The sequence below is a fragment of the Schistocerca serialis genome, chromosome 2 (genome assembly GCF_023864345.2).
Source record: "Schistocerca serialis cubense isolate TAMUIC-IGC-003099 chromosome 2, iqSchSeri2.2, whole genome shotgun sequence".
Classification (NCBI taxonomy): domain Eukaryota; kingdom Metazoa; phylum Arthropoda; class Insecta; order Orthoptera; family Acrididae; genus Schistocerca; species Schistocerca serialis.
Window position 1 is genome coordinate 737,100,048 of NC_064639.1, and position 72,089 is coordinate 737,172,136.

Sequence of the window (72,089 nt, forward strand, 5' to 3'; positions counted from 1 at the left end):
TGATCGTATAGACATCAACAACGCTCGTAATTAAGGAAACGCTGGTGCTATCCTCAACGTGTGTTACTAGAGTTCATAGTGGGCGACCGCGTACGGTAGCCGACGATACTCACGGGAAACGAGACGATGTACTGATCAGAGAAGGTCGTCGGATAACACAGACGCGGCTCTCACGTAAGCATGGCGTATCACGACGGCGTGCACAGGCTGTCACTGCAGAACTGAGGTGCAGAAAACTGTGTTCACAGTGGGTGCATCGAGTGCTCAACCCTGACGTGATACAGGAGACACTGGACATCTGTCAACAATGTCTTTTGCGTTTTGAGCTTGAGTGTGATGGGTTCCTTAACATTGTGACCGGTGATGAAAGCTTATTTCACAGTTTGACACCGAAAAGAAGAGAGCTTCAGTAGGGAACCGCCAGAAAGGATCACCATTGCCAGAAAAGTTCATGATCGTTTCATTAGTAGGCAAAGTCATTCTCATACTCTTCTGGGGTGTTCAAAGTGTGGTGCATTTGGGATCCATCACAAACTCTGTAAGGTACTGAGAGACCCTCAGAAAACTGGCAGCACGAATTCGATGAATTCGTCCACATATGCAGCACCATTCCGTTCAGAATGACAATGGAAGACCATACACAAGCTTTGCGATATCTGCAACAATCCGACGTCTTGGGTTCTCTGTCACCGATCATCCTCCGTACAGTCCCGACTTGGCCCCATCCAACTTTCATTGGTTTCTAACATTTAAACAACACTTTAGGAGACTTCATTGCGATAGTGATGAAGTGGTGCAAGCAGAGGTGAGGTTTCAGCTCCTTCAACAAATTCATTCTATACTGACAGTATCAATAAACTTGTCTGTCGCTCGGAGAAATGTGTTCGTCGCCATGGTGACTATATTCATAAATACGTAGACATAAAGAATAAAGAGATAAAATGTTAATAAAGTTTCTTTTATTTAAATAGGTTTAAGAGTTGTCTCAAGAAAATTAGGACGCATTATTTTTCCGTACACCCTTGTATCAGTTTTGCCTGTTTGGTGTACATATGTATACAACAAGCGTGATAGATCGAGCTTTGAGTGCGATCTGTTGGTCTCTGTTGCTAAATAGTGAACACTGAAAGTATGATGAGTCTCACGAATCTAATTTCTTGTACGCTTGTAGATTAATTATATAAACTGATGAGCCTGCGTCAGTTTGAAATTTTAAAGGATTTTGTTAACTCTTAGTGTTACAGATAAGGCCATCTTACTCACTAAAAACAAAATTGCATTCACATTACAATTTTCTCGGTGGAAGCTGGTGCACGTTGGTCGCTAACAAGACTTTAATTTTATTATTAATCAATTTTGTACGTATGAGTGTTTCATTCCGTTGCCCGATATGCTTGTTGCTGAAAACTTCTGCTTAGTACCTTATCTTCTACGGTAATGGCGATGCACATTTCGAAAGAAGCCACTTTCTCGCTTGCGGTCAATTCCACAGGATGTTCAAAATTTTACTATCACGGTAGTGAACGTGTTTACGGAATGTTGATTCTGTCGTGGTGTTTGAAATACATGTGACTTCCTAGAAGGGCCGCGCTGCTCGCTTGGCTGTATCGGTTGCTGGTGCATCGGAAGCACATCTCTATCAGCCGATATTTCTACATGTTGATAAACCTATATTAATAACAGACAGTCTTGCAAATACAGATTAGTAACGCTAAGTAAGTCTTTCTTAAATTTACTATCTGGCGAATGCCTGATCGGCATATCTCGAATTAGAGCCTCTGCACAAGGCTTTTTATACCTGTCATTTTCGCACTGAAATTTAAACTCTCTAGTAGAACCCATTATTGTGATCTTCACTCTTTATATACTCTCGATTCGGCTTCCTAAAACATTGAAAAATTTATTACTGGGTGCAGCAGCATCCACTTCAGGCTCAAAGTGTGATTCTAATGTATACTTACTACCACAATAGGACAGGGTCACTAGATCAGTTTCCAGACGTAACTTTTGCATTAACTTAAACAAATCTGATCCTGTACTGGAAATAAGGAAAGCTTCGCGCTCAGCATCACCTGGTAGACGATGTGAGACGAAATGTTATTCCACTATGTAATTGGGCCAGACTTCTAATTTCGGTCGAACGCTGGAAAAAATGGTGGCGACATCTTAAATTATCGTCGGCCACGTTCCTTGTCTGCTTCAGGGTTGGCCAGGCGCACTAGCAGTATCTCATGTGTACTTGACAGCTGCTGCAGCAACAGCATCATCGACTGTACGCTATCTGATTGAACAATACCGTTGGGCTACGTCTGAAAAATTCAACTCTCAATAGTATATAAAACTCTTCGTAATCTATCGGAATCGAAACGGGGTTAGCAACAAAAAATCAGTTTATAGTCATCAATTAGAGCTAAGGAACGTACATATGTTGCCACAAAGATAGTTCAATAAGCACCCCCCCCCCCCCCCCAATCCTTGATAAATAGTGATTATTTGAATGGCGTTAATTCCTAGTTTTACCTCTTCACCAAAGAATGGACATTGTTCCTAGTTTTTCAACATCACCAAAATGAATGTTTTATGCACTTAAGCCTTGGCGGGACTGGGGCCAGTAGTATCTCTGACATGAGTACGATCGATTTCCTAGTGCAGAGGTTTGTCTTTGGGCTTGGGCCGGCTCGGGATATAAGGGTACGCCGACAGCGAGTAGGAGGGAGGGCACAGCGCTTTGAGAACGTTACACCGCGGTGCGCGAGTCAGCGATTGGCTGGCGGACAGAGGCGAAGACGGCGTGCCTGAGACCGGGCGGCGGTTGTCACGCGGTTGTACTAGAGGGGGAGGGAGTTGGCCGGCGACCTCGTGAGCTGTGGATGTGCCCGCTCCCTTGGAGGGATACGCTTTTACGGACTTGCGAAGCGCTGGTTTGACATCTTCGCAAAATCGCTCCAGCACCAAGACACCAAGTTAAGTACGCTATTTACTAAGAGCGCTTAGTTAACTGTCATTGTCATCGCTCTTGGTGCAGTAAGACTTCACAAGACGTGTGAAGTTATGTTTGATTTCATTTGAAGCATCTAACTAAGCGTATGCTCTACTTCCGCATTTGCAGACGTGTGTCCTTAACTTCTAGTCAGTGTCGGTTCTCATGAGCCAGTTCTTTTCCCATTCTTAGCGTTTGTCTATCAAGTACTGTTTCACTTGAAGGACTTGCGAGTGAAGTTAGTTGTTGTTTAGTCTTGATTTTATAGAGTTAATTTACTGGTCTATCTTTGACGTTAAAGTTAAGAAAAGTTTCTTGCCTGCTGTTGTCGAGCGTGGTCTGTGTTTCAGTGAGCTGAGGCAGCGGCAACAGAAGCGCAGAGCTTCGCTTTAGATTGCAAGTTCGGCTTACGGGCGGTGGACTTCGCCTGAGCTCGTGTGTTCCTCTTCGGTAGCGTTTGCTTGGCTCACATTTTGGTGGCCTACTCGGTGTGGGGTTGCAAACGGAGCCACATCTTGGTTCGAAGTTAAGTATTGCTTCCTTCATCCGGTTCCACCGTTCGTGATTAAACTACGGCCTTAAAAGCTTGGGCCTTGCGTCGGTTGGTACAAATTTTCTGTTGTGTCTTAACTAGAGTTGCTTTGCTAAAGTTATGGTGATATTTTGCCTGAGTGGCGGTTCTTAATGTTTGGCTAATGATTTATTAACTTATGACTTCATGAAATGAAAATTTAGTAAATATTTTGCCTGAGTCGCGATTCTCAATGTTTGCCTAGTGATTTATTAAATTGCTTATGATTTTAGCAATGTAAGTCTCTTAAATAATCTTGCCCGAGTGGCACCTGTCATATTTTATGTGATTGTTTTGGGTAGATAATAAACCCATTGAAAATGAAATGTTCACTTTATTGAGTCCGCCCTTCCACCACCTTTAGAATTAAAGGTTAAGCAAACAGATGTACCAGCACTAAAGAAAGTCTAGGGAGCAACATCCAAGGAAATAGGAAACATACCTCCTGGAAGAGAATATTCGTTGCTGTACGAGATAGATGTCTCGTACGCTTGGAACGCATGTGATCAAAGAGCATAATAAGTGAAACAATTAATATGGGCAACACAAGATGAAGCATGTAAGAAAAATTCATAAAAATAACATACATACAAAACCCAACATTGAAAGCTGATAGGTTCCTTACACTTGAGTTCAACTTCCTTTCTCTAACTAAACTAACACATTAAAGTTAACTATCTAATCAACAGTTTTCTCTTTGGGATGATGAATATGGCCGTCACTAAGGTTGAAATTTTAACATTTAAACTTGGTTCCAGAATGAGATTTTCAGTCTGCAGCGGAGTGTGCGCTGATATGAAACTTCCTGGCAGATTAAAACTGTGTGCCCGCGAAAGGCAAAGGTCCCGAGTTCGAGTCTCGGTCCGGCACACAGTTTTAATCTGCCAGGAAGTTTCATATCAGCGCACACTCCGCTGCAGAGTGAAAATCTCATTCTGGAAATATCCTCCAGGCTGTGGCTAAGCCATGTCTCCGCAATATCCTTTCTTTCAGGAGTGCTAGTTCTGCAAGGTTCTCAGGAGGGCTTTTGGAAAGTTTGGAAGGTAGGAGACGAAGTACTGGCAGAAGTAAAGCTGTGATGACGGGGCGTGAGTCGTGCTTGGGTAGCTCAGTTGGTAGAGCACTTGCCCGCGAAAGGCAAAGGTCCCGAGTTAGAGTCTTGGTCCGGCACACAGTTTTAATCTGCCAGGAAGTTTCATTTAAACTTGGTAATTGAAAAATGTATGCCAAAGCACCTCACTAGCAATGTAAAAAGAAGTACTTTTAAATTTTGGTTAAAATGTCGCCCTGTACTCTGATCTAGAGTAGCCTTAGCCACCCTACTCCCGAACATGGAAATTAACAATGTAAATTACTTTTGATGTGCATTATCGCAACTAATCTAAATAAAATCAATCTGCAGATGGAATTAAATACATAGAATGCACTCACTGGCTCGTGCTCTGCTAGTAAAACAACCACTGGTAGCCAAAGACTACGTATGATTAATGTGTTCAGGCATCCAAAGAAGTTCGTACTGTCCAAAATTCAAAACAATCAGCCTTTTCTCAAGAACTATACATAGCTTTCAAGTTCCGTCTTTGATCTGAATGTTGCTAGACACTCTACGTTTCACTGTGCGATAATCACTCGTAAGTAGATGCTTGCTATCACGGAACTGTATACTGGGATTGTACCACGGACGAACTGATGAACTGCAACTCACTGCGCTACTGTGGAACTGCTGGAGGTGACCGAATGTGGTCACGTGTCTCTGTTTATCCGCGATTGGCGCGCCCCCACTGGGGTTTTCACTGTACCAATACCCATTCAGAAATAAGTCCAAAATGTAGGAGGTTTTGCCTTATTTCACATAAAAAGTGAGGTAGTAACGTAAATTGCTATTCCACACATTGAATTTAATAACAGATACTTTTGAGTACTTTACTTAATCATCTTACTTCAACGTGTGTCATGCTGTCTTTGTTATGATGATAATGCCACATGAAAGTCATATTTTTCAGTTATTTTTAGTTGCTTCTTGTTGTAAAAAATACGTTTCGGCATTAGTGTCGACACGAAAGTTAGATTTTCTCTACGCTATCTGACAGTTTTCTCCAGTCTAAATTTAAGTTCATATCTTAATGAGGTTTTGAATGCTAGTGATCGCAGTACTTGATGCTGTGCTGAAGAACTGAATTACGTCAAAGGGTATAAAAAGACTAATAACGCAAGGAGAAAGCATTCTACAGCAACTTTTTCTGGTATGCCGTCGGTAAACACTGATAACCCGACACACAGGTGTGTTGTCTCTCAAACCACGGTGGAAGCCCAATGGGCGCTCACTCTCTAGCGCTCGCCAGCCGTGTGCTACGCTTGTTACTGTAGGCAGGAGGCCAGTATTACCTTACTTATCGGGACCACAGCCGAAAACCGCTTTTTACTGGTTTTGCTTCTCTCTCTCTGTCTCTCTCTGTCTCTCTCTCTCTCTTCTCCTTCCTTTGAGCAGCCATCCCACCCATCTTTGTGTTCCCGTGTCTTCCCACCACACCCTACATCCATGTTTATATGTACATCCACACCCCTATAATGTATAAAGTGCACATAGATAGTTATTTTATTTTACATGTTCTTGGTATTCCTTCCATTGCATTTACCCATGGAGCTGGGAAAATTATATCTTTTCTCCTTTTTGTATCTTCGACAGCCAAATGCAGAACACTGAATTATAGTCATGCGTTGATCCCGATAACGTTCCTTGGACGTTTCTATGCAAGGTTTTAGGAGAAAGATATTTCTTAATGCTTGACAGATGATATTTTTCAGAATTTCTCTTACTCTATGCCTAGTGGTAAACAAAACTGTAATATTTACGGCCCAGTTAGGCAACATTGTTACATTCGCCGTAGCGATAGTATTTACTCTGCATCGGTCAAAAGAGTTATCACTCAGTTTTCACTGCAAATTTAGAAATAGTGAAATGCAGGCGACCGATATAACAGAGACCGGCAAAGTGTGCTGTCTTCCGTAGAATTTAGTTCTCAGCCTAATGTCCTTGCTGAGAGGGAAGGACAGAAGGACTCAGAATTGAGAATATTCGTCAGAGGATTTATAGTTACATTCGCCTGGTAACTAAAGGAAGCCTCCCAAAAAATGTTCGGTGCAACTAGAGGATTGGAACTATTTTTAATATATTTACGAGACAATAGTGTCTATTCCGGTATCTGTGTGCGACAATAGAGAACAACGGTCCTGGCAGTAGTTAAATAGATGTATGGTACAATGTTAACTGTTTTATTGGGTCTCTCTGCAGGTAACTTAAACGTATCTGTAAAAAGAGTGTGAAAGTAACTGCCACTCAGTGGTAAATCTATAACATTACGTGTTACTTTATAATAGTGTGTATATCGAATAATTGTGCTGTGAATGTACTTAATAGATGGAAAACAAAAGAACGTAAAAAAGGCAATACAGGTTGCACTTATCGCGTCGACCATACATTGCCGGATCAAAAGTATCCGGACCCCCCCCCCCCCCTATGCAATACGGAATTGACCAATAGATGCCAGGGGAGGCGGAATCTGCAGCATAAAATGAAGCAGGGAATATAGCTTTGTCAGTGGAGAAACAACAGCAGAAAAGTGGGTCGGTCAGGAGCGCTCAGTGACTTCGAACGTGGATGTCACCCGAGTAACAGGTCCATCGTGGAAATTTCAGTTCTTCTACAGCTGTGAAGGTTCGCTGTTGGTGATGTAATTGTCAAGTGGAAATACGAAGGATCAGCCACAAGTAAACCAAAACTAGGCAGACCTTATGCACTGACGTACACGGACAGTCGCGCATTTTGAGGCTATTTCTCCAAAATCGCGTAAAATCAACGGAAGGAATCGCTCGTGAGTTTCAAACTGCTACCATTAGTCCAGCTAGCAGAATTACTTGGTGTAGGGAGTTAATAATTAGGGCTTACAAATGTGAGCACCTCCTCATAAGCACCGTATTTCTGTGGTAACTGTTAAGCGACACTTGAGGTTGTATTAATACCGACGCCACACGACAATGGATGACTTAAAACCAGCGATTTGCAGTGATATAAAACTGTACCCCAAGGAAATAAAATAGAAGGGTTTTGCTTTGGCGTATGCCTGGGAAACACCTACCATCCTAAGCACTATCAACAGTGAGGTGCAGAGGAGGTAATCGTGCTGTGTCAAGCACGAATTTTTTTTGTTTTCTGTGGCCTTCACTTATTGAATCAGCATATGTTTCGTACCCAAGGAAGTGTGAAAAATGCCTGTAAATGTTTCCTTATATGTATGTCGTACTAGTGGTTGCCATAAATTGGAGATGCTGTACATCAGTTTTGGAGCTTTGCCGCGGTGCGCGACGACCTGGCACCGTGCAGTTCAGATGAGTTACGGCCTACCGTCGGAGCTGGCTACTGAGAATGCACCCGACGGCTTTCATCAATCATATTTAAACTGTTCAAAGGAATAGTGATGTTATACATTTGCGTGAATCAATGGTTACAATCAGTTTTTAACGTTGTACAGATAGGTAGTATCGTTTCTGCTGAGCTGTTATTCGGTTCGGGTATTGAAGAGAGATAGTCTTGCTTGAGATCATTGTCGTGAGAAAGCTATCGGGTTTGACAAGTCACGCAATAGGAAGAAACTACCGGCGATAGCATCACACTTCCTCCTAAAATAATTTCGGATTAATACATTTCTATTTTCGTAGTTAACAGAGTAACAATTCAGCTAAACATTCCCATGGTAAAGGCAGATCTTCTGGTAGCGAGTTAATGATTAATTGCCCTGAGCATAATTATTATTGTTGTGATAGTAGAAGTAGGCTGTTCAGGTTTTTATGTTGGTAACGCCATGTAGCGCTCTATATGAAAATCACTGACTGTGCTGTGTGAAGGCTGTGGTTGGTTTGCATTGTTGGAATAATATTCGCCATTGTAGTGTTGGGCAGTTGGCTGTTAACAGCGCGTAGCGTTGCGCAGTTGGAGGTGTGCCGCCAGCAGTGGTGGATGTGGGGAGAGAAATGGCGGAGTTTTGAGAACGGATGATCTGGACGTGTGTCCATCAGAGACAGTAAATTTGTAAGACTGGATGTCATGAACTGCTATATATATTATGACTTTTGAATACTATTAAGGTAAATACATTGTTCTCTATCAAAATCTTTCATTTGCTAACTATGCCTATCAGTAGTTAGTGCCTTCAGCAGTTTGAATCGTTTATTTAGCTGGCAGTAGTGGCACTCGCTGCATTGCAGTAGTTCGAGTAACGAAGATTTTTGTGGGGTAAGTGGTTTATGAAAGGTATAGGTTAATGTTAGTCAGGGCCATTCTTTTGTAGGGATTATTGAAAGTCAGATTGCGTTCTAAAAATATTGTGTGTCAGTTTAGTGTTGATCAGAATAGGTAAAGAGCGAAATGTCTGAGTACATTCAGTTCTGTTCAGCTGTTTGAAAATCAAATAACGTAAGAGGTTCATCAGCACAGTAATTCATTAAGTTTTCTGAGGACACGTTTCATATGTCGACCCTTAGCCGAGGATACCTCACTGGAATTTTCTGATTTTTTCTTGTAGTTTGTGTAATTAGTGTAGCTATTTTTTATTGCTAGCGCATAATTATAGAGAGAATTTCCTTCGTAGTTGTAGTTTTTCATTGTTGTACAGTAAAACAGTTGTGGCATGCATGTAGATTTGCACCAAGTATTTCGCAGCTGCGCTTGCAATTAACCAGATATTATTTTCAGTGCTATGTTAATGTGTTTTCTTATTTTGCTCTTCAAATTGTGCTTTTCTGTGTTATCGTGTGAAATATTGTGACAATAATGGCTTGTGAAAAACGTAACACTAGGCTCGAAAGTAAACTGAGAAATAATAGTGACGACGAGCGTAGCTTATCAGCACCACTGTGTAATGAATTAACAGACATTCAAAGTGGTAATTTGGTAATTGTGCATAGGAAAATGGAGCGGGCGGCAAATAATGGCGTAGACAGTGAAACAATTAGTGAACAGGAAAGCATTATGGATCGATCGGTCGGCAACAGCTCACCTCAGGAATCCGAAATAACAGGACACAATCTCGCAAATACTGTAGATTCAGGTTTTGGGTCCTCACCATTTTCTCAAATAAGTCAAGACACATTTTCTGCTTGTCAAAATGTGAATGTTGCTGGTGCAAATTCACTGACGAAAAGCACTGAGGAACATGTTTCAGACACCAGTGCATTGTTATTACAATTAATACAACAAATGGAACAAAAGCTTTAAACGTTAGACACGATGGAACAAAATCAGAGACAAACGCAGCAAAAGCTTCAAAAGTTAGATACAATGGAACAAAATCTGTGAAAGTTAGACACAATGGAATAAAATCTTCAAAAGTTAGACACTATGGAATAAGATCTTCAAAAGTTAGACACCACGCTTGAACAAACACGTGAAGATTTAACTACTAAGTTACATAACATCGAATCTAAATGTCAGAAAGTCTGTAATGACGTAAACACACAAATTTGTGAGCATTATCAACAGAGTTTTTCGCGGCATGAAAGAGCATTACAGAATCAGGAAGCAACCATAAAAGAACTGCAAACTATTGTTCATGAAAATCACGAGACCTTGCGGTCTAAAATTGACTCAGTTGCATCTACCGATTCGGTTACGCTACTTGCAAAAACTCAGGAAAACTTAAAGGACACAGTAGATACTCTGAAAATTGGTTCAGAAAGACACATGCAGGTAATTAGATCATTATCAGAGATAGTAGTCGAACTTTCAGATCGGCTAAATAATTTATCTACGAAGGTAGATGATAATCTGAATGACACAATACCGGTAGTCTTTAATGATACGGAAGTGTACGAGCAAATTAGGAAATTCAAACAAAATCAGAATCAAATTAATACACAACACCAAAGAGAAATCCGGGAAGTACAAGATCAGATGACACAGGTAATGCAAGAATTACATATTTCAGAGCACACTCGCTCTCCAATACGGGAAGAGGGACATAGAAATACGGAACAGCCTCAAAATAATAACACAGGGCACTTCGGAAATTATGAAAGAAATTGGCAAGGTACACCGAATTTTGAGATGGAACCGCCGAAACGACGTAACAATAGCCGACATGCGACTCGCCGACATGATAGTTTTGACTATAAGCTGTTTATTACTACAAGAAAATACAAAACATTTAAGAATTCCGGCAACGAGATTCATCCACAAGCATGGCTTCATCAATTCTCTCATTGTTTTCCTCCCAACTGGTCATTAGAGCACAGATTAGAATTTATGTGTGGCTATTTAGAGAATGAACCAGCTGTAAGAATGCGATCGGTCATTCACGATTGTCACAGTGAAGGAGAATTTTATCATGCCTTCCTCTCAGCATATTGCTCTCAAGCTACACAAGACCGAGTAAAACGTAGCATCATAATGATGAAACATTTCGAACAATCTGAATTTTCCAGTCTTACAAATTTACTGTCTCTGATGGACACACGTCCAGATAATCCGCTCTCAAAACTCCGCCATTTCTCTCCCCACATCCACCACTGCTGACGGCACACCTCCAACTGCGCAACGCTACGCGCTGTTAACAGCCAACTGCCCAACACTACAATGGCGAATATTTCTCCAACAATGCAAACCAACCACAGCCTTCACACAGCACAGTCAGTGATTTTCATATAGAGCGCTACATGGCGTTACCAACATAAAAACCTAAACACCCTACTTACAATAGTATTTTTTTGGAGCTTTAAGGAGCAAGTGTTAACAACTGAGATTTTCTCTTGCTGATTTGTGACAGCTGACTGATAGTCGTATTTTTCCGGGAATGTTACTGTGGTTCTTGTAGCATACTCTAATATAATTGATTTGTGGCTAGTTTGTGGTTGTGTATAGGCGGAATTTTGGCCTTGCGCATAGTAATACCTCAGATTCACTGTATTTAAGGTGACAGACCCTAACATTGGAGTGCAGAATCTTATCTTGTACTTACAGTATAAATTCGCCCGTGAATTTGTGAAGATCTGCCCTCAAATAGTTGAAGAGAGGCCACTCCTTTCAAGAAACCATTATTGAAAGCATTTGTACAGCAAACCATTACTTCTGATTTAGTAGTGTCGAGCGACGTTTTCAGCTAGGCTCTCATAGTGAGTCGCATGTCGATAATACCTCATGAGAGTTTAACTTTGTTTAAATTGTTTAACTGGGACCTACATGGTCCAAAGTGGTGGTGGAAGATAGGTGTTTGTTTGTCATTTTTTTATGATTACTCTCCGCTAGTGGCGACTGAGAGATTTTGTTGGCACTCGTACTCTTGAGACGTATTGGTTGTAATTGATATTAATGTTAAAAGATAAAGCTTCGTTACTTAAAGGAATATCTGCCTCCTGAATTATAATTACTTCTATCATCCCTAGAGATCAACAAAAAATAAGAATTTAAAAGGTTATTTAAAGGAAGACCAAGATCCTTAATATACTCTAGATCGTCAATATATACAATTCACTTTGTAACAGTTATAACCTCAGCCGAGTACATCCTTGATTACATATTGAAAATTTCTTGAAAATCAGGGATGGATTCGGATAAGGTTATAAATGTTACAAAGTTAATGGCATTTTAAAAAAGAGAATATAAGAAGCAAAAAGAAATCAGATTTTTTTCATAGACGAAACATTCGGGTAAAAAAGGAAGAGAGATGGCACTAAGGACTTCTGTTCTTTTGTACTTTGATTTGAAGCCAGAGTATGCGAGGTCTGCCGCCATCTTAAATAGCCCAAAATATTTGTAGACTACTGCTTACGATCGCTTCTTGTTCATTATTTCTCTCGTGTGTACGCAACAACTGTTTTAAAAACTAAAAATTACAGTGCTTATACGAAGAACATAGTATTAAAAAGGCTATTTCGGCCGTATTTTGTTCGTTAATGCGTATTTGCTCTATTAATACGACACTTTTGGCTATGTTCTTTGTTGGTACAATTCGAATAACAAAGAAGAGAAGGAAGTGATGTGAAAAGCTTGCTTTAGTAATCCATTTAATTCTACTTTTAATGAGCATGTATCGAGAGCAAATGTAGCTGGAACTCCGAAACCCATGCTTTTCGCTTGCTGGTATTGCTTCTTCTTCGTTACATCTTTAGGTTTCATCTCGTATGAATATCATTTTTCATGTTCACGTTTGCAAATAACTTAGTGTCTTCTCTGCTAGCACATAAACGTGGGAACTGAGGAAAGAAGAATGTCAACAAAGTAAAAGAACATTGAAATGTCAAAGAAACAGTACTGGATATAGGTATACCTCTGTGAGGAAAAGTCACAGTCTGTTTTATTAGATTGTCAATGCAATAGTTGTACTGTAGTTTACACATCGTATACCTCTGAAATCCTGCCTATGATGCGTCATTCCGTGTGTGCCCAATAATAGCATTTTACAGGGTTAAAAAAGCCGTATTTGTAAGCATGTTCCAGCATTTTGCGATACTCTAAATGTGATTAAGGGTATGGTTTCCAAATCTTAGATTCCGTAATAAGGATATTTTTCTTTAACATGCATATACCGGTAAGTCATTTTTAGAAATGAAAGCCTAACCACGGTAACATACAGGCCTGCCTTTCCAACAGCAACCTATTTTCTTATTTTCCCGGAATATTTCTCGTCAATAACTCTGTCAGTTTTTCATGAATACCCAAACATATCACAAGTGGAATGTACGTCTAGTTTGATCATCCGATTTATTTTAAATTTGAGATTTATTTTGAGATTTTCTAATTGTATAAGATTATACCTTGCTTTATGATGTACCAGCAGTTACTTAGTTTCACGTTCCATATATAATTTGCACTATAAATCGTAATTATGTGGAAGAGTCATTTTGTACAAGGTGAACATTAATAAGACCGACAAACTGCAGGGACGGATTCCTGAGTGGAAACGGAGGAATAAAAGGCCCTATGAACATGTGTCCGGAAACGGACGGCGTGCGTGCAACGACAACAAATCGTCCCGAAGCACTGTACAGAATTGCATCGCATCCACGTCACAACAAATGTTCTAAGTGGCCTCTTTGGTATGCAATGCACACGTTCAGACGACGCATCATAGGTGGACGCACTCTTTCCCACTTTCCGGCCTCTCCGAATAGCGTCACAGGCGTCGTGAACACGCTGTTGAAGGGTCTGCACATAAGGAACTGGTTCAGCATACTCAGCACTTACCAGAGGCTCTCCAGAGGTAAAAATCCAGGGGTCTCAAGTCTGGTGATCTAGCAGGCCATGCTACAGGGCATCGGCGTCCTATCTAAGTTCCGGGAAAGATGTTGCTGAGGTGTTGGCGAACTGTAATGCGAAAGTGGGGTAGTGCTCCGTCATGCAGAAACCACATAACCTGTCGTATTGCCAAAGGCAAATTATCAAGCAGCCGAGGTAGAGTATTAATCAAGAAGTCCGGTTAAAATCCTTTGTCGAAGCGTTGCCGAATAATAATCGGTCCAAGAACGTGGTCGCCAAGAATCCTTGCGCACACATTAATGCTGAACCGATCCTAAAGAGACGCCTCAAGTATTCCCCGGGGCGTGTCTGTAGCGCACAGATGACAATTTCTTAGATTGATGATGTCAGATCTGGTAAAGGTTGGTTCGTCGGTGAAGAGGACTGATGACAGAAATCCCAGAATTGAAATGGTCTGTTGCAAAAACCATCGACAAAATACTTGCCGTAGAGGGAAATCTATTGCAGATAATCCTTGCACTTGTTGCAGGTGATATTGATGGTAACGGTTGTCACGCAGGGTACACATAATCGTACTTTGGCTTACGCCATGTTAGCGGACCACTTGCCAGGGTTGGCCTCAATATCCTGTAGAGTGCGGTCCTCCAATTCTGGTGAACGCATAATCTACCGCCTCCCTGCACGTTCGTCTGTCTGAAAGGACCTGTGACTATACAAACGCCCACATAGGTCTTGAAATTTTGTAGAATGTGTTTGATGTCTGTGAGGGTAATTGTTTTGGCATAGCAGTGATGCCTCTCGACCGTTTCCATTTCCTTGGCCGTAGACAATCTTCATCTCGGCGTGTTCCCGACATGAATACGGGACCATTCTGCTGATTTCAGTAGTATGCATCGATCTCATTACCTGCAAACCAAAGTAACACACTGCACGTTATCAGAGGAAGTTTCACTCGTCTGCGTCATCTACCTTGGCAAATATGCATTTCCAAACACTTATTCATAGGACCTTTTTCCTCCATTTCCAGTCAGAAATCGGCCCCTGCAGTTTATCATTTTTATTAATGTTCGCTCTGTATTTACATCAATTGCCTCAATTGTCTTTCTTTTTCTCAAATATACCGCCATTCTGATCATTTATTAGATTTATAGTTAAAGAGAGAGGGATGTTAGTAATTCCTTCCCACCACCATTTACACATTAAAATAATAGATGTTCTTCAGCCTAATAGGAGGATTTGTCAAGGAAAAACGTTTTCAGTTTAGTTTCAAATTTTGCTTTGTTGTCTGTCAGGTATTTTATACTACTGGGTAAGTGATCAGAGCTTTTGGTTGCAACATTGTGAATCTCTGTGCTACAGGCAACATTAATGTTCGTACTGAATGTCCCTTTTTTCTTCTGGTATTGCAAATTATGTACGACATTGTTCCTGCTAAAGTGCAACGGATTATTTACAACAAACTTCATGAAGGAATAACTATACTCTGAAAAGAACAGATTGAAATCACGCTCCTAGCAGCATACAGCAATATCGAAAAATATTCACATACGCTTTCGTCCGAAGTCTCCTTCACTCACACACACACACACACACACACACACACACACACACACACCACATACATTCGTACAGTCATACGCACCAAACTCACACACACATGACCGCTGTCTCTGGCTGTTATAGCTAGAATCTTTCTTAAAGAGAGAGGAAATGTGAACAATTAATAAATCTGCGGGAGGAATTTAGGGTACGAGCTCCGACCCAGCAATCAGCGCGGTCACGTAGTGAAGTGTTCTGTGGAGACGAGACCGGTGATATAGTGTGGCTTGGATGTCGGAGCGTTTGCTATTGGGAAAGCCATGAAAGACACAGGACTGAATAAAAGTAAACAGCGCAACCGTAATTCATGTATACCAAAGAACACTTTGTTTGATTGATTGCGCTTATGAAAGAAACTTTTCCTTTTAGCTTCAAATTACAATTGGTTCGCTTAGTACACCCGTAAACGACACAAGCTGCCATTTTTGATGAGACATTTTCGTCTTCACATAATCAAAGCTGAAGATGCGATTTGTGATACGACCACATGTCTAATTTTTGATTGACGGAAATATTATTGATAAGCGTTTACATAACTAGTTTTCGCTACTGATACTGATTTAATGCCACTCCAAAAGAGCAGGAAACCTCCACCTTGCTGCACTCGCCGGGCAGTGTCGCTAAGGCGTTCAGCATGACCACGTTGCTTCCAGACACGTCTCCGATGATTCTGTGGTTGAAGGTATATGCTACACTAATCGGTGAAGAGAACGTGATGCAAATCCTGAGCGCTCCATTCAGCATGTTGTTGGGCCCATCTGACTGCGCTGCATTGTGTCATGGACCTCGCCATGGACGTCGGGAGAGGAGTTGCGCATCATGCAGCCTAGTGCGCACAGTTTCAGTCGTAACACGAGGTCCTGTGGCTGCACGAAAAGCATTATTGAAGATGGTGGCGTTGCTGCCAGGGTTCCTCCGAGCCATAATCCGTAGTTAGCGCTCATGCACTACAGTAGTAGCCCTTGGTGGGGGGGGGGGGGGGGGCTGAGCGAGGCATGTCATCGAGAGTTCCTGTCTCTCTCTATCTCCTCCATGTCCGAACAACGTCGCTTTGGTTCACCCCGAAACGCCTGAACACTTCCCTTGTTGTGAGCGCTTCCTGGCACAAAGTAACAATGCGGACGCGATCGAACCGTGGTACTGACAGTCTAGGCATTGTTGAACTTCCGACAACACAAGCTATGTACCTCGTTCCTGGTGGAATGATTGGAACTGATGGGCTGTCGGACCCCCTCCATCTAATAGGAGCTGTTTACGTATTTTCGCGGGTGTAGTGACATCTCTGAACAGTCAAAGGGGAGTGTGTCTGTGATACAATATCCACAGTCAACGTCTATCTTCAGGAGTTCTGGGAACTGGGGTGATGCGATACTTTTATTTATTTATTTATTTTTTTTTTTTTTTTTTTTTTTTTTTGATGTGTGTGTATTCAAAGGGTTCATTATCAGTTAAGGGCCAAGCAAACACAGACGTGTTGGAACAATAATTTCTCGTACGAACACTAATGAATTTGTACTGGAAAACGTAGATTCAAGTTCGGTAGCAACAGGGATCATTTCACTACAAGGTAACGCAAACAGACACTTGAAGTGTCGACCCGGTAGTAACATACACGCTATTCGTTGCCGTTCCTCCGGTGGTGTAGCACACGGTGCTACGATACGGGTACGTCGTCTTGTCGCGCTTAAGAGAACGCTAAGGACGGCAGGATATGATCACATTTTACAGCACTGCTTACTGCGTACAGTTGAGGAACTGTTCGAAAATTACGGTTAACTCTATCAGCTTGATAGTGTACTGTGTACTAAAGTAACGTCTTTGGGGTAATGACTTGTGGACAGTAACATTCATGAAATGGACTGGCGTGTCCAGAGTTCGGACTTGAACCCAAGAGAATATCTTTGGGGTAAGTAAGAACGTCAGATTCTCTCCACACCCCAGCGTCCAACATCACTATGTTCTCTGGTTTAGGCCCTTAAGGAATAATAGGCTGCCATTCCTCCAAAAATATTCCTGCACCTCGTGAAAGTGTCCCTAACAGAATACAAGCTCTCATAGAGGTGAAGGACTGATAGAAATCATATTCATTCTCTAATAGGCATCTTGATATGTTTGAGCAGATAGAGCCGGAAAGTACTTTTACATATGAGCTCAGGTACTAAAGCCGAGAACACACGCTTCCTTTCTTAATTTTCCATCATGCAACAAAAGTAATTTTTTCGACTAAATTCAGCTATAAATGTTCAGTCAGAAAAATGGAATTCACGCTAATTTCTTTTTCAATTGAAGAAGCTGATACACTTTCGTAGCGGTAAATAGAAAACTGCGAGAATTGCAGCTTCCTGAATCTCAGCTACTATAAAGGTAAAAATTCATTTACTCGGAAATCTATTACAGGTACAAAAGATAAGATACGTAAAAGAACTTCACGATTTTACCAAGAAATAACAGTCAGGTGCAGAGTAGCAGCGTAAGTGACGTAGAACAGTAAAGCTTAGTTTACACGACGATATTGGGTTGCGCCACTCGTTGCGTGGAATGTGTTGCACGCAAATGGTTTCATATTTCACTGTAGACATAGCGAAACCAGTATATACTTCAGTTTCGTTGTTTTGTGAGTTCCTGAGTTGTGTCTGATATGAAAGTTTTGGCAGCTGCACGTAGCACGAGTTGTGAGTTAAAACTTGTTGCGTTGAATCGCTGCATAAGAAACGTGTTTCGATTCGTGACTGGATGAAGAAAAGACGTCAGTTCGGTTGCTCAGCGTCCTTGCTGAAATAATTTGTAATGAAAGACCCAAGAAGTTCTTTTAATTATCTTAGAATGTCACCAGAACTGTTAACGTTTCTTCTAAATAGAGTTAATTATGCGATAAGTAATAAAGATATTGTAATGCATGAGGTACTGTCGCCAGAACTGAAATTATAAATCACATTGCATGCATTACAATCGAGAACACTCGGCATGCTATAAGATGCGGTTTTAGTTGGTGATGACACTTTTTCATTAACACCAATAATTATTAATATTAACAATAATAGTTATTAACATTAGCAACAATAATTACTCGAAGCAGGCCGCATTAAGAAGAGAATGGTTTGCAAACTACTCTCTGGAAGAGAGATCTTTACAGTGGCAATATTTCAAAATTCTAACATATGTGCATGGGGAGCCCTGCAGCGACATTTTAAAAAGATGAATATTGAATAAAGAATGCTGCTTCTTGAATTTATATAGCTTTCCCTCCTGTCAACAATATTCCTTAAGAAAGAGTTGGCCAACTATATCGATGGGATTTTAGTCTTGTAGACGAGAGAATTGCCACAGCTAGAATTACACTTGCTTGTATTTTTCTTAATTCAGTAGTATATGTGCTCCTAACTCAATAACTTTTGCTTTGCAGCTTATATATTGTCAAAACATCTACGTTATAATCGCACATGACGGTATCAGCAGCAGAGATATGTTGCTTACTTTTGAAATCAGCATCACTGAAATCCCACAAACACCTATGCAAAGCATAGATACCCAAACAACGAACATTGTTCTCCGTTTCCCACTTCATATTTCCGTTTGTCTACACTCTATGAACACTGTCGCCAAAGCTGGAACGCCGAAAGTGTTTAGTTTCACCAACGAGTTGCGCGCATGCGCAGTCGCCGGTAGCGCAGTTGCCTGCAACCTAGTGTCGTCGTGTAAACTATGCTTAAGTGACGCAGAACAGCTGCTGAATTACATTTTTAAGGCTGAAGCATTTAAAAAATGATATACCAACCGACTTTGTCTGATGTTCCTGTGTCTTTTGAATACGTGCGTTGCTGTGTTTTTATACTTCTTAAGTCAAGAAGCAGCTAGTAGGACTGTAATGTGTAAGCAGATAAAATTATCTAATGCGTGATAAGTTTACATCAGAGGTCATGAAATTATGAGACACATATTCTAAGCCATATCCACATTGTCCCGCTACCAATCACTGTAGTTTCTATTTACGACGCACAGTAAAACGTACTGTCGACTCACTTTAATACCGGATAGCGGTCGATGCGGTAGACTATCAGTGGTATTAACAGACAACAACAGAGCCACCGCAAATCCAGTAATGGGTCGAACAGCGCCCGTTCCGCTATCCAGCTGCCGGGAACAAATGCCGCTATTATGGCCGCCTCAGTGAAAGCACCTGTTCCAATTTGGAAATTGTTCCCCAGGGCTGCCTACAGATAGCATGTGTGGCCTACACATTGTTTTCCGCTTGCATTCGTGACTTTTTTGTGAATCCTCTGCATTTCAAACTGGGAAGATTATTACAAATCCCACTGTGCTGGTCCACGGCTCAATGCGACTATTTATTCAAAGCACATTTGTTTTATACTGATAAGTTAGGATCAAACTGAGTGAAGCTTCATACATTATGTGTGCACAAACTTCGTTGGTACACTGCTGTGCAGTTTATGTAAGAGTGATCAGAAGCGATTTATGCGTTTCCATGTTTTCTTTTTGATCTGTCCTCAAGCTCACGTTCAGTTTGCTGACACTTAGTAGGATATATGAGGCGAGGGAAGATAATACCAGTGCAGACATCATAAGTAAACAAGACGCTGCATGAAATCTAGTGGGCATCAACAAATGAAGAAATTAATAAAATACTTTACAGTGTGACTTCGGAAAAGAAACAATTCCCTCAAGTTTAGCAATTACGCCTTGTTACTTATGTGGAGTTTTGAAATGATGATAGGGAGGTGGGAGAGGCGATGGTTACCTTTGACCAAGAAAAGTATCTGCTGCATCTGTGATTAGTACTACGAGAGCTGCTACTCTTAGATCAGTTACATAAGTATGCTGCTATGTGCGAAAGCCGGAATTACCGTCTACAAATTACTCCAGCAGACTGCGATACTTTATTGTACAGTAAACCTCATTTTAACTGTTTTGTTTTATTTCTGAGCATCCACAACCCTCAAATGCTTGATAAAAGAAAACATGGTCCCTAGTAGACTATAATGTAAAGGTTCTCTATTTAAATGTTGAGAGTAGCTAAATTCGACTATAGGTCATTCTGAGGCACATATGTGATGCTAAGTATTACATACGGTAATTATCAGATTCTTTGACTTTACGCCTACAAAAACTGGAAGTCATATTTCATTATTACATTGAGAATGAATCCACATCAAAAAAACATTACATAATCACTTGCCACATATTGGTAACTGGAATCTAAGTACTTTGTGACATGTGAGGTTGTAGAGTTTTTGATGTGGGTTCATTCTTAATCTAATATGACGTCTGTTTTTAACATTCCAAGCAAAAGAATCTGAAAACTTGCAATATGTGTTACGTACCAACATGCATGTGTCTGAAAATGACTTATGGTCTAAATAAGCTAATCGCATGATTTAAGTAAAGAACGTTTACCTTACAGCCTACTACGAACAATATTTTATAAAATCCTGAGTTTTTATGTGGGGCTCACTGCAACCTCTTGGGCTCAACGGGTATAGTTGTCCAAAAATTTACGTAGCAAGAAGTTCTCCATTCTTCTTGTCATGTCTGCTAGGTGCCACACTAGCATCGCAGTGAGATAACAGTCCGTATACTCCAGGTATGTCGACTAAACGCACAACATAGTAAAAGAGACAACTTAATAAATAATAGTAACGAATGTACGTCCAGTGGGTAAGACATTGTTGTTATTTGACATTTTAGCCACATAACGTCGTAGTTAGTCCCCGCTTCAGTTTAATGGAGAGAGATCGCAGAAGTCATTTGTTTTAGAAGCGATAGATATCACTCCTTTATATATCCTTCATTTCAATCCCTTAGAAGGACAAACTGGTAGAAACCGACCTTGAGGAAGATCAGTTTTAATTCAGGAGAAATGTAGGAACACGTGAGGCAATACCGACCCTACGCCTTATCCTAGAACCTAGGTTAAGGAAAGCCAAACCTACGTTTCTAGCATTTGTAGACATAGAGATAGCTTTTTATAATGTTTACTGGAATACTCTCTTTCAAATTCTGAAGGTGGCTGGGGTAAAATACAGGGAGCGAAATGTTACTTTTAATTTGTACAGAAACCAGAAGGCGGTGTTAAGAGTCGAGGGGCACGAAAAGCAAGCAATGGTCGAGAAGCGAATGAGACAGGATTGTAGCCTATCCCCAATTCAATCCGTACACTAAACAAGCAGTAAAGGAAACCAAAGAAAAATTTGGAATAGGAATTGAAGTCCAGGGAGAAGAAATAAACACCTTGAGGTTTGCCGATGGCATTGTAATTCTGTCAGAGACAGCAAAGGACTAACAAGAATAGTTGAATGGAATGGACAGTATTTGGAAAGGAGGATATAAGATGAACATCAACAAAAGCAAAACGAGGATAATGGAATGTAGTCGAATTAAGTCAGGTGATACTGAGGGAATTAGATCAGGAAATCAGACACTTAAAATAGTAGATGAGTTTTGCTATTTCGGCAACAAAACAACTGAGCATAGTCGAAGAAGGGAGGATATAAAATGTAGACTGACGATGGCAAGGAAAGTGTTTCTGATGAAGAGAAATTTGTTAAAATCGAGGTTAGATTTAGGTGTCAGGAATTATTTTCTGAAAGTATTTGTACGGAGAGTAGCTATGTAAGAATGTGAAAAATGGACGATAAACTGTTTAGACAAGAAGAGAATAGAAGCTTTTGAAATGTGGTGCTACAGAAAAATCTGGAGATTAGATGGGTAGATCGCGTAACTAATAAGGAGGTACTGAATAGAATTGGGAAGAAGAGCAATTTGTGGCCCAACTTGACTAGAAGAAGGGATCGGTTGGTAGGACACGTTCTGAGGCATCAAGGCACCACCAATTGTTTTTAATACTGGGGTGAAGCGTAGAGGGATACCAAGATCTGAATACAGTGACCAGATTCAGAAGGATGTAGGTTGCAGTACTTACTCGCAGATGAAGAGGCTTGCACACGATACAGTAGCATGGAGAGCTGCATCAAACCAGTCTGTGGACTGAAGACCACAACAACAATAGCTGGATTTGGTGTTTCGAAAGAATAATGTGCGTTTAGTTTTTCTATCTAATTGTGCGACAATGAAGATATAAATGTGTGGCATATTCCGTAATATTTAAAAGTTTGAATAATTTACAAGTGCGAATAACTCACGCGTCAGAGAATATATTTAACGGCCGCCTCTGGCATGGAGGTAAAAAAACAAAAAGGGAGATGGCGCTATAACTTACCCTGTAGGTTAAGCTAGAATGGACAGGGCTTGCCGCCATCTTAAAAAGATCTCTATATTAACAGACTATTATTTACGTATGCTTCTTGTTCATTATTTCTGTCTTTTGCACGCAACAACTGTTTTAAATACTAAAAATTACAGTGATTATGTGAATAACTGTGTTAGAAAGGCAATTTCGAACTTTTTTCTCTTCTTGGATGTGTATTTGGTCGAATAACACGGCACACTGGGCCTCGTTAATGTTTTTGTTTATAGACTGAAGCCCCAAAGAATCTGGTACAAGCACACGTATTCAAATACAGAGATATGTAGTAGTGGTAGTAGTAGTAGTAGCTTTATCATACGTAGATCTCTTTTTACAAAGATATGGGCATGTCAAAGTATTTACAAATGTAGATCAATTTAAAATAAGCTAATTCGTGTACACATATATTTACAGACTTCTAATTAGATAAAATCATTAGATTTACACCTGGTATACAATACTTTCTTTACGAATAACTTATTAAACAATGTAATGCCACATTGTTCACTCATATCTCACTATCAGTCACTGCACACACTATACACACATTGTTTCATAACACTTCACCCACTACACACACAGACACACACACACACACACACACACACACACACACACACAACACACATTGGTGATCTCTGGGCCATTTTCTGTGCCGCAACTTTCCATTTGCTATCCTGAAAAACTGAACTGGCATGTCCCCATAATGAGTGAGATGTTGAGCTCAGAAAGAGGAAGAGGTGTTAGTATTGTGCTATGCTATGCATAGCTTGGAGGTAATTATTTCTAGAAAGGAAAAAAAGAAGGAAAAAAGTATAAAGTGAAGGTGTTATTTGGAATGCTGGATATTTTATAATAATAATAATTATTATTATTATTATTTATTTGTATAACATTTTTATCACCCCTTCTCTGTTTTAGCTAACAAGGGAACCTCCCAATCGCACCCCCCTCAGATTTAGTTATAAGTTGGCACAGTGGATAGGCCTTGAAAAACTGAACACAGATCTATCGAGAAAACAGGAAGAACTTGTATGGAACTATGAAAAAAATAAGCAAAATATACAAACTGAGTAGTCCCTTTGCAAGATAGGCAACATCAAGGAAAGTATGAGCTTAGGAACGCCGTGGTCCCGTGGTTAGCGTGAGCAGCTGTGGAACGAGAGATCCTGGGTTCAAGTCTTCCCTTGAGTGGAGAATTTAATTTTTTATTTTCAGGCAATTATTATCTGTCACCAGTGTCGTATAGAATATATCAGACGAGTTTCCCTGTGCAGGAATCGGTTGACCTATGACCTTGCGATCTAATGTTTCCGGTTCCCATTTAAGAGGCACGTCCTTTCGTCTACTAATCGCACGGTTTTGCGGTGTGGTCACAAAACACAGACACTAAACTTATTACAGTGAACAGAGACGTCAATGAACGAACGGACAGATCATAACTTTGCGAAAATAAAGAAATTAAAATCTTCACTCGAGGGAAAATTTGAACCGAGGACCTCTCGTTCCGCAGTTGCTCACGCTGACCACGGGACCACGGATCTCCTAGTCTCACGCTATCCTTGATGTTGTCTATCTTGCACATGGATACTCAGTTTGTATATTTTGCTTATTTTTTTCATAGTTCCACACAACTACTTCCTGTTTTCTCGATAGATCTGTGTTCAGTTTTTCAAGGCCTATCCATTGTGCCAACTTATAACTAAATCTGAGGGGGGTGCGATGGGGAGGTTCCCTTGTAAGTAATCTTTCAATGTATAAAATGTATTGCATAACAGGTACTTTTAGCTGCCTTTTTAAAGAAGTGTATTTTGGCAGTATCTTTAATCTTTTTGGTAGTTTATTATACAGTTTTATTCCTTGATAGAAAATGCTGTTTTGAGTTTCATGTTTACTTTTTCTTGGTAAATGTATGTGAGTCTATCTCTTGTTGCATGGTCATGGACAGAGCTGTTTGTGCAGTAATTACCAATGTTATTTTTGATATGTTCATCTGACTGGTAAATGTATTCACATGGAGCAGTTACAATCCCCAGTGTTCTGAATAGATCTTCACAATGAGCTCGACTAGTATTTTTGGTTAATTTTCTTATGGCTTTTTTCTGGAGTTTGAAAATTGTGTTCATATTTTGTGCATTTGTTCCCCAAAACATAATGCCATAGCTAAGAACTGAGTGTAAATATGAATACGATGTAACTAAAAGTCACTACATGTTACACACTAATGATAGGATTCTAAGGGTGTAACATGCTGATGACATTTTGTTTGGAAGTACCTTTGCGCATTCACACCACCTCAACTGAGAATCGACATTCATTCCTAGAAATTTTTCATCTGCTACACAGTCTATAGAGGTGCCATCTACATTTAATTTAATATTGCCATTTTTCCGCTTCAAATTGAATTTCATGGCATTAATTTCTTTATGTTCAATGTCACTTTGTTACTTATTGTCCGAACATAATTTTCCTTGAGAGTTTTATTTGCTTTCTCGGCAAGGAGTTCTCTTGTTTTCTCAGTGACTATAATATTGCTGTCATCAGCGAAGAGGATTTTTTCACCATGAGTAACACTACTGGGAAAGTCGTTGATGTATATCAGGAACAGTATTGGTCCTAATATGCTACCTTGCAGAACCCCTATATTAACATATTTTAGTTCTGATAAATGTTTTACTAAATGTTTAGATCTATTTGAAGTATGTGTTATCTCTACTCTTTGTACCCTGTCAGTCATGAGCTACCCCTCTTATTCCTAATGATTCTAATTTATTTAATAGAGTCTTGTGGTCGTCTGTATCAAACGCCTTAGAAATATTCAAAAATAGACCTGTGACACACTCATCTTTATCAAGAGCATCAAGTACAACTTTTGTGAATTCTGCTATGGCTGACTCAGTATTTTTGCCAATTCGGGAGCCAGACTGTGATTCGCTTAAAATATTGTATTTATTCAAGTAATTTATTTCTCTGTCTTTCATAATTGCTTCTATTATTTTTGAGAATGCAGTCAGCATGGGAATGGTTCTGTAATTTTCTATGTCCACTGCATTACCTTTCTTAAACAAAGGTACAACTCTTGCCTGTTCTAATTGCTCTGTAAATGTCCGTGATGTGAAGCATTCATTTATTATATTTGTTAAGGGGCCTTTTATGATCCCTATGCATTGTTTCAGTACACACATTGGTACTTCATCTAAGCCTACTGACTTTTTATTTTTTAGTTTCTGAATTGTTTTTCTGACTTCATTCCCTGTGGTTGGAAGTAACATTATTGTATTTAGTGCAACATTATTTACAGGTGCTATATTTTTTGGGGGGAATTTTTGCTGCAGCTTCCGTGCAATACTTTAAAATGCTCGTTTTCATAGTTTAAGTGCTGTGGATCATTTATTACTTTATCGCCCTCCCTTAGCAGTATGTTATTCTGCATTTGTTTGCCTCTCCCCGTTTCCTTTTTTATAACATCCCAGACTGCTTCGCTTTTATTATCTGCATTGTATATTATTTTGTCAATAAATGACTTTTTAGCAGCAATCAGCACCTTCCTATAGATCTTTTTGTATATATGATAGAAATGTAAGAATTCTGGATCATTGCGAATCTTTTTTTATGGAACTGGGGTGTTTAAGTGTTTGGGAGGACTTCTTATTCGTAATGTCTGCTGTTATCCATCTGTTTATGTGAGATGTTGATACAGGCATGCAAACGTTTGGAAATGCTTTTTCGAAGTTCAATTTAAACATTGTGGAGAATTTAGAGAATTTCATATTCACATTGGTTTTCTTACACACTTAATCCCAGCATTGTTTTTCTTAGTTCTTTTGAAAAATATTTTATTTTGATTTCTGATAGATGTCGTTTGTAGGCTCATAGTTTAGGGAATGATTCAATGCCTGACTTTACTGTTGTTATTTGACAGAGATGGTCTGATAGTCCGAGATCTTTTACAGCTACATCAGGTTTTCCCCTGTCCATATTTGTGGCCACATTGTCGATTACTGATGAAGTCCTTGTGGTAGCCTTGTTGCATTATTGACCAATAGGGACATGCCAAAACTTCGAAGGTGGTTTATTAAAGTGCTGCTGGATTCATTTATGATGTTACTGTTGATGTTAATGTCCCCACACAGAATTATGTTGACCTTTGTGCTTGAGACTTTATCTAGAATTTCTGTTAACTAACTGAAAAAAGTTACACCTCGCATCTAGCAGCAGCACTTTCTTCTTCCTAACACTTTGTACATTCCTAGGCTTCTTGGCCTCGGTTGAAGTCTGCTGCACATTTCCTGCTCCTACCTGAGGCTCTACTCCACTTAAGTCTGGCAGTGGTAGACAGGCAGAATACGGCGCTGCAGTCGGCAATGCCTATATAAGACAACAATTGTCGGCGCAGATGTTAGCTCGGTTACTGCTGCTTCAATGGCAGGTTATGAAGATTTAAGTGAGTTTGAACGTTGTATTATAGACGGCGCACGTGCGATTAGACAAAACATCTCCGAGGCCACGATGAAGTGGTGATTTTTCCATACGACCATTTCACGAGTGTACCGTGAATATCAGGAATCGTGTAAAACATCAAATCTCCGTCATCTCTAAAGCCGGAAAACGATCCTGCAAAACCGCACCAACGACGGTTGAAGAAAATCGTTCAACGTGACAGAAGAGCAACCCTTCCGCAAATTTCTACAGATTTCAACGCTGTACCATCCACAAGCGTCAGCGTACGAAGCATTCTACGAAACATATGGGCTTTCGGAGCTGAAGGCTCACTCGTGTACCCTTAACGATAGCGCGAGACAAAGCTTTACCGCTCTCCTGTGCCCACAAACTCCGATACTGGACTATTGACAACTGAAACATGTTGCCTGTGCGGACGAGTCTCGTTTCTAATTGTATCAAGAGGATGTATATATACGGAATGAAGGAAACCTTATGAATCCATGGAACCTGCATGTCAGCAGGAGATTGTTCAAGCTGGTGGAGGCTCTGTGAAGGTGTGGGGCGAGTATAGTTGGAGGGATATGGGATCCCTGATACGTCTAGATACGACTGACAGGTGACACGTACGTAAACATTCTGTCTGATCACCTGCATCCATTCATGTCCATTGTGCATTACGACTGATTTGGGCAATCCACATGCTCAGAATGGCTACAGAGAGGCTCCAGGAAGACTCTTCTGTGTTTAAACACTTCCGCTGACCACCAAACTCTCCAGGCATCAGCATTATGGAGCATACCTGGGATGCCTTGCAACATGCTGTTCAGAAGAGATCTCCACCCTCTCGCGCTCTTACGGATTTATGGACACCCCTACAGGATTCATGGTGTCAATTCCCTCCAGCACTACTTCAGACTTCAGTCCAGTTCATGGCACATTGTGTTGCGGCACTTCTGCGTGCTCGCGGGGCCCTTCACTATATTAGGCAGCTGTACCAATTTCTTTGTTTCTTCAGAGTATATTTCGAATAACCAAAAAAAGAAGTAAATGTGAAAAACGTGCTTCCGTAATACGTTTAACTCCACTTTTACTTTATTTTAACGATAGCAAATGAAGCTGGAAATCCGAAATGAGTGGTTTTTTTTCTTTTTTTTTTTTTTTCTTCTTACTGGTAACGCTTCTTGTTCGTTACATTTTCAGCTTTCGACTCGTATACACAACATTTATAACGTTCACGTGTGCAAGAAACTTATCTACGTGTTATTTGCTAGCTCATTAAGGTGTGCAATGAGGAAAGGTGCAAGTTACGCTGTCGTATCTTGTGCATGTCAACAATGTGAACGACTATTGGAATGTAAAGGAAATATAACTGCACAGATGAATACCTTCCTGTAAATACAGTTCTTGTTTTATAAAATTGTCAGTGCATTAGTTTAATTGTAGTTTACACATTTTCCCACTTTGAAATCTTACCTTTTATGTGTCATTCAATATGTGACCAATAATAGCAATTTACAGGGTGAATAAAGACAAAATCCTTTTAAAAACGTGTTCCAGCTTTGTGCAGTTCTATAATTGTAACTGAGGGAATTGTCTCAAACGTTTAGTCTCCTAAAATGGAAATTTTGCTTTAATATACATGTAAGTGTATCATATAGGCCTACCTTTTCAACAGTGGCCTATTTTCTTCTTTTCGGGCAATATTTCTCGCCTACAGCTCTGTCAGTTTTTCAGGAATAACCAGACATATGACATTTATAGGAATGTGTGGTATCTGTTCCTTCGGACATGTCCGAAAGAACAGACACCACGAGGAATTCGCAGCTGTGATACATGCACTAAAGAACATAACTCACGCATTTTGCCCATCTACGCGAATCAGTTACATAAATGCATGGTGTCTGTTCTCTCGGGCATGTCCGAAACCACAGACACCACGCATTGATATAAGTGATTCATTTTATGAGCAATGGATCCACCTTCTTTAGTACGGATGCACAAGAACGTCCGAACTGCTGCGCGAATCTCAGAGTAGCGAGCATGGAGGAACCGGACAGAGACTGCAGACAGGTTGCGCTCGGTGGCACGACCGTGAGGAGTGCCGAGGTAGTCCGTGCTGTTGCGAAAATGCTGTGCCCCGGTGGGACAATGATTAACGCACTGGTTCCACGTAAAGTCCCGATGCAGCTGACATCAGTAATTCCGTAACTGTGACAGGCGGGAGTTGAGAAAACTTAGATTGCTTGTTTGAGCGGTGGTGTTATGGTACGGTCGCGTTTTTCATGGAGGAGTTTTGCACCCTCTGTTGTTTCGCGTGGCACTATCACAGCACTCACCTACACTGATGTATTAGGCGCCATCTTGCTTACCGCTGTTGAAGAGCAATTCGGGATTGGCGATTGCATCTTTCAACAAGATCGAGCACCTGTTCATAATGCACAGCCTGTGGCGGATTGGTTCAAGGACAATAACGTCCCTGTTATGGACTGGACTGCAGAGTCCTAACATGAATCCTATAGAACACCTTTGAGATATTTTGGAACACCGGTTTCTTGCCAGGCCTCACCGACCGACACCGATACCTCTCCTCAGTGCGGCACTCCGTGGAGAATGGTCTCCCATTCCCCAAGAAGCCTGATTGAACGTATGCTTGCGAGAGTGAAAGCTGTCGTCAAGGCTAAGGGTGGGGCAACATCAATTGAATTCCAGCATTACCGATGGAGGGCGCCAGAACTTGTAAGTCATTTTCAGCCAGGTGTCTGGGTACTTTTGATCAAATAGTGTAATATCGTCTCTTGTGAGGAACTTTCTGTGAGTCTGACCACCATTGTGGAACCTCTATATAATATGAAATAATCCAACAGAGAGGAAAAAGAAAAAGAATACAGGCAGCTTGTAAGTAGGCTGTTTAGGTTTTTATGTTGGTAACGTCACTTAGCGCTCTGTATGAAAATCACTGACTATGCTGTGTGCAGTCGGTGGCTGTTTGGACTCATTGTTGGAATATTCGCTAGTGTAGTGTTGGACAGTTGGATGGGAATAGCATTTAGCGTTGCGCAGTTGGAGGGGAGCCGCCAGCAGTCGTGGATATATATATATATATATATATATATATAATGACTTTTGAACACTATTAAGGTAAATAAATTTTTTGTTCTCTATCAAAAACTTTCATTTGCTAACTATGCCTATCCGTAGTTAATGCCTTCAGTAGTTAGAATCTTTTTTTTAGCTGGCAGTATTGGCGCTCGCTGTATTGCAGTAGTTCGAGTAACGAAGATTTTTGTGAGGTAAGTGATTCATGAAAGGAATACGTTATTGTTAGTCAGGGCCATTCTTTTCTAGGGATTATTGAGTCACACTGCGTAGAGCTAAATATTGTGTGTCAGCTTAGTGATGAACAGAATAAGTAAAGAGAAAACTGAATGCGTTGAGGTTTACTCAGCCGTCTTTATATCAAATCACGTAGAAGTTTACTAGCACAGTCATTTATAATTTTTCTGAGGGGACGTTTCAAGCTGTAACATCGAAACACTGCTTATAATTTTTTTGTCGGGCCTGCTGCATAGAATGTGTATTAATATGACATTTTGTAATGAATAATTCCAGGTAAGTTGCAAATGGTTTAATTATTAATCCTCCTTCTTTACTACAAATTTTTTTCGCGCGTAGGTACCCCCTATTTGTGGATCTTAGGGAGTCCATAGAGTCTTGGTGGTACAGGTTCTTGAGGTGACAATTTCTTGGCGTCCCCCTCTGGTAGATCTGCGTCCTTGAGTAGAGCCCTGGTATTGTTCTCCGCCTTATTCGTGGGGTCAGCTTTGATCTTCCTATAGGAGTCGTCATCTAGCAGGCGCTGCATCTTCTCAATGTAGTCCTTACGGGAAAGAACAACAAGACTGTACCACGAAGACTCTATGGACTCCCTAAGGTCCACAAGGAGGGGGTATCCATGCGCCCGATTGTCAGCAATATTAGGGCACCTACTTACTGGCAAAATATTTGGCTGAATTACTTAGCCCCTATGTAGGTAAATGCCCTCACCATATCCGTAATTCCGTGGATTTCTTGAAACGTCTCGACAACTTCAGACTGAAAGACTGATATCCTAGTGAGCTTCGACGTGGTTTCACTATTCACCAGGGTGCCTCTACGAGAGTCAGTCGAGCTTATTGGGCAGAAATTTGACGAGAATACCACCGAACTCTTTAGGCATGTATTGACCTAAACGTATTTTCTGTTTAATGGGGAATACTATGAGCAAATGGATGGAGTCGCAATGGGCAGCTCACTCTCGCCGGTGGTCGCGAATCTGTACATGGAGTACTTCGAGGACGAAGCCTTGGCGTCATCCAATTGGAAACCTACTTGTTTCTTCCGTTATGTCGATGACACGTTCGTCATCTGGCCCCATGGTAGAGACAAGCTCCTGGATTTCCTTACACACCTAAATTCCATACATCCAAACATAAGATTCACTATGGAGACCGAAGCAGAAGGAAGATTACCATTCCTGGACGTCATGGTCAAGAGAAGAGCTGATGATACCCTAAGCCACGGTGTGTACAGGAAGAAAACGCACAATGGCCAGTACCTGCATGCAGACAGCTGCCACCACCCTTCTCAGACGAATGGAGTACTAAAAACACTAGTACACAGGGCGCGCAGCATCTCAGACGCAGAGAATCTGCCCCAGGAATCGGAACACCTCAAAACCGTGTTCTGAAAACACGGGTACTCGGAGTGGCAGATTAGACGCGCTCTCCGTCCCACCAACACAGCACAACCTGTGGAGACGGATGAAGTCACGGGAGAAGAGGTAGCCACTGCCTTTATTCCGTACAATGACACACTGTCGGGGAAAATCGCCCGTATATTAAAGAAAAACACCGAGTTAAAACCGTCTTTTGCCCACCCAGTAAAACACGGGCATTACTGGAAACTGTGAAAGATGACCTCGGTTTGAGGAAGGCCGGCATATACCAAATTCCCTGCGAGTGTGGGAAGACTTATATCGGACAAAGAGTACGCACCATCGAAGATCGTTGCTGAGAACATCAAAGGCACACTCGACTGAAATATCCAAATAAGTCGGCGGTAGCAGAGCACTGTTTGTCCGAGAAACACGAGATGGATTAAGAGCGTTCCAAGATCCTGGCTCAGACCTCTAAATATTGGGACGCCGTTATAAGGGAGGCGGACGTAGCAAGCATATCGCCGCTACGACAGATTCCGACGCCCACGTCTTCGCGACCGCCGACGCTCGGGCGCGGACAGCGAAGAGAGCGGCCCGCGGGGATAGAGGATTTAAATCGGCTGCCCGCCTTCAGGTGCTCAGTTCGTCAGCGCACTTGACGATGGCGACATGTCTGATCGCCGAAATATTGGGCCCGTTGGACACTATGAACCGGCAGTATACCCGAGGACTGTTCGAGTAATTCCGTCAAAGTCACCAAAGAAATTGTGAGAACATTAGAACGGAGTAGGTAGTGCCTTGAATGAAGGATATAAGATTAACATCAATAAAAATAAGTGCCTGAGCTTACTCGTACGAGCTCAAGTGATGCTAAAGGAATTAGGTCAGGAAATTAAACGCAAAACGAGTTTTCCTATTTCGATAGCAAAATAACAGATGATGGTGACAGAAGTGAGGATATAAAACGCACACTGACACAGCTGTTCTGAAAGAAACTAGCATGTTCACATAGAATGTAATTTTAAGTCTTTTGAAATTGTTGCTGCAAGTATTTTTGTGTCATATGGCCACGTATTTTATGTAAGTGAAAGGAGAATGGGAAAGAGTGCAACCAAAAAGAAAATTGATTTGCAAATGTTTTGGTGCAAAAGAATATCGACGATTAGAATAGCTGATCTCACAACTGTTGAAGAGATAATAAGCCACTAGCTGTGTAACACAACTGGACTAAAAGAGATTAGCATCGTAAGGCGTCAAAGAAGAGTCATTTACTAACGGAGAGAAGAGCGGTGGGGACCAAATTCTGTGTACAGTATACAGATTCAAATGGATGCTATTTGCAGTAGTCAGAGATGAAGAGGCTGACTTGGATAAGATTAGCATGGACAGGTGCATCATACTTCGGACTGACGACTTAACCTCAGCAGCCTCACAAACGTTAATGAGACTTTCTCCAACAATGATATCATGAACTTTACCACTCGTTTGTTTGAATCCTGAAACGAGTCAAATCTACAGCGTTCCTGCTCTCCAGCTGGAGAGTTAGATCGTCAAAATCCCGTGCTAATTCGAGGAGCCAGACGGTAATGCTCGAGACGTTCTCAGTTTGGAAGAACCCCAGAGACCTTGCTGAACAAGTTAGGGTTTCACACGCACGAAGACAAGTAGAAGAAACACTTGTTGTGCGCGGGCGGGCATTATCGTGTTAAAATGTAAGACAAAGTGGCTAGCCATTGAGTGCAACAAAACGGAGCGAGCAATATCGTCGACGTACCGCTGTGATGTAAGAGTGCCACGGATGTCAGCCTCAATGGGATCCTACTACAAATGAAATGGCCATCCAGATCATCATTCGTAGTTGTCGGGCCGTATGATGGACGAGAGCCAGGATTGTATCCCATCGCTGACTGGGACGTCTCCAAACTCGTCTTCGCTCGTTTCGAAGAGTGACTTCTCACTGAAGACAGTTCTAGACCCGTCAATGAGATTTAGGCCAAAGATGTGTCTGGAGACGCCACAGACAGCAGTGGGATCCCAGCCGCTATACGGTCAGACAACCCACGAATGATGATCTATGGTGCCATTTGCATTTCATAACAGGATCCCATTGATGGTCATAGTGTCACCATTACGAACAGCAGTATGTCAATGATATTGCCCTCTCCGATTTATTAGCCTTCATGGTAAGTTATCCTGGGCCTATATTTCAGTAAGATAATGCCCGTCCGCTTTCTAATGCTTGTCTTTGAGCTTCTCAAACCCTACCTTGGCCCTACCCTAAGGTCCCGAATCTCTCCCCAACTGGGAAAGTATGGAGTTTTACGGGCAAGGCCTCCAACCATCTCGACAATCTAACGTGGCGATTGGACGGAATTCGGCACAATATACCTCAGGAGGACACCAAACATCTCTATCAATTATTGCCAACCCGAGTAACAACTTGCATAAGGGTGAGAGGTGGGCCAGCGTATTATTGATTTGATCAGTTTCTGAAAATATTTCGCTGGAATAAATCATCCAATTCTTTGGAATTGCAATCATTTGTTTGTATGTACATGTACATCCCATTCGGATATTTCCTTCGTCGTACGTCTCTTTTTGTCTTAAAGTGAATATTTATAATTTTTTCATAATGTGGGGCCACAATCTAATGGCGGTACTGACTTTAAACATGTGTATTTGTACATAGTGCAAGATCCTATTTACCCGTTTTTTATTTGAAACCTTAAAAAAAGTTACATCATGGCACGATTTCTATGAAACGTATCACTTAGAACAGATGTCAAGATACAGAAGTGGACACATTTGAGATTTGAATGCAAAATATACGTTATGGTTACTCAAGTGGCTTAACAAATGTTCTAGTAATAGTATACTAAACAAAATACAAAAATTGTATATTATGTCTGTGTAAATAGTGGGCTAACTATAACGAATGTACTGTGGCCCGGTCACTCTAAAACACCTGATAATTTTTATTCGTAGTAAAACACGATTTATTTGGCTAGGTGTAACTTTACTTTTATTTCAGTTACCGTATCAATGACTTTGTACACAAAATTTTTACTATAATTTCTATTTCCTGAAATAACTGAGATATCACTTGTTCTGTTATTTTTATCGACTGAGGTCCAGAGCGCGCAGGGGGGGGGGGGGGGGGCATGTTTACCAGAAGATACACGTGACTCTTTATTATGAGATCCAGTCACTCACTGATCAGTCTTGTCTGGCAACGGAAGACAGCAAAACGAAAGCCGAAATTTTAAATTTAGCAGTTGAGAAATCTTTCTCGCAGGAGGATCGTACAAACATACCGCCGTTTGAGTCTCGTACAGATTCCCGTATGGAGGACATTGTGATAGACATCCCCGGGGTTGTGAATCATCTGAATAGGTTGAAAAAAAAATCGCCAGGTGCTGATGGGATTCCAATTCGGTTTTACAGAGAGTACTCTACTACATTGGCTCCTTACTTAGCTTGCATTTATAGCGAATCTCTTGCCCAACGTAAAGTCCCGAGCGACTGGAAAAAAGGGTAGGTGACGCCTGTATATAAGAAGGGTAGAAGGACGAATCCTAAAATTTACAGACCAATATCCTTAACATCGGTTTATTGCAGGATTCTCGAACATATTCTCAGTTCGAATATAGTGAATTTCCTTGAGACAGAGAAGTTGCTGTCCATGCATAAGCACGGTTTTAGAAAGCATCACTCCTGCGAAACGCAACTCGCCCTTTTTTCACATGATATCTTGCGAGCCGTGGATGAAGGGTATCAGACGGATGCCATATTCATTGACTTCCTGAAAGCATTTGACTCGGTGCCCCACTGCAGACTCCTAACTAAGGTACGAGCATATGGGATTGGTTCCCAGATATGTGAGTGGCTCGAAGAATTCTTAAGTAATAGAACGCAGTATGTTGTCCTCGATGGTGAGTGTTCATCGGAGGTGAGGGTATCATCTGGAGTGCCCCAGGGAAGTGTCGTAGGCCCGCATCTCGTCGTCATGCGGTAGCGTTCTCGCTTCCCACGCCCGGGTTCCAGGGTTCGATTCCCGGCGGGGTCAGGGATTTTCTCTGCCTCGTGATGGCTGGGTGTTGTGTGATGTCCTTAGGTTAGTTAGGTTTAAGTAGTTCTAAGTTCTAGGGGACTGATGACCATAGATGTTAAGTCCCATAGTGCTCAGGGCCATTTGAACCATTTCTTTGAAGTGTGGTAGGTCCGCCGTTGTTTTCTATCTACATAAATGATCTTTTGGATAGGGTGGATAGCAATGTGCGGCTGTTTTCTGATGATGCTGTGGTGTACTAGAAGGTGTCGTCATTGAGTGACTGTAGGAGGATACAAGATGACTTGGACAGGATTTGTGATTGGTGTAAAGAATGGCAGCTAGCTCTGAATATAGATAAATGTAAATTAATGCAGATGAATAGGAAAAAGAATCTCGTAATGTTTAAATACTCCATTAGGAGTGTAGCGCTTGACACAGTCACGTCGATTAAATATTTGAGCGTAACACTGCAGAGCGATATGAAGTGGGACAAGCATGTAATGGAAGTTGTGGGGAAGGTGGATAGTCGTCTTCGGTTTATTGGTAGAATTTTGGGAAGCTGTGTTTCATCTGTAAAGAATACCGCTTATGATACACTAATACGACCTGTTATTGAGTACTGCTCGAGCGTTTGGGATCCCTATCAGGTCGGATTGAGGGAGGACATAGAAGAAATTCAGAGGCGCGCTGCTAGATTTGTTGCTGGTAGGTTTGATCATCACGCAAGTGTTACGGAAATGCTTCAGAAACTCGTGTGGGGGTCTCTGGAGGAAAGGAGGGGTTCTTTTCGTGAATCGCTACTGAGTAAATTTAGAGAACAAGCATTTGAGGCTGACTGCAGTAGAATTTTACTGCCGCCAACTTATATTTCGCGGAAAGACCACAAAGATAAGATAAGAGAGATTAGGGCTCGTACAGAGGCAAATAGGCAGTCATTTTTCTCTCGTTCTGTTTGGGAATGGAACAGGGAGAGAAGATGCTAGTTGTGGTGCGAGGTACCTTCCGCCACGCACCGTATGGTGGATTGCGGAATATGTATGTAGATGTAGATGGGATATTTGGCTTGCTGGAGTGACTTTCTCCTCCCGACATTTGTGGACCCTGCTGTGGTTGCTTGTTGGCCCCCTTCTCGAATATCAGATTTTGAGTTGCGATATAGGATTTCGCCACTATGTCGTTCACCTCAAGAAATACTGATTCGGTGTCCACAGAATGTCCATTTTTTATAACCGCTACTACGGAGATTAACCAGTAATTATTACAGACTTCCTTCCACACTGAAAGTCAGTGCTACTGCAAATAAAGCATTAAGGGGCTCCGGAACGCCCTATACTTGCAATGTTAAAATAACGCTTATAAATTACATCTTTCCTCACAAAGTATTTGAGGTAGGAAGTTGAACTTTTTACAGATTATTTATTGGAATATGGGCTACAACTTAACAGGGATTTTACAAAATTTTAGTTCAGTTATTAAAGATGATTTTTTTCAATTGTAATGAAAATTCACAACATTTTCTTTCAATTTTTTATTTATATATTCAAAAATATACAGTTTTTTGGAAAAAGGCTGTGTTAAATTATGCAGAAGGTACTGTGTAACATTTACTGAAAGTTTGAAACAAATATATTTGGAAGATCCTTAGAAAACATGTAATTAGTATGAGAAAATAAAAGTTTTGGGAATCGAGTGACAAAGATTGGATTAACTTTTTAGTGCATTCCAGGTCCATAGGATGGATTATCTTCATCCTCTGCAAACTCCTCCTCCAGCTTCCTCTTGTTCCTCCTCCTGTTTACTCTTGCTTGTATTTCTAGACTGTTTACAGCCCTGTCTGCAGCCCGAAGGCGTTCCTTGTCTAAAGCAAGCATCGCTCGTTGTTGTGTTCGTAGATTTTGCTACCATTTTTTTCAGTTGCAGTTACTGCAACACTGTTCCAAAAGGTGGTCATGTATGAACATTTATCACATTTCAGTTGTATTTCACTAGCAAGTCCTACGTGCTTTATTATGGAGAGTTCCAGACCAACTTCACTACAATGAATACATCTTACACAGTTTGAAAAAATTCCTTTGAGAACCGACATATCAAATATTTCATTCACATCCGATTCGCCCATAAAACATTCATAGTTTTCACTCATTGAACCAAGCTTCTTCTGTGAAGTATTTTCTTTCCCACTTTGACTGCTATGGGCAGGTGTACTTGAGAGGACAGGTTCACTCACTTGGTTATCGTCTTTATTGTTTACAGCAATAACACATACCTTTGGCTTTCCAACATTTCTCCTTTTCTTAAAAGCCTTCAGGGGATTTCTAATAACTTTACTTTTACTCATTATTATACTTCAACAAAACAGAGACTCAAGAAACAGAATTTAATACGAATATTTTCGAGATAACGACAGAGTAAATAAACATGAAACAATCGACAATCACACCAGCGATATATATTGAACCATCACAGGTTAGCCACAACACATACTTTATCTCACATCACTAAAATGTACCTGATGAACACGGACGTTAATAATAACACCATTTGACAGCAGTTTAACAGCGCCACAGTGGGCCACGCCCATGTAGAACACATTTCAAAAAAAAATTTAAAAATAGTTGTAGTCTTCGGAATTGAATAAATTATATATCTATTAAAAGGTAATAGTCTGCAGATTCAGAAAACGCAAAAAAGTAAAAATTGAACTTTTCATGATTTTGAGCCTTTCCGGAGCCCCTTAAAGCATTTACGAAATTTCAAGTACAACAATGTTTCGAAGTACATAAAAATATTTCTTCCTCGTCTCAACCCCGTGTTCGTGCTAAATCTCTCCATCAATTGGCTTCCGAGACAAACTATAGTTAAGATGACGAGTTTCTTGGGTATGCCAAGCTCGGTTAGGCAGTTCCTCAGGCTCTTCCAATCACTGCAATCGAATGCCTTCTTAAACTCTATGAAATGCCCATGGACTTATCCAAATCTTCTCGGTTAGCTGTGACAGTACATAGATGTTGTCCACAGCCGAAAGTCCCCTTCTGAAATCACCCTCAGATCCGCCAATCACTTTTTCTACCCCTCCACGACGCGGCCCTATTGTCCAGATCTAAGGAAGAACTGATGTGGATGAGCGACAGCGAGGAGATGGCAGCATGATGAACAGGACTCATGCCTGCTCAAGACATCCTCTCTAGCCATTGGTAGTCGGAAACCGATCCTACAAAAGGGTTCTTAATTTTAAATGTCTAGAGGTAATCTCTACATAGAACGCATGGACTGAGGAAGAAATTAAAGCGAAAGGCCAAGTCACAAACCAATCACATTCGAGTCTCAGTTTTTTAAATCAGGCAGTCTCAAGGAATTTCAAACTCCAGCGGTAAAAAACACAGATCCAACCTTTAGGAATATGTTATTGCAAAACCTGGAGTATACAGAAAAAGAGACCTCAATAATGTTGATCTGTAGTCTGATCACTGAGGTATGGAGGATCCGGCATAGTTGTGAGCTGAATTACATCTACAACAGACCAAATGTTTAGGCCTGATGAGGCGGAAACGGCTTATATGGGCAGGTCATGTTGCTCGGTTGGGTAAACATCGACGACTTTTGTAATTCGTAAATTTTCCTTCCCGCGGAAGGAGACCACTAGCTAGAGAGATGGAATCCATGAGGACAGCAAATAGAATCCAGTGGAACAGGCGTAATTGCAAGCAGTTCTCCGGGTTGGATCATGGAAAGTAACAATTCAAAATCTATTTCAATAGCTAATTGTGTCTCACAGACTGTTCGCAGATTTGAGATATTTTTTGTAGCTGCCTTGTCAAAGACAATTAAGAAATCCAACGAATAGTAACAGAATGCATAGGTATAAGCCCCACAAATCTCTTTTAAGCAATTTTTATATTATCCATGTAAAGGCAGAAGTTTATTTGCAGGCACAATCGTACAAATTATAACATCTATATGAGAGTGTGCACTATGAAGCTGACATATTTATCTGAAACAGTCGTATCTGTTAAAGTTGCAGAACAGTAAATCGTGTCTCCAGGACAACTCAGCAATGCGCTGTCAAGCACACAAATAACGCAGAAGCCATGATGTTCGCAAACTTGCATGCCTGTAGCAATATTTATACCGTTTTCAGTCGCTGTGATTGCGCTCATCTTTCCTTCTGAACGTTGACACGGCTGAGCTATTTCATTTAAAAATCGTATCTACCGAGTGCACAATTCCCTTTTGATGGCTCACCTCGATGCAGACTGCTGTTATTTCGCGTTCTCTTTTGCGTTCCGTCGCTCTGGGATATGTGTCCCCATATATTGACACACCGCGGGACAAAGCTGTGTGCGAGGCGTCGCGCTCCCGTTACTCGCCTCTGCAAAAATTCCCACCCCGGTCGCCGTTTGTGACACTTTGCTGCCGCGTCACCGGCAGCGCCGCACACGCGCGCGCGACAGCGAAAAACAGAAAAATTGATACTGGCACCATGTCTGCAGAAAGTCGTTGCATTGAAATATGATTCCGATTTCTTTACGCTCTATCTGGCGTTATACGTACTGAACGCACACGTGGAGACTGTTTTACATAACGGGTGTTCACTAATAATATCCTGAGGAATAATATCAACACAAACAAGCGTGGTTCATATGTCAAAGAAGCAATTTTAAAAATACTTCTGAAGGCTATTGACACGTGCTCGGTCGAGCAAAATACATCACATGCTTCTAACCTTAGTTAAAGTGCACACAATCTCTCTAATTAAGTTTATTTCATTGTCATGTTGAACATAAAGTGCAATTTTTAAGATATACAACGTCACAATTATCAGAGGTTTACGAATATTTGTGTAATGTCGAACGGTATTGTTGGTTTCGAAGACGCCAAAAATTTAAATAGCTTACACTATATATCTGGCATTACACTGATTATATTCCATAGAACCCCAAAGCCGCTGATTGGTTAGAAAGTTTATAGGCTTACATATTTTGTGCTTAGAGATAAGGTGCTTTATTGAAGCACCGACTTTACCTGAGCGTTCAATCTAAAATGTCGCAAAAAGCAAATAATGCGTATAAACTGATATAAAAAAGCCAAAGTATTTTGGTAGTATGAAAGTGGAAGTCATACCCCGCTGTGGGCACCCTCCGCAATGGCTCCACTGCATACGCACTCTGCGTGGTGGCGCCTCAGTCATGGTGACAGGCCGTTGGCCTTTTATTCCTAGATTACAACACTTACTTATCAGCACTCACTTGATTTAAAATGTGGTTGTTAAAGGTCGTGGTTTTAATCATTTACTACGAGGTCTATTCGGAAAATAAGGGCCGATCGGTCGCAAAATGAAAATCACTGTGAAAATCGAAAATATTTTATTTGCAACAGTTAGCTACACCTTCCAGCTACTTCTCTACATGGTTGTCGTCTGATTTAGACATTTGTCGTGGCGTTGTACCAACTTTTCAATACCCTCGTCATAGAAGGCTGCCACCTATGCTTCCTGCCAATTCTCTGTGCTTGTCTACAGCTAGTTGCCTGTGCCAGGACATTTTCTTCATAGCAAGCGGTACATGTGAGCAGTGATAAAACTCAGGGAGAGTCAATCACTGGCTCTATTGCGGGTGATCAAACACTTCCCATCGGAAACGCTGCAGGAGCATCTTCATTGCCCCTACGGATTGGGACCGAGAATTGTCACGCAGAAGGAAAGCATGACGGTTATGTTATGTGGGCTGCGTGACATCAGGCGAAATCTCACAGCAGGCCCTCATACTTTGCGGGAGACACTACTGTTCTAAGCATCTTTACGTGCTCACTGTGCGCTCATAACTGAAGAGAGTGACGTGACATGATCGACGGGCATACTAGAGGCACTGCCCAATGCATCTGTGCAGAGCTTCATGAGATTTTCACTGTGGTTTCCATTTCGCAACCCATCGGACCGTACTTCTCGAATAGCCCTCGTACATGATCTTGGTTTCCATTTCGCACCCCATCGGACCATACTTCCCGAATAGCCCTTGTACTAGATCTTATGTATTAATGTATGCATGTATTAATGTATGTATCTTATGTATTATGGAGGAGACAGCGAATTTGATATTTATGTTGAGAGTTTTTCTTTTCATGTACGTTTTTGTACTTGTCTTAACTTTTTTATAACTACTATTGTGACGTTAATACATGATAATATACGTTCTTTAAATTTGTTATTGCGCATACTACCGCGCCAAATGTCAGTTATTACTGGCGCAGACAGGCACACACAGACAGTTACAACCATACTTCCTTTTTATTTTTTTATTTTTTGTCAGCGACCTTTTTCAAACAGTAACGAGCATACTGCCGACAATCTACTTATGTACACAGTTCTTAAAAAGCATGGTACATTCTTACTGTACTATCCGTTTTTCATGTTTCAATTCTTTTCTAAGTAATTTTGCTTTAAAAATGATTAATTTCTTCACTTTTACTGAAAGTAAATTTTCCACTTGTCTCCATAGGTTCGGAACTGCACTTAGTAATTCTGTTGATATGATCAACGGTGTACTTATGTATGATACTGTGGTGCCTGTGTTTGTAAGGAGCATGATGCAATGTTCCTTCGGACATGCATGCATTGCAATAAATATACAAGTGCAGGTTAATGACACATGGACGACAAAGGAGTAATCCGGGTTTGAGTGCTGGTCCGCCACACATCTTCAATGTCGTCATTCCATTCTACAGTTGGAGGTTGACCGTATTCACAACTGCGAATGCATTTCCTGTAGTGTATTTAAAGCCTGGCACTTTAATGAGAATGGTACGGGATTTTAATATTTTAAACGCTCTAACATCCTCTAAATAATGTATACCTTAAGGATTGTTAACTGTTCACTTTAACTGATAGACATTTTCCGTTTTTCTACATAGCTCCAAAATAGACTTACTAATGATGATTTGGTGGCCTACACGTACATAAAGAATGAATCTCTACTAAGGTTGGTACGTTTTCAATATTTTACTTTTTTATTTTGTTATTTTGAACCAATGTACTTTTTAAAGATCGTTAAATTCGCTTTACGGCAAAGATAATTGTATGTTTATTGTTATTTTTGCAGATGTGGTTGTCTGGCAACTCACATAAGAAATAAACAAAATTTTATTTGCTGTGGTTGTCTAGCAACTCACACAAGAAATAAGAAAATTTTTATTTGCTGTGTTACTGCGATTTAGTCAATTAAAAATAAATTTATAAACTACCATTTTATATGCAGAATGAAGTAAGACAGTATCTCATTTGCTGTGTCGTACTTGTGATACAGAACCAGATTTTATGCCACAATTCCCTACGTTGCATTAAACATTGAGAAAATTGTTAAGTATTTGATCGTGGCCTAGTGTCCGCATTCGGAAACACTCCGCAGAGTATGCTTGCCACGTTAGATTCTGAGGAATCTAGTAGCATCATTCGAGAACGGCGCATCTGAACAAGACTTCGGCGACCCAGCTACAGCGTAACAGTGGGTTAACTTGAGCTTCTTTCCTGTAGTGTATGATTAGACACCCATTTATTGACGACATTGAAGAGATCAAATACAATGGTCTGCGTCTTGCACACACGCTTGTATATCAGTATCATGATATTATCTTTATCAAATGAACATTTTATCCAAAGAGCAGTCAAGTTATGCTACATACAGAGTATTTCACAATTCAAGCTACGCACTTCCAGCGGTTGAAATTTGGTACAGCGAGTTTTGCACAAGAACTCATGCACGGAAAAGTCGTCCAACGACGCGACAGAGCGTCAAAGTTACAGGCGCCATCGCCTGTAAATGTACGTATATACAGGGTGATTCCTTGATAATGATATAAACTCACAAGGATGATGGAGGAGGATAAACGTATCACTCTGCGGGAAGGGTCCCTGATTTGGAAACGAAAACCCTTCTGATATCTCTGACAGTGAAAAACATGTATCATTGCTGTTGTTGCTAAGATTGCAGGGTAGGCAACTTTCCGAGATGGTAGTATGGATGAAAGAATAAAGTCTAGTAAACACGGGCTCTAAAATGCAACGCATATTTTCAGAGATGTGAGCACATGTTCAATAGAGGTGACGTGTGTCACACTAACGAAGATGGACAAGTGCTCATAGCTCCCTAGGTACGTATTTTAGACCCCGTGTTTACTACACAGTTTTGTTGGATTGGTCTATACTACCGCCTCTGAAAGCACATTCTCAGCAACAACAATACAGGTACATGTACTCCACAGTCAGAGGTAGTATCAGAATGATTATCGCTTGTAACTTTTGACTCGTTCGTTTCCGAACCAGGGACTCTCACCTCACATTGTTATATTTTTCCATCATCCTTGAATGTCTGTAATATAATCACCCATTCAGCGTGTATTCATATAAATGCGCCGCAGCCTATGATTTTAACGCTCGAGTAATGTTGTTGCATGACGTTTCCGGACGTGGTTTCCCGTGTAAAACTTGATCTACTAAGCCCCCAGACGTGTTTATGACCAAAGTTCGTCACAGAAATATTGCAGTCCAAAGATTATACCGTATACAAACAACGTCAACTGAAATAATACCTCACTGTTCCGAAAGCTATATGTGCTGTGCGTGGACTAATGAACCGGTTTTATTCCCAGCTGCACATATTATACATGGCCTATGAGACTCGATCGTGGAAACAATTAAGTTTGAGAAACTCGTGATAATTATTTTGGAATGGAATAGTTATGCTGGTTAATGATCTACTCAGCTACAAAATTAAGAAGAAGGCAGAATTTACAGAATGCTTGCTAACCATTTTAGCAAGAGAAATCAGTGCAGGTATTTACAATCCCAACGGAATGATTTCATATAAGCAATTTTCGCTTCCACAAACCGATTTTCTCCCTCGCAACAAAGTGTAGATCTTCACAACATCTGTCCGCTATCTCAGATGGAAGTAGACTCTTCATTCGTTCATAAGGTGCACACAGTAATGTATCCTCATCGTAATGGGAAGCACGTCTTACTTCTCTGATAACTGGATTCTGGCTCCCCCTACAACCTCAACTGCACCTTGAACAGTACTGCCGCACGAAACCAATAATGCTGTATATGACTTACTTCCACAAGGCACAGAACTGATTTACCGAGTCATTTATATATAGGTTTGAATTCTATTGCTCTTCCATGTCTACCTATTCGCATAACTTTATGTTGCTAGATTGCTGGGAATTCTATTTCTGTACCTGTGCCGTCGGTGTGCTGAACTACAAAAGATCAAAACTTTTTGTGGGCAGCGTACGTTGTGTTTTCACGGATACAGACATCATTTGTTAAAGCGTTACACGGAACTCGCAATCAAGAGGGCACAAGTGGATATGAAATCAGTAAAAAGAAAATGTTAACAGCCGATACACGATGTTCGTTTCCAGTAATCCTGAGGCCTGTCTGAAAAATAAATCTTCAGCCTTCAATTTCATCTAATACAGCTGTTTCGAAGCAGCTGCGTTCTTATAAACGAGAGAAGTATATGTATCGTATTTTAATTGTAAAATTCCAACAATTTCGTACCGCTCGAACACTGCATTTCTTTAACACTGGAGCAATGCTTCAATCATTGTGACAATTAAATCTGTAAGAAATACGGTAGAATTTCGGATGTGGGACTGCTAAAGGCAGAATACAGTGGTGGAAATTCGTTTTTATGTGTTTAGTATTGCACGCATTTTTCCCGTGCAGTATACAACAAAGCAAAACAAAATACATTCTCATTTTATCATTTTACCAGTTTGAAGGAACAAGGCAGCCTTAGGGGTAGAAGCCGATATAAAGGCACATATGAATAACATAACGTTTTCAGTAAATAGATCACAACTATCACTCAGTATTTAGGCATTTAGTCGAACCTCCACTGTTCTAGTTAAATGCAAAAATCTTCTTAGGCATTGACTCCATAAGGAAAATGATCTCCTCCTGAGATTTACGTCCATTTCATTCGAATTGCTGTTTTCAGCGCGGACAGTCTCAGTCACAGCGATAATCACGTCGTGCTACGACTCGCCTTACATTCTCCACGGGATTTAAATCCAAACTCCTCGATAGCCAAACAGAAGTTAAATTCCTTTATCTTGAAACCTCAACATTGTGTTGACAGACTTGTGAATCCCTGCGTTATGTAGTTGGAATAGTAAATTATCATCGGCAAACTCTTCATATATACGAACCGATTCAATTTCCAGCATTTCTCTATAATGATCGGACCTCATTTTGGGGTGCAGCCATGCTATGTTGGACGTGCCCTTAGCACAAAATGCTGTCCATATCATAACGCTGCCACCTCCTTAGTTTCTACTCATCCGAACGTGTTCTTTTGCACGGAGATCATGCCAATAATACTGAAAACCATCTGGCCCATCCAAATTAAACTACTTCTTCTGTTGAAAGTTACTTTGTTCCATTCTACGGTCCACGACAAACGTTCTTCCGCAAACATCAGTCGAGCCTCCTAACATGCATTGTTTAAAGGTCGAATGCCGGATTCGCGTCTTGAGCCAGGATTGGTCTAACGCGTCTGGAAGTGACTGATAACTGCAAGCTTCTCTCTCAGGTCGCTATAGCCCTAGCGCCACTGAATGGTAATCAGCGGCGGGCTACGGGGCGCTTTCGTCGCCGTAGTCGGCGTGATCCCGTCCCCGTCGGTCTCGGCTACTTCCGGCAGATCTGCAAACCAGTTTGAAGCCTTGACCTGTTCCGGCGTCATCAGTTCGAAGGACCTGGCTCTAACTGTGTGACGCCGGGAGGGCGCGATGAAGCTTTCTTCATTGGGCTTCCTCGGTGATGCGGTCGTCCTGCGACGTACCCACCTCTTCTTCCACCTGGCGCAACGGGAAATTGCTTGGGGTTTGGGTGGGGGGGGGGGGGGGGGGGGGGGAGGGGAGTGTCCTCTACGGCCGCGGCTGGGCGCTTCTGAGAGGTTTGCTCGACCTCTGCAGGCTCGTCGGGTGTTGCCAGCCTGGACGTTGGCGAGGGCGTGGCGGCTTCTCTAGCCGGCACGGCTCGTGCGAATGCAGGCGCGGCAGCTGTCGTGGCGACTGCGACATGCACTTGCCTGTCGCGACCCACGGGTACCACAGACCGGAGTCTCCAAAGTACGTCCTCCCTGCCCGCTTAGGTGCCCATGGCCAAGCGTTGCATGTAGATGGAACTCTCGTCGGGGGCCAGCCTAGCGATGGCGGCTGCAATTTCCTCCTTTGTCAGGAGGATCGGCGCCTCGATGCGTCGTCTCCGTCCTGAGAGTGTGCGGGCGCGGCGCCGTCCGTTCGCGGAAATTTCCACGTCCATCCGGCGGCCGCGAGCATCACTCTCGCTCGTCGTCTTCGTCGGTGGTGGGGGGTCAGACGCTGCAGTCGTCGGGGAAACCTCCCTTGGACCGTCATCTGCCACGCCCTGCATCTCGCCGGAGCGATCATCTCGTTTCGGCTCCTCCTCCATGTCGTGGCCCCCAACACGACAAGTTTGCTTCTTTAGAATGCCACGACAATTTTTCCTTTCTTCGATAGGGGGTCACGCCACGTGGATTTTGCCACACGAGTCCCTAAGGGCCGTTGCGGGCTGATGTCGAATCTGAAAGAGAGAAACGCTGGTGAGCGTTTCCAGGTTTCCTTTCCTTGTGAGAAAAGAAACCTGCAGAATCCTAGACAAAGCGAGAATGCCGAAATTCAACATCTCGGCGGCGGAACGCAGGGCGATACGCAGCCTCAAAGAAGATGAGGATACTGTCATTCTACCAGCAGACAAAGGGAACTCGACGGTGCTGCTAAGAGCGGCTGACTACTGGGACAAGATTAATTCGCAGCTGCAGGACGAGGCCTACAAACAAGTGGAGAAGGACTCTACAACAGCTGTGACTAGAAAGACCATCGGTCTTCTCAACAACTCAAGTCTGAACCAGGACCTGATAAAAAGGTTTTACTCCAAAGCTCTGGTTCCACCATGGTTTTACGGCCTCCCCAAGAGGGAGGTACTACTACGCCCGATAGTAGACACGATCAGTTCTCCTACCTACGGTATAGCCAAACACCTGGTGCAACTACTTAAGCCTCTCGTGGGTAAGTGTCCCCACCACATCAAGAATTCCACGGAGTTTGTTACGACACTCAAGGAGTGGCGTCTTGACAAAAATGATATTATGGTCAGTTTGGCGTTAAATCCCTCTTCACGAGGGTACCGTTAGAGGACTTCTTGAAACACAGTAATTCCACTGTGTCTTCGTCGAAATGATTCTCCAATAGTTTCAAGAAGTCCTCTAATGGTATGTGGCTGCTAAGGTCGGGAAGGACCGCAACAGTGCTGACAAAAGATGATGTACCTTCCACACGGGATATACGTGGTCGCGAGTGCATGGCGGAGTAATTCCACTGTGTCTTCGTCGAAATGATTCTCCAATAGTTACAAGAAGTCCTCTAACGGTACCCTCGTGAAGAGGGATGTAACGCCAAACTGACCATAATATCATTTTTGTCAAGACGCCAAGACGCCACTCCTTGAGTGTCGTAACAAACTCCGTGGAATTCTTGATGTGGTGGGGACACTTACCCACGAGAGGCTTAAGTAGTTGCACCAGGTGTTTGGCTATACCGTAGGTAGGAGAACTGATCGTGTCTACTATCGGGCGTAGTAGTACCTCCCTCTTGGGGAGGCCGTAAAACCATGGTGGAACCAGAGCTTTGGAGTAAAACCTTTTTATCAGGTCCTGGTTCAGACTTGAGTTGTTGAGAAGACCGATGGTCTTTCTAGTCACAGCTGTTGTAGAGTCCTTCTCCACTTGTTTGTAGGCCTCGTCCTGCAGCTGCGAATTAATCTTGTCCCAGTAGTCAGCCGCTCTTAGCAGCACCGTCGAGTTCCCTTTGTCTGCTGGTAGAATGACAGTATCCTCATCTTCTTTGAGGCTGCGTATCGCCCTGCGTTCCGCCGCCGAGATGTTGAATTTCGGCATTCTCGCTTTGTCTAGGATTCTGCAGGTTTCTTTTCTCACAAGGAAAGGAAACCTGGAAACGCTCACCAGCGTTTCTCTCTTTCAGATTCGACATCAGCCCGCAACGGCCCTTAGGGACTCGTGTGGCAAAATCCACGTGGCGTGACCCCCTATCGAAGAAAGGAAAAATTGTCGTGGCATTCTAAAGAAGCAAACTTGTCGTGTTGGGGGCCACGACATGGAGGAGGAGCCGAAACGAGATGATCGCTCCGGCGAGATGCAGGGCGTGGCAGATGACGGTCCAAGGGAGGTTTCCCCGACGACTGCAGCGTCTGACCCCCCCACCACCGACGAAGACGACGAGCGAGAGTGATGCTCGCGGCCGCCGGATGGACGTGGAAATTTCCGCGAACGGACGGCGCCGCGCCCGCACACTCTCAGGACGGAGACGACGCATCGAGGCGCCGATCCTCCTGACAAAGGAGGAAATTGCAGCCGCCATCGCTAGGCTGGCCCCCGACGAGAGTTCCATCTACATGCAACGCTTGGCCATGGGCACCTAAGCGGGCAGGGAGGACGTACTTTGGAGACTCCGGTCTGTGGTACCCGTGGGTCGCGACAGGCAAGTGCATGTCGCAGTCGCCACGACAGCTGCCGCGCCTGCATTCGCACGAGCCGTGCCGGCTAGAGAAGCCGCCACGCCCTCGCCAACGTCCAGGCTGGCAACACCCGACGAGCCTGCAGAGGTCGAGCAAACCTCTCAGAAGCGCCCAGCCGCGGCCGTAGAGGACACTCCCTCCCCCCCCCCCCCCCCCACCCAAACCCCAAGCAAGTTCCCGTTGCGCCAGGTGGAAGAAGAGGTGGGTACGTCGCAGGACGACCGCATCACCGAGGAAGCCCAATGAAGAAAGCTTCATCGCGCCCTCCCGGCGTCACACAGCTAGAGCCAGGTCCTTCGAACTGATGACGCCGGAACAGGTCAAGGCTTCAAACTGGTTTGCAGATCTGCCGGAAGTAGCCTAGACCGACGGGGACGGGATCACGACGACTACGGCGACGAAAGCGCCCCGTAGCCCGCCGCTTATTACCATCCAGTGGTGCTAGTGACCTGAGAGAGAAGCAATACTCAGTCGTAAAACTACGAAATATGATTGCGGGGACCTGCATTTAGAAGGTTAGAACAGAATACATAGAGGAACACGCTAAACCGAGAAGTGGAACAGCTTTACGCAGAGTACGAAAAAGCTGAAGTAGCTGAAGGTCGTTTTTCGTCACCTGCCGCTGAAGATGGAACCGGCGTTCCTACAGCGGCAGCTGGAGGAACTCGGCTTCCAGACCCGCCACGTCGGCCTGTGAAGTCGCCAGGACCCACAGGGACATGCCCTTGTTCCTTGTGGTATTAGTTGACAATGTTGACAACGGACCACGTGGTAAAATACTGCAGGATGCCTGAGCGCTGCTGCAAGTGCGCCAAGGAGCACCAGTCGCGGGACAGCCCCAAGAAGAAAAAAAACCGGCCGAAGTGCTGTAACTGCAACGGGGACCACGCCGCCTGTTATCGAGGATATGCCACTTTCAAGCGCGGGAAGCACGCCAGCCGCGTAAACCCGAGTCGCAGATTCGCGGACATCGCTAAGGGGAAGCCGGCCGCCCCCTCTGAGTGGCCGCACCGGCACCGCAGCCGTCGCAGCTGCCTTCGCCGGCGGCACCGCCTGCAGTCAGGGTTACCGGCTTGCCGGCGCCCATGGCTGCGAGGAGGGTTGCCGACCGCGCAGGCCGTTCCCAATACGCCGATCCGCTGCCGACTACGGGAAGCGTCGCGGTGGGCTCAGACCTTCCCGAAAAAGCGAAGGAAGACACCACCTTGTTGGCCGCGTTTCTGCGGTCGCTCAACCAGCTGATGGCTCAGCTACCGGTGCTCGTGTGAGCAGTGACAGCGGCCCTCCATGCCACCGCCGAGAGACGCCAGCCTTAAAATGGATAACGACCATATTTATGGGTTAATCATTTACACATTCAACGCTAGGGGACTCCAGCCCCAGCAGGGCGAATTTCGCCAGTTCCTACGGGACGAGGCGGTCGACATCTGCCTTGAGCAAGAGACCTACCTCAAACCCGGGGTCGACGTGCGAGTAGCAAAATTTTTGCTGCTACCGATATGACAGAGCCACCCACGGGGGCGGCACTGCCATCTACGTGAAGAAGTCGCTGCGTCACCACCGGGTTCAACTGCCGGCGTTCAATGCGCTGGAGGCCACAGGAGTGGCCATCAACACTGCCACCGGAAAGACTTTTTTTTTGTATCGGTCTACCAGCAGCCTGGCAGACCGCTAGGCGAAGCCGACTTCGACGTCCTGCTGTCGCTGGAGGGGCGAGCTTTCATTGCCAGGGATTTCAATGTGAAACACACCGAATGGAACTCGCGAACTGTCAGCCGCAGCGGGCACCACCTCTCCCGCGTTGTTCACCGCAACGGCGTGATCACCGCGGGGCCGTTTGACCCCACGATCTTCCCTGTACGAGGACAACCGGACGTGCTCGATACTGCTCTTCTTAAGGACATCGGGCAATTCGCGAGCGCCGAGACGCGTAACGTCTTGCCCTCGACGTGATCGGAGCTTCTCTTCCAGAGAGCCGTCCGAGCTATCGCAAGCTCGACGCGAGCGCTTTCAGATGACAGCCGTCGAACTGCTCGAGGACGCGCGAAACCCCGCAGAGGTAGGGGCAGACGCCGCCCTAGCAGTCTTCACCCGAAGAATACTCCGAGCAGCAGAGGAAGCCGCGCCGAGACACAGTGACATCGCCAAGGGCCACGAGACACCTCGTGACACCTACCGCACCCTATACTGGACGCGATCACCGAGAAGAACTGACTGTTTCGTGAATGGCAGCTCACTCACCAACCAGACACGGGCGCCACTTAAGCCGCATCAGACGGGAAATTAAGGCAGCAGTCGAGCAACACCGGAACCAGGAATGGTAAGACCTTGTGTCTACCCTCAATCCTGAGGATGGCAGTGCATGGAGGGTGGTGAAATCCTTCCTACGCCGCCGACAGTGAATACCGGCCCTACAGGTCGGGAACGACTTCGCCAGCAATCCGGACGCAAAAGCCAGCCTTCTGGCTGACGCATTTGCTGCGAACTTCAGACTGGTGGCTGACGTCATCGACGACTATCACATATGGCGGGTGCACGAGCAACTACCAACCTTCCGCGCCGCAAGGGAGGAAGGCGACGTTATCGAGCCGATAGCGGAGGAGGAAGTTGCTGTGTAGCTTCACTCGCTGAACCCCAAGACTGCTGGAGGCAGTGATGGCGTCACAAACCTCCTGCTGAAGAACCTTCCGCCGGGATTACAACGGCAACTTGCCGATGTTTTCAACGATATCCTCCGATCAGGTGTCTACCCCTCTGCGTGGAAACAGGAGGAGGTCGTGGCCATCCTGAAATCCGTCAAGGACTCACGCCAAGCATCGAGCTACCGACCCATCAGCCTGCTCCCGTCGCTCTCTAAGGTTTTCGAGAGGCTGTACGCGAGAAGACTGATGCGACACGTCAGCGTGGAGGGCATCATCCCGGACTAGCAATTCGGGTTTCGAGAAAAACATGCCACTTTTCACTAGATCCTGCGGGTGGTAAAACCGGCGATTAGGACAGTGGAAACAAGGGAATACCCTGGGGCAGTGTTCCTCGGCGTCTCCCGAACGTTTGACTCCGTGTGGCACGACGGTCTCGAGTTAAAACATTTTGAACAAGGGGCACCGACGTCCCACATGACACTACTGCGGTCGCACCTGTCTGAACGAACCTTGCATGTGAGTGCTGACGATGGTACGTCCACAGACCGGCAGATACGTGCAGGAGCGACGCAGGGCTTTGTCATCGGCCCCTCTCTGCACTCCCTGCACACTGCTGACACCCCGAAAGTGGCAGGAGTCGAACTGGCGCTGTACGCGGATGATACGGCCCTGTTCACTCTTAGCATGAACGCCCAAGTGCTGAGAAACTGCCTCCAACGCAGGTGCGACTCCTTGGGCTCACGGGCAACAAAATGGCGCTGAAATTCAACTCCACGAAGAGCCAGGCAGTTGTCTTCACTCGAAGACTTCTGCCGCCAGGGCTTACACCAGTCGAAATCCTGGGAGAACCAATCCCATGGAGTGGGACAGCGAAATACGTAAGGGTTACCCTAGACCACAGGCTCACCTGGAAGCATAACATCCGTAATGTGAAAGGAACAGCAATAGGAAGCCGTCGCACGTATCCGCTGCTAAACCCGCAGTCGTCATTGCCACCGCAACACGGCATCACGCTTTACCTAAAATTGGTCCACTCACTGTTAAGAGTATGTGGCCGTGGGCTGGGGGAAAGCCGCAGATGCTCACATTGTGACTCTGCAGCGGATACAGAACCGCGCCCTGCAGATTGCTATGCATCTTCCGAGACGCTTCTCGAGCCGCCAACTCCACGAGGACACCGGGATCCTGCCTCCCCGAGACAGGTTCCGCGCCATCGCCAAGAAGTTCTACGTGAAAGCGGGGCACTCCCGCAACCGGCTCATCCGTGGACTGGACCAACAACCTCACCACAGGCCAACCACGCGTTGGCCTGACCTGCTGAGGGATTAAGTTTTACTAATCCCCCATCAGAGTGCGTCTTTCTCTTTTTCAGGCTACACCAGCAAGGACAAATCAGCAAGCGTGGTAAGATTTTTTTTTCTCTCTCTCCCACAGGAAGCGCAGGAATTACAAATTTTGTCCAAACTGCACCATCTCGAGACAAGGATAGGCTCGTCTTTTCAGCGTCAGCGTCAGAATCCGACAATTCGCCTGAAGATGGCAAGTAAGAAACCTGCTGAAACGTTTCTGGAAAACAACAAATTGACTCGGCTGTCAACTTGAGAAGATTTTACCATCGCTGGGACATTATTTCAAAACACGATGTGTTTACATCCTACAGTAAAAAAAAGTATTACGAAGGAATTGTTCAAATGGGACGGAAATCGGTAAATGTGATGTACATGTAGAGACAAACAAATGATTACCATTTCAGAAAAAACTGGCGATTTATTCAAGAGGAAGAGCTTCACAAATTGAACAAATAAATTACGTTTTCGTCCACGTCCACGTCCACGTCTACCAGCTGTTCCGCTGGTATTGATTGACAGAGTTGTTGGGTCTCCTGCAGAGGGATAACGTGCCAAATTCTGTCCAACTGGTGCGTTAGATCGTAAAAATTCCGGTCTATATACAATACCCCAAACGTTCTCAATTGGGAATTGAACCAGTGACCTCGCTGGCAGGGTTTTGCAGGCACGAAGACCAGACGTAAAAACTCTCGCCGTGTGCGGGAGGGCATTAACTTGCTGAATTATTAGCCCATGATGGCTTGCCATGAAGGGCAACAGAACGGAGCGTATAATATCGCTGTGATGTATGACAACCACACTGGTCCTGCTATAAATGGAATGGCACCCCAGACCTTCACTCGTGGTTATCTGGTCGTATGGAGGGCGATAGTCACTTTGGTATACCAACGTTGTCTGGGGCGCGTCCAGATGTATCTTCGGTGGTCATATGGACTCGGTTCGAAGCGAGACTAATCATTGGAAACATTTCTTTTCCAGTCAGTGATATTTTACGCCGAGTAAGTGTATGGAAGGGGCCAGAGCTGGACTTTGACTTGTTCAATTTGTGAAGCTCTATTGAATAAATCATCAAATTTTACGGAAACTGTTATCATTTGTTTGTCTGAAATGAACATCACATCTACCGATTTCCGCACCTTTCGGATAATTCCTCTGTGGTGCGTTGTGCTTTTTTTTCCTTAGAGTGTACAACTAAAGAGAAAGAGGCAGAACTGGGAAAAAACTGGTCAAACCATTTGAACGGCATTGAAAAAGAAACCTTTAGCGAGCTTAAATTAATCATGGATGACGCAACAAACTACGTTGTCAGCTTGGGGGTGCGCAGTTTATTGAAGCCAATAAATTGATGTGCGGTGGTCACACTCAATTACTGGGCCGACGCAGCTCTGGGACAACAGCTGCACCGGCGGGCGCGGTGTAATCGCACTGCTGACCGCCGCATCCACAACTATTTACTGCCGCCGGCGAAAATATCTGCCGGTTAAATGGGTTACTCGGCCGCTACAAATCCAATGGGACCAACTCGGTCAGCAAGTTCACCCGACGTGGCTAAACTTATTTCACTTCGTTTTGGGGGCGCTCCAGATACATCGCGAAATTCGCAAACAATGCGGTTTGGACACAAAAGCAATAGCCATAGTTTCAGCATCGAAACAAATTTAATTTGAATGTTAATTCTGGTGGATCTTGCAGAGTATTTTCAGAGTTGCAGAAATCGGCATCTTTAGTTATCGTTGAACACTTTTTCCTATGTCCCTTAATATTCTTTGAAATAACTGTTGCCGGCTGGAGTGGCCGAGCGGTTCTAGGCGCTGCAGTCTGGAACCGCGTGACCGCTACGGTCGCAGGTTCGAATCCTGCATCGGGCATGGATGTGTGTGATGTCCTTAGGTTAGTTAGGTTTAAGTAGTTCTAAGTTCGGGGAGACTGATGACCTCAGAAGTTAAGTCCCATAGTGCTCAGAGCCATTTGAAATAACTTTTACTTGCACTACAGTCGGCGATAATGAAAACTTCTCTTAAAATAGCACCGAACGGAGTTGAGGGAATCTGCAACGTGGAGGAGTCGATTTCCATTCTTTGCACCGTTAAGGAAGTTTCCTTTGTAAGAGAAGACGATCGACATTGCTAAGCCTCGTGAGAAAAACAGAGGGAGATTTAGCATCGACGTTTAAAACGAGTGTTATCACACTGGAGAAGTGGATGTTAGCAAGGGAATTGTCAGACGTGTTGTGTTCAAAGTAACTGAGTTGGCTTTTGCCGCAGTGTTAGTCGACTTCGGAAAAAGTCCGTACGAAAAATTTTAGCTGCCGACACGAACTGGAAGGAACTGAGAAATAATTGTGAAATTTGAAGTTTTGCGCACGCTATCCCTGCTTGAAACTGCCTAGCGTGCTACAATTTATACTGCCATAACGCTACGCGCCGCCCTCTTCCCACACTGTTGCTGACGCACCGATTGAAAACGATCGAAAGATAAATAATGTTACAGAAATACAACTTACGATTCATTTGTAAGCTTCTTTCCAAATTGTATGAATCATACGCACACAAACACGAAATTTTCAACGCATATATCTTAATTTTATGTATTCCAATAACTGAAAAAATATGAAATGTTGACACAATGTTCCCGACATAGACTGTTTGTGCTCCATTAAAATAATTTAAGAACGACGACTGGCAGCTCTGTCAGGATTAGAATGAGCTCTACGTTTTAGCAGAAAGCTGCGCCATAGAACTGACACCCTCCTGTTAAGTGCTCTGCTTAGTTTATTAGTTTCTGAAAGGTGGGAGAGAAAAAATGTGTGGCACTGATTGTAACTTAATAACTGTCATGGTGGTAGACTGAAAACTGTAGATATCTGTCCCTAATAATTTTCCGTGTTAATGTCCTGTGAAAACCATATCACTGACGGAAAATCTCTCTGATTTAAGAGAAGTCGACGTCAGACACTTTCAGACTTTGAAATACTCCAAAGACGGCAGGTGAAAATTAGTGCCACACATGGACTCGGATCCAGATTTCCTGCTGAATGCGAGCAGTCGCATTGGCCACCTCGGCTATGCTGGCGTGCTTCTCATCCGATCCAAATTCCCATGCTGCCGTACGCAAGTAGCGTCCCTATCCATTTCTCCTCCTGCTAGCAGCCCACACTGATTCCCACAGAAGTTCGTATATGCTGTACATTCGAAATGAAATTATCGTATAAGACCCGTTGCTCTCGTAGACATGAAGATAGACACACACGTACCACAAATGCATAGTGCCTGTACTGTATGAGATGTCCAATAGAACAGACACCACACATGTAAAGAATGTAACAAATATTTCGACTGGTGACTGAGGATGGTGTAGTGAAAAACATAATGTAAGTATTTACGTCATATGTAGACTAATAATTACAGCCAATATAAGTCGTATGTTTTTAGATTGGTTAGTATCTCCAAGGACATGTGGCAAGACAAGCCATTAATGCTTAAATTCCACAGGACAGCACATCAGGTGTTGAAGTGTGACTGCATGGACGCAAAACGGTTAGTCTATAGCGACAGGTATCGTTCACGTAGTGGTGCAGTATGCCTGTGTAGAACGCAGCAAATTGTAAAGTCTGTGGTGTGTTTGTGGGAAGACTGTTTGACGTAGAGAGAAAACAACCAAAAAACTGATGTGTGTACATTATAAGGGACGCACTCCGTCTTCAGGCCACAAGTGGCCCATCCAGACCATCCGACTGCCATGTCAACCTAAGATGAGGATGCGGATAGGAGGGGCGCGTGGTCAGCACACCACTCTCCCAGTCGTTATGATGGTGATCTGATGGGAAGCTGTGTATCCAGTGCTGCAAGGCCGTTGCCGCTTCGTATGGTACCACATTTAAAGATATCTGCATTTATACGTGTTACACCCTATACAAGTCTGCATATCTTCAAGAAATTTCCTGAGCCTACTAGCTGAAGAGTTTTTGTCACATGCAACCTGTAGTATTTAACATTCTTATCAATGCGAGTTCTAAATGTGGCTAATAATGATTCAGAATTTTTATTATCCATCCAACAATCTATAAAGAGAAAGCATTTGTTTCCACAAACAGAGAGAAGAGTAAAACTTGAAAATTTAAATATTCAGTTTTCCCATTTTTTAACATATTTTGATGTATTTCCTATAATACTTTGTATACAGATGAATAATATTTCCACACTAGTGTAAAGATAAATAACATTAGTAATAATGAACCATACAAACCAACCACAGGCACTACTGTGCATAAATATTTGGACGCAAATATGGCCAGCAAAGTCGTCTTTGTGTTTAGCCTCTTATGATGCACCTCGTTTCAAATTTTAGGCTGATTTGGAATGTACACGTAAATTCGATACAACCAACTCTCTTGTTCTTTGGATCTGTGCACAATCACTTTACAATAACTTCAACCAATACATTGCAGCGTTGTCTTTGTCTCCCCCTTTAATTTTGGTTTCCGACTCTTCTTTCAGAGGTAATTGTTGATCAAATCTGGCAATGTCTTTCATAAATTCCCAGGAGTACTGCTATCGTTAGTATCTATGCCGCAAGTGGATTTAGAGCCTGTAACATTCAGTAGTTCAGTCGTTCCTAACCATATGCTTGCACTACACAAACTTTCATCTAAAAGTTTAACGACCATTGCGTACGTGATATAATCAACACTCGTTTCCTGTTCACGGGATCAGGTGGCACCTGTTACATATCTCCATACCTAACAGCATTTGTACGGTAAAGTACTTTTTGGCAGTACAAACTGTGGATAGGACGAAGAGATTCGAAAAATTTACCAGCAATTAAAAGAAAGTGCAGCAAAGAAGCCAACTTTAGCTTCCGTCTGTAAGACGTCCGTGCAGCGAGATTCCTCTAAAATGGTTCCAATCATTATGAGCACCATGGGACTTAACTTCAGAGGTCGTCCCCTAGAACTTAAAACTACTTAAACCTAACTAACCTAAGGACATCACACATATCCATGTCCGAGGCAGGATTAGAACCTGCGAACGTAGTGATCACGTGGTTCCAGACTGAAGCGCCTAGAACCGCTCGGCAACACCGGCCGGCGAGATTCCTCTTCAAAGAGCTCTGTGCCAGCTCGCCGCAGTTCCCTGATCATGGGCAGTAGGCGCGCCGTGACAACAGCTGACGACATCCAATATATGTTAGTTGTAGCCAGAAACTATCGGTTTTTCCGACATTTTTTCTCTTTTTTAGGTAGCTTCCAGTAGGTACAGGAAAGTGACAAAATTTACAGGAGATTTCGACGTGAAATGTCGGAGCATTCAGCTGTAAGACCATGTTTCTCCCTATTACTCTCTAATGACACTTAAAGGCCAATATTAAAGCAGCAATGTGTGCACTGGACATTATCACAGTATTAACAGAGTCTTCCGTCGGTTCTTGGTAGAACAACATTATAATAATAAATGAAAAGCACCAGTTTGCTTTTGTTCTACAATATTACTTTTATTGCTAACCGGTTTTCGGCTTACAAGGCCATCTTCAGACATTTACTGAGTATTATCACCAAAGAAGTTAAATGTTAGAAGACAACATTGGAAGAGAAGCAACACATCTAGATTGAAGTAGAAATGTACAGTAAGTAACATCTTTGCAATGAAATAGTAAAACTGAACAGTACATAAATAACAATGTAGTTGACAGGAAAACCTTTAACACAAATTAGGAATAGCATACCTATGTAACATTTTCTATTAATAAACAAAACTAATAAAATAAGATAAAATTAGTACTAGACAAGACTGCATCAAGAGGTATGAAACATGGAGAGTAATACAAAACCAGTTAAAAACACAGTTGTCAATGTAAATACAGAATACATAAGGAACTTAAGCAATATCAATAAGATAAACAGAAATTAATAAATGCAGGAAAATGGAGGTGTTTGACGGAACCTTCAGTTTGAGAGTGTGATGGTATTGCATTTTATCATTAACATTATAATCAAAGCAGTGGCTGTGTCCCAATTTCCATTAAATAAATGAACAAAGTAAATTATGAACAGTATTTGATGAGACAACTACAAGGGGAGTTAAACATGGACAGTAATACAAGTTAAAAGGAAACCCTTAACTATTGAAACTACAGCCTATGTGGAATACAAAGACAACTGCAGCAAATGAAACAACTTAGTGAATACAGGAAAATGGGAATATGTAGGAAGAGAGAGTGTGGGAAGTAATGAACAACAAAGATGATTATATGAAGTTTAGGTGAGGGGAAGTGTTGACTTGTGTCTGGTCATTTAAGATGAGATCTGGACTGTGAGCAAGATGTTTGTTAATTTCCAGGGCTTCCAGCACATTGAGTTTATGGCCTTTGTTTGCTAAGTGAAGTACATGGGACACTGGCTGGTAGTTGTGACCCTCACTCAGTACATGCTCAGCAAATGCAGAGTCTGAATTCTGCAACCTCCAGCTGCGTTCATGTTCAGCCAGCCTAGTTGATATGTCTCTGCCTGACTGACCAATGTAAAATTTGTCACAATCAGAACAGGTGATTTTGTATACCCTACTGTTGGCTAATAACTGGATCTTGTCTTTGCTATTTAAAACACCCTGGGCTGTAGTGTTCCTGACATAGTAGGCAACCTAAACTTGCAGGATTTCAGTGCTTTGGCTATAGTGTGTGATACCTGACCTAGAAATGGTAGTGTACACCATTTCTTGCAGACAGTGGATGGGGAAGCAGTTGTGCCAGAGAGGAGGGGTATAATTTTCCGTTTTTGTTTCCTATGCAAGATGTGGTTAATAAGAACTGGATTGTAGTCATTGGCTGTGGCAATAAATTTTATTATATTAACTCTGCTTTAAAATCATCTCTGAACATGGGGATAGATATGAGACAGTGTACCATTGGGTGGAAAGCTGCATGTTTGTGAGCTATGGGGTGTTGTGAGCAAGAAGGTATTACTGTGACTGTAGTTAATGTTTTTCTGTAAATTTTGAAACAATGTGTGTGTGTGTGTGTGTGTGTGTACTGATGTCAGTGGTGAGATCTAAGAAGTTTTTGGATTTGTTGCCAATTTCCATAGCGAACTGAATATTTTTATGTTGACTGTTTGGGTTTTTCAAGAATGTGTTGAGTTTTCTTGTAGTGCCTGTCCACATACACAGGACATCATCTACATATCTAAACCAGTATTTGATGTTGGCACTCAAAGGTTCTGTTTTTAGAAAATTTTATTTATAATGGTCCATAAATATTTCAGCCAACAGTGGACTAAGAGGGGAACCCATAGCTAAGCCATCTAATTGTTTATAAACAGTGCCTTGGAACTGGAAATAGTTCTGTGCAAGGCATGTCTGTGTGGCCAGTCTCAAGTCATTCAATTCCACAGGATTAACATTAGACTTGTGCATCAGCTCTCTCAGAATAGCATTTTACTACTGTTATATTAGAAAACAAACTGATGACATCAAAGGATATTAATTTATCACTGTGTGAGACAGATATACCTTTTAACTTGTTTACTAGGTCCACAGAGTTTGAAATATCATGCTTTGGTTTGAATTTAGTCTTACTCTTAATTAGGACATCAAGTTTACTGGATAGTTTGTAAGATGGAGCAGTGAATGATGATACAACTGGTCGAATAGTAACATCTTGTTTATGCAATTTAGGAAGCCCATACATTCTAGGAGGCACTGGGTTCATATTAGTTAACGGTTTTGCTTCAAATTCAGAGGATATACTTTTGCATGAAATGATTGCATATTTAACATCCTCTTTGAACAATTTGGTAGGGTCTTTAGGAAGGACTTGGAAGCCTGTGGTATTCAGAAAATCATTAACTTTATCCACATAATCACATTTGTTCAAAGCACAATACTGTTGCCTTTATCAGATTTTGTGGTAACGATACATTGGTGTTGTAATTTCTGTTTGAAGGACTTGAGGATGTGAAAGTCAATAGACCGTGGGATGTTACACACGAATTTGGTTTCGTTCTTTAGTGCATTGGCAACTATATATTTTGCAGTGGTGTCTTTCGTTAAGGCATATTCAATATCAACTTTCATAACATCCAGTTGATTTTCTGATGGAGGATGGGGAGGAGCATGTTTAAAACCTTTCTCAAGCACTTTTTAATCCTTTGGAGACAGAACCAAGTTCTATAAGTTAATTACACGTTTCGAAAAATTTTGTTTACAGTTGGAGGTTGAACGTGCACTCACTTTCCTAATCATAGATAATTTCTTGTTCTGCCGCAAAAATTCATCGTGAATAAGATCACTTGCACTTTGACGATCTTCTCGATCCAAAACATCGAACTCACACGGGTGCAACTTGGATGAGATTGCCATATGTACCACTTTTAGATGTGTACACACTTTGTCACGAACACGATACCATTTCTTCTTTTCTTCCTTTATCCACGTGTATCTTGCGACGTCAACGGTTTTGTTTGCTGCGGCGGATGTTCCTCTTGATTTTATGGAGCCGTATTTTGGCGAAATTTTGCGTTGCAAACACTGTTTGTTAAACCAAATGCGTTTTGTTGATTTAGCTTTTCCTCTCAGGAATCTACTATAAAAGAGGGCAGAGTTAGATACAATAAAATTTATTGCCACAGCCAATGACTACAATCCAGTTCTTATTGACCACATCTTGCACAGGAAACAAAAACGGAAAATTTTAACTCTCCTCTATGCCCCACCTGCTTCCCCATCCATTGTCTGCAAGAAATGGTGTACACTACCATTTCTAGGTCAGGTATCACACACTGTAGCCAAAGCACTGAAATCCTGCAAGTTTAGGTTTTCCTACTATGTCAGGAACACTACAGTCCAGAGTGTTTTTAATAGACAAGACAAGATCCAGTTATTAGCCAACAGTGGGGTATACAAAATCGCCTGTTCTGATTGTGACAAATTTTACATTGGTCAGTCAGGCAGATACATATCAACTAGGCTGGCTGAACATTAACGCAGCTGGAGGATGCAGAATTCAGACTCTGCGTTTGCTGAGCATGTACTGAGTGAGGGTAACAACTACCAGCCAGTGTCCCATGTACTTCACTTAGCAAACAAAGGCCATAAACTCAACGTACTGGAAGCCCTGGAAATTAACAAACATCTTGCTCACAGTCTAGATCTCATCCTAAATGACCAGACACAAGTCAACACTTCCCCTCTCCTAAACTTCATATAATCATCTTTGTTGTTCTTTACTTGCCACACTCTCTCTTCCTACATATTCCCATTTTCCTGTATTCACTAAGTTGTTTCATTTGCTGCAGTTGTCTTTGCATTCCACATAGGCTGTAGTTTCAATAGTTAAGGGTTTCCTTTTAACTTGTACTTGTATTACTGTCCATGTTTAACTCCCCTTGTAGTTGTCTCATCAAATACTGTTCATAACTTACTTTGCTCATTTATTTAATGAAAATTGGTACACAGCCACTGCTTTGATTATAATGTTAATGTTAAAATGCAGTACCACCACACTCTCAAACTGTAGGTTCCGTCAAACACCTCCATTTCCCTGCATTTATTAATTTCTGTTTATCTTATTGATATTGCTTAAGCTCCTTATGTATTCTGTATTTACATTGACAACTGTCTTTTCTTTTTTAATTGGTTTTGTATCACTCTCCATGTTTCATGCCTCTTGATGCAGCATTGTCTAGTACTAATTTTATCTTATTTTATTTATTTATTTATTTATTTTTTTGGTCATCAGTCTACTGACTGGTTTGATGCGGCCCGCCACGAATTCCTTTCCTGTGCTAACCTCTTCTTCTCAGAGTAGCACTTGCAACCTACGTCATCAACTATTTGCTTGACGTATTCCAATCTCTGTCTTCCTCTACAGTTTTTGCCCTCACAAGCTCCCTCTAGTACCATGGAAGTCATTCCCTCATGTCTTAGCAGATGTCTTATCATCTTGTCCCTTCTCCTTATCAGTGTTTTCCACATATTCCTTTCCTCTTCGATTCTGCGTAGAACCTCCTCATTCCTTACCTTATCAGTCCACCTAATTGTCAACAATCGTCTGTAGCACCACATCTCAAATGCTTCGATTCTCTACTGTTCCGATTTTCCCACAGTCCATGTTTCACTACCATACAATGCTGTACTCCAGACGTACATCCTTCTTCCTCAAATTAAGGCCGGTATTTGATATTAGTAGACTTCTCTTGGCCAGAAATGCCTTTTTTGCCATAGTGAGTCTGCTTTTGATGTCCTCCTTGCTCCGTCCGTCATTGGTTATTTTACTGCCTAGGTAGCAGAATTCCTTAACTTATAAACTTATTTGAATTCGTGACCATCAATCCTGATGTTAAATTTCTCACTGCTCTCATTTCGACTCCTTCTCAATACCTTCGTCTTTCTCCGATTTACTCTCAAACCATACTGTGTACTCATTAGACTGTTGATTCCATTCAGCAGATCATTTAATTCTTCTTCACTTTCACTCAGGATAGCAATGTCATCAGCGAATCGTATCATTGATATCCTTTCACCTTGTAGTTTGATTCCACTCCTGAACCTTTCTTTTATTTCCATCATTGCTTCCTCGATGTACAAATTGAAGAGTAGGGGCGAAAGGCTACAGCCTTGTCTTACACCCTTCTTAATACGAGCACTTCGTTCTTAATCGTCCACTCTTATTATTCCCTCTTGGTTGTTGTACATATTGTATATGACCCGTCTCTCCCTATAGCTTACCCCTACTTTTTTCAGAATCTCGAACAGCTTGCACCATTTTATATTGTCGAACGCTTTTTCCAGGTCGACAAATCCTATGAAAAGTGTCTTGATTTTTCTTTAGCCTTGCTTCCATTATTAGTCGTAACATCAGAATTGCCTCTCTCGTCCCTTTACTTTCCTAAAGCCAAACTGATCGTCACCTAGCGCATTCTCAATTTTCTTTTCCAGTCTTCTGTATATTATTCTTTTAAGCAACTTCGATTCATGAGCTGTTAAGCTGATTGTGCGATAATTCTCGCACTTGTCAACTCTTGCCGTCTTCGGAATTGTGTGGATGATGCTTCTCCGAAAGTCAGATGGTATATCGCCAGACTCATATATTCTACACACCATCGTGAATTGTAGTTTTGTTGCCATTTCCCCCAATGATTTTAGAAATTCTGATGGAATGTTATCTATCCCTTCTGCCTTATTTGACCGTAAGTCCTCCAAAGCTCTTTTAAATTCCGATTCTAATACTGGATCCCCTATCTCTTCTAAATCGACTCCTGTTTCTTCTTCTATCACATCAGACAAATCTTCACCCACATAGAGGCTTTCAATGTATTCTTTCCACCTATCTGCTCTCTCCCCTGCATTTAACAGTGGGATTCCCGTTGCACTCTTAATGTTACCACCGTTGCTTTTAATGTCAGCAAAGGTTGTTTGGACCTTCCTGTATGCTGAGGCTGTCCTTCCGACAATCATATCTTTTTCGATGTCTTCACATTTTTATTTTATTAGTTTTGTTTATTAATAGAAACTGTTATGTAGGCATGCTATTCCTATTTTGTGATAAAGGTTTTCCTGTCAACTCTATTGTTATTTATGTACTGTTCAATTTTACTATTTCATTGCAAAGATGTAACTTACTGTACGTTTGTGCTTCAATCTAGAAGTGTTACTTCTCTTCCAATGTTGTCTGCTAACATTTAACTTCTTAGTTGATAATACTCAGTAAATGTCTGAAGATGGCCTTGTAAACCGAAAACCGGTTAGCAATATAAGTAATATTGTAGAAGAAAAGCAATCTGGTGCCTTTCATTTATTATTATTATCACAGTATATGTTATTTGTGTACACGTGTTGTAGTTGTGATTCCTAATCATTAAACAAAAATTTTCGAAGGACATTATGTTTAAGCCAGGACTCTTAGAAGTTTTTATTGCACCATTGCAATACCGGCCTTAGGCCATCATCGCTGACATGGCTTAAAGCAATAATATCAGCACTTTTTAATGGCCTAAGGCCGAAATTGCAATGGTGCAATAAAAACTTGTAACAGTCTCTGGAGTAAGGATGATGTCCTTTTTATTTGTCTGTCTTTTCCATCATTTACTGCTACATTAAAAGGTATACGATGTTCTCACTTCTTTATTGGAAACATTTGGTGGCACACCATACTTATTCAGCTTAGCATGCCATCGGCATTTCGTCGTTAAATACACCGGTTCCCGTCGGGTCACCGAAGTTAAGCAAAGTCGGGCGTGGCTGGAACTTGGATGGGTGGCCGTGCGTATACGCCACACGCTGCTAGCAGGTGGCGTAAAAGGCCCTTCGGCAGCGTGTGTTGGATTGAGGGCATGGTTAATGGTTATCCGTCCGTCGTATGGGGACATTAAGCTCGGATGCCTCCTTAGTGCTACTGAGAGTAACAGTTGTGTGCCGGAACTGGGTTTTGTCCTCTTCTTTCTTCATCATATAAACAGTGGCGGCTCTTGAGTATACATTCTAGGTATCCACAAATTTTTTGATTCAGATAAATTTGAGACTGTGAAATTAATAGCATCTTCTGTATAGCAGTTACGCTTATCAACAAGTTTGAACAACTCCAGCCACTGCCAACAATAGTAACAGTAATATTAATAATAATAATAAATAATAAGATCCATAACTCTTACAATAAGGTAATGAATTGTTACTGCGGAATTTTATTCTGTTGTACATAATTAAGTACAGTTTAGGACAACAATGAAACAATATGTAAGCTTTCGGAACTCTCCATTTCGCGCTCTTGTGTAAGCGGAAGTTTTCGTGCTTTCCCATTTCTACGGACAGATGCACAAGATCCGTAACAGACCTATTAGTTCACGAATTTAATCAGATATTCTTACTCTGCACGCACACATCTTGTGCTAACTGTACACTTCTTTGTTGGATGTTCGCTTGTACTCGTCCTTTTTTGATTTCGCCATTCTCTCAGTCAAAGGATCTGCTCTCGGATGCCTTAGTTTGTTTGCCATTAACTTTTCCTGGTAATTTACTTTTCAGTTCCCAGAATGAGATTTTCACTCTGCAGCAGAGTGTGCGCTGATATGAAACTTCGTGGCAGTTTAAAGTTGTACGTCAGACCTAGACTAGAGCCCCGGACCTTAGCCTTTCGCGGAGAGGTGCTCTACCAATTGAGATACCCAAGCACGATTCACGACCTGTGCTCACACCTTTACTATTCTCTTAGCATTTAAAAGTAGGTTCAGTGTTTGCGCTGCACACGAAAGCCGAAACCATACAGTAAACAATTAACTCGAAACACAAACTGCCGTTTCTGGAAATGATCAAACTCAAATAGTAGCGTCTACCAATATAATCACTTGACCAGAATACAAATTAGGCGCTGAGATCCATAAGAGCCTAAACACATACTGCCATCGATCCCACATTTCATAGAATATCAGATGAACCAGTGATACAACTTTTTCTAAATTTTCATGTGTACGATGTGAGCTTATAGCACAGATAAACTTGACTCACCACAACATCGACAGACTTCGGAAGCATGGACACAATCGACAGTTATACGCTTTAGCCTCTGATGATTTTCAGCGTCTCAAATGGATTGCTGTGTGATAAAATTCGCAACTTAATATTCTATAACTCATTCAGAGACCAACAAAATAAGTCTATTGTCAGTACAATTTTAACATGTACTGACGTCCGATATCGAAATAGACGACAGAGGGATAGAGAAACAATTAAAATCGCTCAAAAGAGGAAAGGCCGCTGGACCTGATGGGATACCAGTTCGATTTTACACAGAGTACGCGAAGGAACTTGCCCCCCTTCTTGCAGCGGTGTACCGTTGGTCTCTAGAAGAGCGTAGCGTTCCAAAGTATTGGAAAAGGGCACAGGTCATCCCCGTTTTCAAGAAGGGACGTCGAACAGATGTGCAGAACTATAGACTTATATCTCTAACGTCGATCAGTTGTCGAATTTTGGAACACGTATTATGTTCGAGTATAATAACTTTTCTGGATACCAGAAATCTACTCTGTAGGAATCAGCATGGGTTTCGAAAAAGACGGTCGTGTGAAACCCAGCTCGCGCTATTCGTCCACGAGACTCAGAGGGCCATAGACACGGGTTCACAGGTAGATGCCGTGTTTCTTGACTTCCGCAAGGCGATCGATACAGTTCCCCACAGTCGTTTAATGAACAAAGTAAGAGCATATGGACTATCAGACCAATTGTGTGATTGGATTGAAGAGTTGCTAGATAACAGAGCGGAGCATGTCATTCGCAATGGAGAGAAGTCTTCCGATGTAAGAGTGATTTCAAGTGTGCCGCAGGGGAGTGTCATAGGACCATTGCTATTCACAATATACATAAATGACCTTGTAGATGACATCGGAAGTTCACTGAGGCTTTTTGCAGATGATGCTGTAGTGTATCGAGAATTGTTAACAATGGAAAATTGTACTGAAATGCAGGAGGATCTGCAGCGAATTGACGCATGGTGTAGGGAATGGCAATTGAATCTCATTGTAGACAAATGTAATGTGCTGCGAATACATAGAAAGATAGTTCCCTTATCATTTAGCTACAAAATAGCAGGTCAGCAACTGGAGGCAGTTAATTCCATAAATTATCTGGGAGTACGCATTAGGAGTGATTTAAAATGGAATGATCATATACAGTTGATCGTCGGTAAAGCAGATGCCACACTGAGATCCATTGGAAGAATCCTAAGGAAATGCAATCTGAAAACAAAGGAAGTAGGTTATAGTACGCTTGTTCGCCCACTGCTTGAATACTGCTCAACTGTGTGGGATCCGTACCAGATAGGGTTGATAGAAGAGATAGAGAAGATCCAACGGAGAGCAGCGCGCTTCGTTACAGGATCATTTAGTAATCGCGAAAGCGTTACGGAGATGATAGATAAACTCCAGTGGAAGACTCTGCAGGAGAGACGCTCAGTAGCTCGGTACGGGCTTTTGTTAAAGTTCCGAGAACATAACTCCACCGAAGAGTCAAGCAGTTTATTGCTCCCTCCTACGTATATCTTGCGAAGAGACCATGAGGATAAAACTAGAGAGATTAGAGCCCACACAGAAGCATACCGACAATCCTTCTTTCCACGAACAATACGAGACTGGAATAGAAGGTAGAACCGATAAAGGTACTCAGGGTACCCTCCGCCACACACCGTCAGGTGGATTGCGGAGTATGGATGTAGATGTAGATGTAGATGTATAATGAGCGAATTAGCAGGTCTGAGGAGTGTGCTGTTGTCTAGCGTGATTGATGCCGAACAAACGGGAATAAAAGTCTGCCACAGTGTGCTACCACCGGGTGTCACTGGCATATACTTCTAGTTGAGTGGCAAGGACTTGCTGTGCACATCGTGAACCGTGCACTTTCTTTGCCAAATCCGTATGTACTTGGCCTGTAAGACAATTACGTCACACGGGTTTCGCATGCGCAAAATCTGATAAAAACTTTCACAACTGAAGCTGTGCTCGCGACCGTGTTTCCACATTTCACAAACTTCAGGGGAGCAGTAGCGCGGTAGGTTTAAGTGCAGTATCTTTCCGACTGCAGCATCTATGTTACGTTTAACAGCATTCGAAGAAAAATAACCGATAAATCCACAAGGTGTCGAAAGTTAAGGTGTTCATATGCTCGTGTGCTCTTACACAGCAGCCGCGACTGAATATAACGCAGACATGTCACCACACTATACACACACACATCCATTGCGGTCATCTACTCGTTGGGATGCGCGAGAAGGACAGAATTAACCTTTACCATTAGGCGGATGAACCTACCGCTCGTGTTACCCAGACAAGCGTGCAACAATTTTTATTTGGAAGTCATAACAAATGCACAAGTATGATACAAAATCGTCATGTTTGTAATTTGCCTCCCTAAAGGCGTGAGTTGTACTTACGGAATGGCTCATCGCTATGTCATGGAAGTAAAAAAGTGTGTGAATGTATAACCGACGAACAAAAAGTTTCTGTTTGACGGCGTTGCTGTAGCTTATATGCAACGTAGGGCGACTAGGATGCTGCTATATAATCACAGATGTATAGACAAGTGATCCACATGGCACTCGTGGTTTTACGACGTATGTGAAGTAAATACGGAAACATGAACAATAACGAAGCTATAGAAAATGCGTCCAAACAAAATAAACATAGTGTTATTGTTTTCTTTGTCTAAAGACAAATACTGGTAGGCATCCATCAGAGAATGGCTCACCATGTCTGTCGGAAACCACTGCTGTGGTGTGGTACTGCTGCTTCATAGTGACGCACACGCCCATATTGCAAACGTCGTAAGACAGAAGTTACGCTAACTCAAGCGGGAGATACTCGAGCAGCCCCTATGCCCCCCCCCCCCCCCTTACAATCATGATCTCTCTCCAAGCGATTATCAGGCCTTCGGTCCCTTAAAAAGCGCTTCGAAGGGTCGACGATTTCTGTCGAATGAAGATATGTCGAAAACAGTTACGGACTTCTTCACGGAGCACGACCCAGTGTTTTACTAAACGGGTATCTCAAACATGGTGCTTCGGTTGGATGATCTACTGAGTACCTCTTCATCTCTGAAGAAGTACTGCATTCTACACCCTTCTGAATCTACTTACTGTGTTCATCTCTTGGTCTCCCTCTACAATTTTTACCCCCCCTTTCATTTTTCCCTCCAGCACTAAATTGGCGATCCATAGATGTCTCAGAATGTGTCCTACCAACCGATGTCTTTTCCTAGTCAGATTGTGCCACAAAGTTCGTTTCTCCTCATTTCTCTTCAGTACCTTCTCAGTAGTTACGTTACCTACCCATCTAATCTTCAGCATTCTTGAGCACCACATTTCAAAAGCCTTTATACTCTTCTTTTCTACATGGTTTGTCGTCCATATTTCCCTTCCACACAGACCTTTTCAGAAAATACTTCCCATAAATCTGTATTCGATCCAAACAAATTTATTTTCTTCAGAAACGCTTTTCTTGTAATTACCAGAGTACATTTTATATCCTCTCTACTTCAACCATAATCATTTACTCAGTTGCCCAAATAACAAAACTCATCTACTATTTTAATTGTGTCGTTTCCTAATCTAATTCTCTGACCATCGCCTGATGTAATTAGACTACATACCGTTATCCTCGTTTTCCGTTTGTTGCTGTTCATCTTATATCCTCCTTTGAAGACTATGTCCATTCGGTTCAACTGCTCTTCCAAGTTCTTTGCTGTCTTTGAAAGAATTACAATGTCGTTGACAAACCTTCTTGTCCCTGCCTCACGCCCTTCTCAACCACTGCTTCTCTTCATGCCCCTCGACTCTTGTAACTGCCGTCTGGTCTCTGTACGAGTAGTAAATAACCTTTCAGTCACTGTATTTTACCCCTGCTACCATCATAATTTCAAACAGAGTATTCCAGTCAACATTGCGAAAACTTTCCTCTCAGTCCAGAAATGGTGCAAACGTAGTTTGCCGTTGCTTAACCTATCTTCCTTGAGGAGTTCTGAGGCCTGTATTGCGGCACATGTTCCTACATTTCTGCGGAATCAAACTGATCTTCCACGAGATCGGTTTCTACCAGCTTCTACATTCTTCTGTACGTTCCTTACAGTTCGGTAATACTGACCAAATGCTTTCTTTGGAATTGGATTTATCACATTTTGCTTGAAGGTTAAAGGTAGTTCACCTGTCTTTTACACTTTGCACACGAGATGGAACAGTTTTGTGATAGCTGGATATCCTCCCAAGGCAATCAGTAGTTCTGACAGAATGTCATCTACTCACGGGTCCTTGTTTGGACTCAGGCTTTTCAGCGCCCTATCAAATTCTTACCTTACTATCTTACCTCCCGCCTTACCATTTACGTTCTCTTCCATTACTACGGAACAAGCATCCACAGTAATTTTAATTCTGCCTTACCTATTTATCCGCAGCAGACGTCAGAAGCTGGTAGTATTGCGGTTAGCATTACTGACTCCTAATCGTGGTGGCCTGGGCTCGATGCCCGGCCGGATGGGGGATTTCTCCACTCAGGACTGTGTGTGTGTGTGTGTGTGTGTGTGTGTGCGTGCGTGTGTTTTGTTGTCATCCTCATTTCATCATCATCGATGTGCAAGGCGCTGAAGTAGCGTCAAATTAAAAGTCTGGCGCCAGATGGCCGAACTTCCCGGAAGGTACTTCTAGTCAAAAATGGCAAACTCACATTTTATTTCATCAAAAACATATGATCTAATATCTACATATTGAAACTACCACAGAAATACAAATTTTAAAAACGGGGGATTACAGGAACTTGTGCAACTAGCAAACACTATACAAAAATGGGTATTTCGAAAAAATACAGTCTTCACTAAGACAGGCAACGTGTTAACGTAAGCTAATAGTATTTTCTACCCTCCGATGCATAAGTACATCAAAGTACTCATATGTTATCACTCAAACTGATGGTAGCGGAGAAACCTGTGGAACGAACAGGCGGTTCCTGCGGTCCTGTGAATGGCTAGCCAGAAACAGAAGCAAAGGTCCTCATAAGCGCGAGTGAAACAGTTTGGAGTCGATCATGTCGTACACGTAAACGCAGGATAAATCCATCACTCAGCTATCAATGGCAAATGCCGATGGCGGCGACACATTCCGTGGGAGCGAGCT